The following is a 72,089-nucleotide window of genomic DNA, read 5'->3' as shown; positions in this document are numbered from 1 at the left end:
CCAAATGATGGACCAACTGAACTAATTAACGCTATTTTTCTTTTGCAGAAATGTTCCCTACAAATCCTGACATATATCTGAAAAATTGTATGAAAAACAGAAATCTGAAGGTTTAGTGGCATGCATGAAACATGTTAAATACTCCATTGCTCCCTTGGTGTGTGTCACCTCATGGATCACTGTCAGAAGTCTCACCCTGACATTTGCACTGAGGATAAGTTACAATGCTCCAAAAATCTGAATGGCTAAGTAGAATGAAATACTACTGTGATATGATTTTGTTTTATATTCCTCGGGCAAATGGATTGGCACAGGTGTTCACGTATACCTGTGAACTTGTTCCATGGCAGCCAGTGGGCAGTGCAATTCAGAGCAATAACCAGAGTCTGTCCCTGCAATTCAGAGCAATAACCAGAGTTTCCAGCACGCGGGACCTTGGGCTAAGATGGCATGAACCCTGGGGCCACAGATCAAATTGTCCTGTACAAAGACAGTAGCTTATACAGATTCTTTACACAGTTCCCCAAGGAGCTAAACCCTGTGGATCTGACCAATGGAAACCCCAGAATTTAAGATGTTGTTGACATTGCTGCACGCATAAAAAGCCTCAATATCTTCCTGCAATGATCTGCTGATCAGTGATCCTGGCAGTAATTCACTGTGCTTACCTTCTGCAGCACTACAACCTGAATGTAATCAGACCAAACCATAGTAAACATGACTAAAATATCACATTTCTGACAGTGCCCTCAGCATTTACCAGGAGCAGGTACAGTTAGTTATCCAGGATTCTGCTGAGTTTTGTAGCATCTACTCCCACAGGTTTTCTCAGTCTCCTGAAAAGGTACAGATTTTCCATGTTTTGGGGGTCTTTTTTGTGCATGTAATTCCATGTAGAGATAGTGCTATACTGACTAAAGACAGAAGAGTCTATTAGTGAAGACAAGTGTAGGAACATGTATAAACAAGACTGCAGCATAGCATGAGTTCCCAGCATCTCTTCTGAGACACCATTCCCTTGTATCCTAAAGACTGTCTCCACCAGACAGGGTGGGGTTCAAGAATGGTGGAACCACTGACATCCTTGGCTTTATGTGGGATGGTCACTGTATGTTAAAGAGTCACAGGCTGCACATTTTCTGCTCTAAAAAACTTTTGTGAGAAGCCAGTGTTGAATGTTTTTAGTATTAGAATTAAAAATGGTGACAGAAATACCAAGAAAAAACAAAGCCTGACTAGAGCCTTGGTGGTGAAGAATAGGCAGAGCTCGAGTTTTTGAGTTTGTGTGGCAACAGCACCTTACATTTGTAGCAGGAGATGGATTGGAATGGAAACATTGGTTTGCTAGCCAGCCCAACAGCATGGTTTTGCCTTCTCTATAGATAAAGCTGCTTTGTTGGATTCACTGTGGCACTAAAAAGCCTTTGTGCACTTTTTAACTCAAGAAATTGGATTAACTACATTTTGGTAGAACTTGTTGTTTTCTCCTTGACAGAAAGGAAGCAGGGCCATAGACTTCACACAGGCATTGATCTCTTAACCAGAAATTCAGATTACCAAGATGGTGAAATGGTTCTGCTTTTAGATCCTATTCCTCTTCTAACTACAGTAGCCACCTCCCAGTTTCAGACGGAGTGAGAACTATTTTTCCTTATGTCACCAGAAATGAGGGTCAAAATGCTTTACACAACCTTCTGCTATTTTTTTTAAAGGGAAGAAAAATCAAGGGTGTGTCTTTGAAATTTGATGAGAATTCCCCTACAGACTAACCTCAGAGGAGTTAGGAAACAAAAGGGTTAGTCAGTCTGAGACATTTTAAGGGTTAGAAAACAGCAGAAGAAATCGAGTGCTATAAAAATTATCACCACTTAAAAATACCTTTCGTCTCCTAATTTACAAGGCCCATAAAAAAGGCAAAATAAAAGGGCCTGTTTCTCTCAGAAGTTTAGATGGTCAATATTCATGAAGAGGTCTGTCTTCATAGGAGATCATAGAATTATTTAGGTTGTAAAAGACCTCTAGTGTCATTGAGTCCAGCTGTTAACACAGCACTGCCAAGTCCAGCACTAAACCATGTCCCTAAACCCCACATCTACAGGTCTTACAAATACCTCCAGAAATGGTGATGCAACCATATACCTGAGCAACCTGTTCCAATTCTTGACAGTCAGTGAAGAAAATCTCAGTAAAGAAATTGTTCCTAGTATCCAATCTAAACCTCCCGTGGTGCAACTTGGAGTTGTTTCCTCTCATCCTGTTTCTTGTTACTTGGGAGAAGAGACTGACATGCATCTCACTACAACCTCCACATGAAAGTAAGGATCTCAAGCAAAAGTAAGTAAAGCAAGGATCCAAAAGTAAAGAATCTCAAATTTATTCTGACCTGGGAATGGTCATCTGTATGTGTTTGGTGCTATTCATCATTTGGTGCACCCTGAAATTTTTTCACTTTTCCGTTTAAAAACTGTAAGACGATATGAAAGGCTGACTTAAAGATATATATAGACACAACAGGTTTCTTGGTTTAACAAATCTGTATATGTCTTAGAACATTATATTTAATCATTCTTAAGTTGAGGCCAATTTTTTGTTCCTACTCAAGGGAGCTTAGAAGGGCTTAATTCATGAAAATGGAGCTTTAGATAAGTCTGAACAAAGTTATCCCTTTCTCCACACCTTGCAGATTCTGTGGCTTTGTAAGTTTGAGTCCTCCTTTTTTTTTTAAAGTCAATGCTTCCATCCCTGGAAGTGTTCAAGGCCAGGTTGGATGGGGCCCTGAGCAACCTGGTCTATTGGAAGGTGTTCCTGCCTGAGGTGGGGAGTGGATGTGGAACTTGATGGTCTTTAAGGTCCCTTCCAACACAAACGATTCTATGATTCTATAACCATAAGGTGTAAAAGCAATCCTCCTCAGCAAATTGTTGCAACTTAATGAATTAGTCCATGCAATGTGAAATTCCGTTAATTAGACAATTAAAAGAATATCAGATGACAGCATGCCTATCTCATAAGCAGCAAAACACGTGGGGTCTTTAGGTGGAAGGAGAATTTGAATGTCAAATCCTGCATCCAGAGCCCTGGACTGAGGAGCAGTTTGCCCTGTGGCAGACTTGGCTGAAGCCCTCTCTGCTAGTAAAGCTTTGGAGATATTGATGGGTTTGGATGCCTCCAGCATGATGAGTGAGGCAGGATGACTCTGGGTCCTAGTGGGCCTTCTTCAAATCTGGCTTACCTGCTAACTCCTGAGCAAAGATCCTTTTTTCCATCTGTTGCCAGAAATCTTGGTGTCATGTAAACTGATCTGTGATCAAAAACCCCAAAATTCTGCTGGTAACATCAGATGTGGAGCCAGATGAGGCTGTATGCATCTGTATGATTTTCCTATTTCTATCCCCATAGTTCCCTGCAGCTGGCAGGATAGAGCACGCTATTTGTGCTCTAGATCCTTCAGCCACTCAGCCAAAGGCCCTGAGGTCCCTCTTGACTGACTTCAGACTTCTTGTTGGGACTTCATCACTGCCGACTTGAAGAACCAGAGGGCTGCAACGGGCTGAAGAGTTTCTTCATAACATCTCGTACCTCGACCCCAGGGAGCAGCAGACTTCCCCATCGGTTGGGCCTGGTCAGCATTTCGGGCCCTCTGTTCTTCTCTGGAGGGAGTCACTGATGACATCTACACTTTGTTTTTCTTAACTGAGGCCGTCATGATGCGGGGGGTGGACTGACTCACCCTAGGGCAGCCCCTCCCACCTGGATGGGCCTTCATTCACACTGTCATTTGACTGGCCCTGAAGTTCCAGTGCTTCATACCTACCATATGAGGACACCTGGGAAGGTGAGGCAGGCTGAGAGGGAATTTGCCTGCTGCCCTGAGTAGTGTCTACCTGAAATGTAAGGATCATCTAATCCACAGGGACTGATGACATTTGCTCAGGCATTGATCCTTTAGCATCAGATGCTTTGCTTTCTATGACTATTTTTATGTTAGTTTACGAGCATCCAGTGACAAAAGTGGCAAAACATGCAAAGATAAAATGAGCTCCTATGGACGCGATCAGCCTCATGCAGCGTTCATGTGCAGCCCACCTGAACAAGCACCACCACTCCCCGCCTCAGACATCCACACCCCCCAAATCATGAGAAGCAGCTGGAAATTCTCTAACAAAACTCCCAGATGCACCGTCATTCACAGCCTCAGGTTTAAACAATAGGTCCATATAGTTCTCAAGTAAGAAATTTGAGATTAAGATATAAGCATGAGTGAGAAATGGTGCCAAGATTGGAGGGATTAAGGGATTCAATGAAACATGAAACTTCAGAAAGTGTTTGAGCCTGTTTCAAAATCCTTGAAACTCAAAGGCAGAGAAAAGTAACCTCTTAGTTGCTACACACCTTTGCATGCCTTTGCTACTGCCTGCAAAGGTAGCTCATGTTTTAGTGACCAGAAAGGAAAACATCTCTCAGCCACAGACCTCTACATAGTTCAAGTTAAATAAACTTTTCCCTTTGTGTCCATGTATGAGAAACACAAGTTCTCTCCTTCAAGTACAAAGTTTCTCTTGTGTTTTTCTCTTAAAACTCATCAAACCTCATGACATGTTCATGACTTGAGGCATAAGAAACAGAGTGGAAGTACTCATTACAGCCTTAGTTGAAAAACTTAATTATGAGAATCATTAAATCCTGCAAGACTCCATGCTCTCCTGGAGACTTGCAAATGAATGGTACTAACCAAGTAACTACTTGGATTTCGGCAAAGTTTTTTGTCACCTTCCCTGGTATAACATAGAAGGGCCAAATGTTCACTGATCCTGATTGAAATTCAGCTGGAAGATACAAGAGGCAAAGACCAATGGTTGTGCCCAAATTAGGCTGTCTAGATGGTAGGTCAAATAGGTAAGCCTCTTTCCACTGGAAGACTTTCCTCTTTCTAAACCAGTATACCATTAATATTACACATTCATTCTTGGCAGAAAGTATTGCTTCAAAAGTCCTTTCAAACTATGGTCAGGAAGCTCACTGGGCTATGTATTTCCTTTGTAACACAGTGAAGAACAGCTCAAAGTACAGCCTGTGGACCACAAAGAGCAGCTAGCAACAAGGACACCTGCGCTTGACTTCTTGTCTTGCCATGCATTTCTTTGTACAAATGCACACATTTGACCTTTTGTTTTACTTTAAACCTGAACATAGGGGTAACATAATTCGTGCTGTACAGAAGCATAGTGGGTGTCCATTACTATTTGGAAAAGTCATTTAAGGCTCTTCTAGTGTTTCATTTTGCTTAATTTCTCTCCCAAACGACCTTGTAAGGTATTAGTGCAGCAACCAGCTGAAATTAAACCTTAACTAGACAGCTTCCAGAAAGAAATTGAAATTTCTGTGTCTCCTATTTCTCAGGAATGTTCGGCAGTACAGAAAGCTTAATGCTGCCAATGTTGTTGGCTCAAACAATGCTTTTGACATTTCAGGAGTTAAGCACGAAGGATTAGCAGATAAATGGCTGATTGTTGTGCATGCAGAGCAAGCCTTAACCCTTCACATATCCCAAAAGAATAGCACATGGTCTTCACATGAAGAGGCACTGAGGAAAGAGCATTTGGCTTTCCTTGTTGTCATTACAAAGGATTCACATTTGAACTTCCTTATTCCTCTCACATTCTGAAAGGATCAGAAAACAAGAATATGTGACTAGAGCTCTGCAAAAATTTGATAGAAGATAGAATGAAAGCTAGGCTAGGATAAATTATCCTTGCTAAAAGAAAGCTACATATCATAATTTTATTCTTGAGGATTAGGCTATAGTGATTTAAGGCTACATGAGAGCACTGAATTGGAGGTCTAACATGCTTTAGGATATACATATCCACCTCGTAGACAACTAATTCAAGGTCACTTTTCTGAATAGACAAATGACAGTCAAAGGTCAGCCAGGGAGACAGGAAGCTGAACTAGGAGCTAACAAGTACAATGTTAGTTTGTGCTACAATTGCTATGTTTTTCTTTTTATATGTACTCAGCTAGGATTGTGACATGCTGTACTCCTCCTATTACTATCAATTAATTTTCTGTTATACTGGTTTGCAGCTCTCTCCCAAACCAACTTTTAGTGAAGTTTAGAAGGCATCTCCTCACTGAACATCAAATTCCTTTTACAACTGTGAAGTACTGTCAGGTCTTAACATGCTCAGGCTGTACCAAGGCCAAGTTAGATAGTAATCAGTTGTCATGCTTTGAGAACATTTGCTCTAATATGTGTCTGCACATTTCTGTAAGGGAAGAGCTGCCAGGGAGGTGCCTTGTGAGGGCAGAGGCAGGGAACAATGGGGAGCTGCCATCCAGCATGTGTGCCAAACACCCAGAAAATGAGGAAAGTGTGTTTGTATGCTTTTACTGTTGGGGTCTGGAATGGTGTTTTCAAATCTTCAATTTATGCTTTGGATTAACCAAGAGTCTGTATTACTACAGCATCAACTGTGCTACAGATTAGACACAGCATATGAGAGTGGGATACAGTTGTTATCAGATAGTGCTTTTGCAATGATCAGTAATGTAAGGTTTACAGTCACACAGACCACTCATGCTTCATTTTTTAGTCACTAGTCAATATTATTCTTTGTGCTGTCTCTTTTTTTTTCATATAAATCTGTAAACATTACCTTTTGGAAAGTATCTCCAGCATTTTATGAATTTTTAATAGACATTACAATTTTGAAACAGGAACAATCCGTTTATTTGTAAACTGTGCCTAGAAAAAGTCTTTAGTGCCTAGTCTGGCCACAGTCCTCCTTCACCTAGGCACATGATGAAGTAAATTTTAGAGTGTGATTCCCATTAAGATAAATAACTCCTTTAAGATACATGTATGATTAAGTATAGGAAGGTAGGTATCATCTAAGTGGTTTGTTTGACATTGCAATATTATTCTCGAAAGGAATACAATAACCATTCATAACATAAAATTTTCAGAAGAGAATGTGTTCGTAAATCTCAACAGAAAGCAGGTTGGTATAGTTCAATTTGCTCAAAAGTGCTGTATAGAATCACCTGTAGAACAAGGATAAAATATGGAGAAGAATTATCAATGGCAAGGGCTCCTTTCTGGTCATTCTGGATGTTGTTAATGTTTTAGAGCTCCAAGAGTTTGCATATGCTTCCATTAAAATGCTGTCTACAATTTGTCTGTCTATCTATCTAGCTAGCTAGCTAGCTGTTGATGTGTGTAAGTACTTCCCAAAATGGAACTTTGATCTGAAATTTATAGTGCATCTTATTCAGTTAGCTACAAAAAGCATCAACTGACTGTCTGCAGCAGCCTTACATGAAATACATAGACTCATTTTGTAACCAGCCCTCTTATTTGCCCATTAGGGAATAAAAAAATCCCAAACAACAAGCAGAAGAAAAAGAAAGTGGTCAAAGAAGGCATTATATATCTTGTGGCATCGAGAAGCCTCAAACTCACTTCAGGCAGAGAATTTCAATAAAGAACGTAATTAGCAAGTAGCCTATATTCATCTAGACCATAACATCATTACATAAAGATCTCACAGTCTTTGTAGTTTTAAACCAAAAAGGAGTTTATTTATGAAGCCTTTTTGTTTGACTGCAGAGTGGAAAAAGGTGATTGTTTAAATTCTATTTCCATTAAAAAAAATTAAAATAATAATAAATAAAAGAGAATTACTCTATGAGATCACATATATGTCTGAAACCAATAATTATATGCATAGGAGCAAGACTAATACATTAAATGTACTCAAGTAGGCATGGGTCCAAGGCTGAAACAAGGAGCAGGTTGGACCGATGAGATAGATTCAATAAGTGAGTCAAATTCTTTTTTCTCTTAGCATTGGCTCCAGGTCTGGATTCAGTATTATCTCTGGAAATTTCTCCTTGGAATGTGCAGTTACTGCTTGGCAGATGTAGTGTAAGCTACATGGTTAAGTGTAGAGGCCATGTATACTGCCTTCCCAAGTGGGTCAGAGCTGTCAGTGAGGAATGCAGCTCATGGCTTAACTGCCCTCTTTATGACTCCCTGTTGAGACACAAGATCCAAGTTCCTAGGCAGAGGTTAGGACTTTTTTTTCAGTATAGTCATTGCATTTTTTCATAAGTACTTGAATGCAGTGCTGGTGAGGAATCTGCCGGGGCAGCATTTTTTTTCCACCAAAAAATTCCCTGTTACCAAAAATTGAATTATTTTGTGAAAATATATAAATTTCAAAAGAATATTACATGAAATGGCATTATTGGCCAAATCACATAGTGACAAATTCTACCTAGTTCAAATATGTGAAGCTATGTGGCAATGGCAGGATGGATACATAGTTTCTTAGAGCAAAAGATGTCCGAGATTATAATCCAGCCAAGAGAATACTCCATCCACTGAACTGTGATATACCATTAAAAAAAAAAACCAACCAACAAAAAACCAGCAGAGGTCTTTATTTGTTAGTAAAGGAACACACAAGTGCAAAAGAAACATCTCTAAAAGCAGAGGGTGGATTTTAAAAGATTGTAGATGTCTGTTGTCAGAACTGTGAAAACACAGAGATGCTTGTTTCCTTGTGCAATTGCTACTATTGTGTAAGTGGTTCCCAGCATGGTATACAGCAAAGGTGAGAGGGTGAGATAGATAACATGGAGAAACATGTATTTATTTGTCAGTGCCATTCTGGCGACTGTAGCTACAAATAGATTTGATGTTGTACATGCAGTGTTGGATATCATTAACATTTATGAGCAAATCCAATAGCCTGTAGAACCATCAGTCCTTTTATGAAAGACAATCTTAATAAACTCTGTATTTGACTAAATATTGTCCGTGTAACATTCAATTTTACTGGAAAGAGCACTGGTTTTGGCAGGGCTAGAGTTAACTTTCTTTTGGGCATGGAGCTATGTTTGTAATTGTGCTGGAAACAGTTTTGATAAGGGGTGTTTTTGTTACTGCTGAGCAGCACTTACATAGAGCAAAGTCCTTTTCTTCTCCTCACTCCACCCCAGCCATGAGTGGTCTGGGGGTGCACAAGGAGTTGGAAGACGTCACAGCCAGGACAGCTGACCCCACCTTTGGTCAGGTTCCATACCATGTGACATCATGCTCCGTATATAGAGCTGGGGGAAGATGAAGAAAAGGGGGGATGTTCAGAGTTGCGGTGTTTGTCTTCCCAAGGAGCTGTTGCACAGCCCTGCTTTCCTGGGGATGGCTGAGCACCTGCCTGCCAATGGATGAAGCAGTGAATGAATTCCTTGTTCTGTTTTGCTTGTGTGTACAGCTTTTGCTTTACCTATTAAACCGTCTTTATTGCAACTGATGAGTTTTCTCATTTTTTCCCAGTGAGAGGGAGTAAGCAAGGGGCTAGACAGAGTACAAGACAGGTAAATGCTGTTAAAATCAAAGTAGGGAAAAGAAACTGACCCCATTCGAAGACACAATTTAAAAGACTTGGTAGTCTACTTCTAATGTAATTTGGAAAGCTGCTGATTTTGGAGTTTCTTTTCAGATGTCCCTTGGATCTTCCCTACTGTAAAAATATTAAATGGCGTTTGCTGATTCAATATTAAAACCTGAAACTCCTGCTAGATGTTTCCTCTTTTCCAAATTACGGAATCATTGGAATTGACCTGAATTCTAACTCATCAGCTTAATTCTGCTGAATGTTGCTCTTAATTCTTCTGAATTGTTTACCGGATAGGTTTGGCATCTTTCCACTGCTGCGTTGAATACTCTTGCAGAAGTACTCTGCAATCATTAGCCTGAGATCCATTCATTGCAAAACAATCAGACTGGTTAATGGCTCACATTTGCCTTCTTATCTTTGCAGTCTTGTTTCCTAAGAAATTTTGTGTGTGTAAGTTCATGTGCATCTTTCCTGTCTGCCTCCTTGGATATTTTTCAGCTATTGGCCAGTTTTAACTCTATCTAACACATGACTATGAGTCCCAAGGACACCAGAGGTTCAGTGGAAATGGCAAAATGAGGAATAAGAGGAGAACCTTCAGGTTTGTCACTAAAAGACAACATCTAGCGTTGCAACACCCACTAGACAGGAGAGAATCCAGACAAGATATATCTATAGCTAACAGTGCTGCTATGGGAATTTCTGAGGCACAGCCCATATGGGATTTGGGAACTGTGCCAGAAGATCCAAATTTTCAGGTAACTAGGATTTCTTGGTCTCATTGATCCTTCTGACTTCCCTCTTTTCAAGAAATTCAGACCTGTAACAAATGAAGATGGGGGATTCATCTGACTTCAGAGAGGTATAATGCCTAAAAATGTATAAAAGCAGAGTCCCAAGGATGCATTTTTTTCAGAGAAAACACTGAATGTGTATGGGCTGGTATAGAATTGCAACAGGTTGAATCTAGAAAATTTGGAATTTTAGAAGTAAAGTAAAATTTTTTTTAATGCATGTCATACCTAGATTTAATTCTGCTCAAGAATTTAAATCAAAATGATCCTAAAACTTCAAGTTTCCCCAGACTCACAGTTTTATCTTACGTGATGAGCTTCACAGATTACACACAGTGAGACAGATCTGATCTTCTGTGAAGAGTAAGTCAGGGGTTCCCAGAGTTGTGCAAAGTGAGTTAAAAGCAATAGTAATTCCTTTATTCTTTGCCAGCTGATGATAAAGAAAAGATCAGGAGAATCAATGCTTTTAATTTTGACCTGTTTTCCACCAGATGGTGCTCCTTCCCTTGTCCTGAGGTTTTTCCTATCAAGTAATACCTGGTTGTATCTCTATACCCAGCCCTCTGCCTCTCTTTTTCTGTCTCTACCCACACTGTGCACTCGGATGCTTTGCACTGGGTCACAGCCTCTGGCCAGTGCTGCTTTTGCAGGTCTGACCTGTGGTTGTGTGTGGCTGCTTTATAGGATGTTTGGGGTCTGTTTGATTCTTCAAAACCTTATGTGTTATGAAACTGTGATATTGCAGCTGAGTCCAATCACAGTGTGTCAGTACAGCCCAGCACTTTGTTACCATTACACATATCCACCTTTATGGCACCGTCTGAGACAGGCAAATCAAGAAATTAGTTATCCTCTGTGCAATTCCACACACCAGCATGACTCTAAGAGGCCATGATGTATCCATCAAGCGTGGGATTATGACCTGTGATGGAATGTGTTAGCTCTTTGGAAATCACATATTGGTTTCTCCAGACTAGGTCTGTGTCACTGTAAACAAGTGGATGACATATCAAATTAAAAACAAAGGGTGAGTCAAGCAGGAAACAACACTGCTTTTACACTGTCTACATCTCATGTTTTGAAGAGCACTTGCTGCACTTACCTTGACACTGGGTCGCTCGTTCCCTGCTGTGGGCTGATCTTGCATCAGGCAGAGCCAAGGCAGTTTGGGTCACCCAGGGCAGGCCACCAAAGAGCTCTTTTTACTTCCACTTTATCTAGTAGCAGGAAGACAGCAGGAAAGGATATTGTAAAGGCACTTTATCTCTTCTAAAAGCTCTGAAAAGTATAAAAAGTTAACACAATGTCCCACGACTTTATCTCTGTCATTTTAGATGTATGGAGTGATACTGCACAGAATAGTAAAGGCCCTGACCCACAAATAATGTTACTGGGACCTTAAAAGCATCCAGCCACTGGATACTTAGTGGACACCACAGATCCAGCTTCAGTCCTATCCTTCAGCCATCAGAATTCTCCACCTGCTCACAGCCCTCCACAGCCCTCACCTCTGCCTTTTTCGTGGATCTCCTATTAAAAAGTCCTGAATAATTTAGCGTATATTTTGCTGGAAGGTTTTCCTTTTATTTCTTTTTTCCTCTCCATATATTTAGCTTGCTGTCAGTCCCCACCCTACCTCCCACTCCACAGTGATGGTGCATTATTGGTCTTGTAGATGAGATACACTTACTAGATATCTCAATAATTAAATCAGTGTCGGGAAGAGATGGGTGGGGGTTCCAACACCTGATATAAATACATGGTGAGTAGTAGGAGTTGTTTTTCTGCAGGACTTTTGTGCTTTGCTGTTACTATGTTACTATGGGCTAGGAAGGAGGCAGGTAAGAGATTGTAGTGACAGAGCTATGTCGTTTTCATAGGAAGTTCTTGAAGGGTTTTACGAGACTGAGAACTATCACTCCCCCATTCACCTCTTCACAAAATAAGACAGACGCTTGCTCAAGCTGCACAGTGAGTCACTGTTGAATAGGTATGCCTGGGCTTTATCTTGCAACTCTATAATGCATTTTGCAGACTATGTAACAACAGAAGATTCAAAAGTGAATTAAAAAGATTAAAGAAAACCCTGGTGAGACTATAACAAACCTAAGAGTTGTAACTGTTGAGTTCTATTCTCTCCTGTTGAAGGTTGCTAATTCACATACCTCCTTCCATTCACAGATCAAGAATCATCTTAAAAACAGTTCGACTTCTGCTAAAAAGGTGAACTAAAATTCCTTTCTGCTTCCTTCCCTTTTTCCTCACCTTTTCATGGAAGAATAAAATTTTGAACTGTGAATAATTTTAATTTCCTTTTTTTTTTTTTAATTACATGCTTTTCCATGACCTGTGTGCCTTATTTATGTGCAAGTGCAGATATTTAATTTTAATATCAAAAAACATTATACTTTGCTCACTGTCAAGCAGCTCAATCCTAGAAATAGCTTCTTCACAGACTGTCCATGTGCAGGAATGGTGACCAATTGCACAGACTCATCCTGAGCTTAATTTTCCTTGACGTTTTAGTGATGCATTGGATCATGTGATCTGTTGTAAGGTCTATGTGCCCTGTTTTTTCAAATGCCTAAATGCTATAACCTTCACAGACAGATCCACTCTTAAAGCAAAAAGGGGCAAAAATATACTCCCACAGTTGTGATTATAGTGGTAGAGCCATTACATGTGTTTGTGCCGAATACTTCAAGGATTAATTACAGTAAAGGTTGTGGTTCAAGATCTGTTTGTTAGTATGGATTGGAAAGCCTACTTTAGTTTGGTCTTTTTCTACCTAGAAGTTTGCCCTCATTTTAGAAACAATTCATAGGATTCTTTGTCTCACCTTCACTCTCCAGCTACCATAATAGTAGGATGCATTTACAGGAGAAGGAAAATTATGAGAAGAATTTAAGCTCTCATCTGATCCACTACCCAAAAGAAAAAAACTTCATAATATTTGTGGTTAAATGTATTTCTTCTTCCCCATCTAAAGCTGCTTGATTCACATGTCTCTGGGAATGATTTTTGTCAGAGGACAAGCTGATATTGACTGGTCATTGTGAACATTGATTTAGAAACAGTCACAATTCTGATGGGACAGTAGGGCTGCAGGAAATAGTTGTTTGTGATAAAAGAATGCAAATCACACAGTATGCATGCAGAAGAGTTAATTCAACAAAAAGTGTTTTTATCTCAAGACAGGTATGCAGTTTAAGAATATGCTGCCCTTCCTTAGACATTTTAATTACAGCTGGAGAGAGATAAGCTAGCACTCAAAGTGACAGCTAGCTTTGTATTGAGACCAAAGGAATGAATATCTTTCTCATTACCAGTCTCAGGCGCGGGCAGGCAGAAGAAAAGGTAATGTTAAGATTTGGGACAGGTCTAGAGATCCTGACTCCTCCCTACACGAGCCAACTGGGGGCAGTGGAAGCATAGGTCCATTACTGGGCTGGAGTAATTTGGACTCATGATGTTCAGCAGTAGCACTAGTGATTTAACTAGTAGCACTAGTTAAAGGGCTAAAAGTTAAGGAGAGAAACTGCTTTTGGTGTTTCATAGACTCATATAGTATAGTGAAGGTAGTCTTGCACTGACACAGAGAGTGGTAAGTTAATCTAACATTTTAGTTCTGTCTCAATTCTGAAATTAGCAGGCTACAAAAGCTGGAGTGAGGAAGGAGAGGACTCTGCCTCCCAAAGTTTACCAAGGAAATGATGATTCAGAGTTTATCAGAGCTGAAGTGGCAAAAGAAGAATGTGCTTTCCAGAAAGCCTGCAGCTATGCAGGTCAGATGGGCACTGCTCCTGGCATGGAGCCGTGTGTGGTATCGATTGCTGGGCTAGCACTATCTGGTGTCCTTGAAGCTGATGGCACAAGTCTTCTGACTTTGCCCCCTGTATTTAGATTTGGATGTTTGGTGTCAGAAGGCTCCTTTTTCGCTCCCCCTTTTCTTTTTTCCTTCATAGATACTATAGTAAACACTGTTTGTTTACCAAAAAGAACTCAATGTCTAGACCAAGGTCTCATTCACCTCTAAAATCCTCTTGAAAGACTTTTAGAGACAAGAGTATGAGGCGCTCTGCAGCACTGGCACTGGCAATGGCAGTGCCCCTTGGCACCCACTGCAACATTGTAGCTCCTATGGCTGACGTATCCTTTTCAGAGGCTGTGAGCATTTCCTGGGGAAGCACATCTAGTTGAAGGTCTCTTGGCCACGTCCCTTTTTCTCTCTAGGACATAAGAAGAGCCAGCAAAACCGTACTGTATAGATCCCGCATATTAGCGAAGCAATGATGAGTTTCTCCGTGTCTTTCTCAAGGGAACTTTGAAGTCATTCAAAGAGCTTTGGGAATGTATATTTTAATAACAACCTGGGACTGTACTTGCTGGCCTTTGCATTAGGCTTGCCATTTTGTTTACTATAGTGTTTGTGAAATAGGGACAAACCATAAACAACTATATAGCTGCACCTCTGCAATGACATGCTCTGACATGCACAAGGATTTTCAGTGGAAGTGTTCCTGCAGCCTTCTTAGTTCTTTGTGGGTTCTCAAGTCATCCAGTTAGGGAGAAAAACAACCATAACACATTACTGAGGTCACAGGATGAATAAGACATTATGAATAGTCATACTGGAAACAAAAGCTTTGGTGAATACTTGGTGAGAACTGTGGGGGTTGACAAAAGTTTGCAGAGCAATTCAAATTAATGAAGCACATGGAAAAATGTTACCTTGTGGATAATTTCCAGGCAAAAAGAGCTTTTGAATAAACTGTTCGACGTTGGGATTTCACTCACCCTTATTTTCATCTGAGTTGTGAATCATCTAGACATCATCTTCAAGGTAAATCATTAAGTAAAAAAATTTAGGGGGTGGGAGGGGGGGATGGATGGCAATCAATGTGTCAGGTTTACCCTATGTCCCAGAGCAGTGAATAATTGCTTTCTGTTGCTGTAGCAACTGGATGGCTTAGTGCCTAAGCTTAAACTTCTCCCCAGCAGTGTCAGATCTTCTTAGTGGGTCATAAATAAAAGTGAATATATCTTTTTTGCATGAGAAAATTTGCCAACAGATAAAATACCTTTCTTTCTTATGCCATTTTAAAAGAGCATATACTAACATGCCCACATAATAACTTGTCCATTTGTGACAAGGCTTTTCTCTATATCATGTTTTACTGCCAACAGTAACAGTCAACAACTTCCTTCATGAACTGCTGCGATTTTATCTGGAAGTTTCAATCCGATGTGTATTTGTAAGTTTCTCTGACTATAGACTGTGAAGCTTTATACATTTATTCTTCCAGCAGCTGTGTAAAGTGATACAATGCTTTATAGCTCTGGACCTGAAAGATAAATATCATATAACCTGCCTATGGTGTTGCAGAAAGTCTACAGTAGTAAGAGAAATACACTCCAGATTTCTTAAGATCAACCCCTAAATACATAATCATCGAAACTAAACATCAACTCTGCGATCATGGATCCAGGTATATCTGTCCCTAATATGATAAATGACAGAAACACATTGGCACAAAAAAGATGGTGGGAGGTTGAGTGCTAGAATATTTATTTTTCTCAATCTTACATAATCTTAGCATGTTGATCTGTTTTTCCTACCTGTGAGGTAGATTTTTCAGATTTTTTTTAAGTGATGGAACATACTTCAAGTCCGCTTTGGTCATTCGGTCACTTTTTTCCCCTCTCTTCCACAAAATAAGAAAAGGTTTGCCACCTGTCAGTAAATTTCCAGTGGAAGGATAGAATTGGTAGCAGCAATCAGCTGAAAGTAAGAATGTGCTTATTACATGAAAGTGCATGCTTAGCAATTAAAATTTTCTAAAATAATATTGTAGTTGTTTTTGTGCTTTATATACAGTATTAAAAATAAAATAGTCTACCACATGTAATTTATGAAAGCAGCAAATAATGAGTTCATTATTGCATAGCAAGACAATGTTGCAGTCGTGGTTATACGCCTAGCCAAAGTCTTTGATCTTCTGGTTCATTAATGTATAAATGAAAAGACTTTAGCTAATTATCCCCGTAACTGGTCTCACTCAGGTCTCAGTCAGTTCTTATTCAAGGGCTTACCCTTTCATTTTCCATCCTCTATGCAGGGAGTGAGTCACCTGAGCCACTGTCCTTTCGTATAAGATATTTGTTATTTTCATAGCTCTCTGCAAGGGACTCATCTGTCTATAAAATTTGCAATTGAAACAATTTGAAAAATGCCTGGTGATGTAGCTATTTGCACTGACACCATTGGATATTAGTTAAGAGGACCTGACTTTAAATAGGCAAATGAAACCCTTAAAAGTTCAGCTGCCGCAGGGCCGAACTGAGTATCATCAGAGCATTACTTTACTCTTTGGGCTTTTTCCTCTGCTCCCAGTCCATCAGGCTGTGAAACCCATGACTGTGAGTGAGAGTCGATGTTAACAGGGCATTTAAAAAATCCAGTGAAGGTGAATTCTTGAATCTGCTTGCCTGGCTATTAGAGTGCACTCTGTCAGAAGTGAACAGCAAATATTTCCCACTAGAAAAACTTGGTATAATTTTAAGGCTTCCTATCAGCTCTATGCTCTCTATTCAAGAACATGGTGTAATTTATAGCTTTCATTCACCTCCAAATATTGAAAATGGCCCCTTCTATTCTGACAAATGTCAGTCAAAATTATATATATAATATTAATTCTCAATTCTAAGTGAAGGAAATCTGATCTGGATGGTGATTTTAAAACCTGGTCTTTATTTTCACCTTGCATCTCAAACCATATTAATAGTTACCAAAGTGTGCTTAGTAAATCATTACCAGTCTCTCTTCCCTTACCTCATTTTTCCATTATNCATGGTTTTCACCTTGCATCTCAAACCATATTAATAGTTACCAAAGTGTGCTTAGTAAATCATTACCAGTCTCTCTTCCCTTACCTCATTTTTCCATTATTTTAATAATAACAAATAACAGTGCATAGGAAGATTATGTTCCTGACTTAAAACTTGCACATGAAAATATTTTAGGATAGGATACTAACACACATATCCTGTGTTTCTTTACTGTAAACAAAACACATTTTTTCAAGAATTATGTCAGTAGAAATTCACATGAAGTTCACATGTTACAGTGTTAGTACGATGAATGTTTGGAATGGTAAGACTGCTGATATGTCTGCAAGTTCTAATATAATTTCTTTCTCGTTGTACCTTGCAACGAGTGATGAATCTATGTAAGAATGTATTATGGCTTACCTGCCTTGACTACTATTGATTTTCCAGAGATTAGACCTGATGCTGGGAATGGAGTTTGTTTTATGCAACTGTGCTATGCAGAGAAAAATGCTGAAGGTAATATTTAACAATTGTTGGACTCACATATAATTAACCATCATTTTCAAGGGAATTTGCTTCTGTTATTTTTTTACTGCACACAATCGTACATAAGCAGGTGGCTGCTTTCTTTTTACTTGTACCCTTATGGACAATGCATTTCGTGGTGCCTCAGTGCCCCTACATACAGCATTATTGGAGATGTGGAAATGAGATATGATGTACAGTTTAGAAGATGAAGTGACACGGTGAGAGGAATATGACAGTGGATTATAACTGGAGTATATGGCTGAACATGAGCAGGGTAAAACTGAGCCAGATGACTAGGATAAGCTTCTTGCTGGAACGTCATATATCACTGAATAGTCTTGTGAAGGAAGAGGTACAAGTACCATTCTGAGTAACACTTAAAACTAGTCTAGATGGTAGACCAGTTATAATGGTAGTTATAATAGTTTCAATTCACCTAATTGATCAAGGAACTGATTTGGAGGGACCAAAAAGCCCTAAAGCCTGTAGCAACCTGGCCTGATCACTTACCTGGCTGTGGTTCTAACAGGAGGTTGAACTAGACACCTGGTGAGGTCTCTTCTACCCTGAACTGTCCTATGAAATTACAGAATGGTTAAGGTCTGAAAGGACCACTGGAGGTCATATATGAATACAAAAATCAGATAAATACATCCAAGTGTATGGTGAAGAAAAAAATACAGAAAGTGACTTTACCATTTCCTATACAGTCCAGAAATTGAAACTCCTCTATCCCCTTGCTTTTCCTTTGCCTCCCCCTTTCCTTTTATTCTCTTCTCCTTTTCTTATTTTGTAAGTTCTGGCCATATTAACACGCTTTCCTGTGTATCTGTCTTGGAGTCCAAGACCATGCTTTTGTTCACTTTCTGTCCATCCACAAGAATGATCAGATCTACACATCTCGTGCCTGTCACCATTTAGATTAGATCGTCAAGACCTGTAACTAAACTGTGTAACTGGCAGTAATGACAGAATATCCAATTCGCTTTGGTAGCATCGGTGCAATCTCCTAGTACAGACATTGACTTAAAGGCTGTGTCCATTCTTTCCTCCAGATTTGGCAGCTCTGTAGATGTTTCTTTCAGGTATGCACTTGAGGGACATTTCTGCAATGTGCATATGTGTGTGGAGGTGCATGGTAAAGCCATCTGTCTTCTTAACCAGTGGTTTACTTAACTATTTGGGGGGCTCATTCCCACCAGAAGGATGATTGCAACAGGCATTGCCGCCTGTTAATATGTCTGCATGTAATAGAAAAGATTTCCTGCAGGCCATGAGACCAGTGGTGAAGTTTCCTGAAGATCACTACTCCAGCTCCAAGGCTTTCGCTGTGTTAGGGAGCGGTTCAAGGAGAGACTCACTCCTTTGAAATTCAGGGCTGTGTTGCTGTGGGTCACTGAGCCCAGTTTGCAAGCCACAGAATAAATCCTAGTAAAGTCACTACAATTCTTCTCATTCTTTCCTCCCACAGATGCACCATGCCAGTTTCCTAAAAGCCATTTCAAAAAGCACATGGGAGAAACTTGGGAGAAGGTTTTTCTTTCTAAATAAATCAAGTAATTAATTCTGACTAATGCAATGCTGCATAGTTACCCTGTACAGGGGTGATGAAGTGCCAGCTTCATGCCAGTGTGCCTCACTTCATTGCCTGTGATGTTCATATGGTGCCTTTCTACGATTTTGCAGCCTGTTTTGTAAGAGGCAGATACAACTCCTCTGCACAAACGGCCACAGAGCTGAATTAAATTGTCCCCTTGTCCTGGCAAAAATGATGTATACATAATTTAATCTGGGAACAACATGACAGATAAAAGGATTAGAAAAATGAAACCTCTGCAGAGTAAAAGGTATCTGGATAATATTGTAGCTATCAGATGGGACAGCCCCTCTCAAAGACTAATGCAGCAGGACAAAGACTGAATTTCTGTTCCCCTCAAATTCAATTAGCATTGTTAGCGTTAGTACAATAGTTTGGTATATCCAAGACCTTCTTTTATGAGGTCCCTAGTTAACTCTGTAGAGTCCTCATATCTAGACATATCCATTGAAACTTGAAATGTCTCACAAACAGGAATGCATTCATCTTTGTAGTGTTATATGTTTCAAGAAGAGCAGCCTCATTAGCATCATAGACTAGAAAGACCTCGAGAGGCAAATTGCTGAAAGAATGTGACAGAACCCAGAGGAATAACCCAGGCCACTGTCTTATTTCTGTCCTGTTTAGCAAAAGTCTCTGCTCCATGGTGCAAGATTTGTAGTGGGAACCAGCTGGCTTTCTCTGAGGTCAGTGTTAAATACTTGTTGAGTCTATCCCCTATCTCCTTTAGAACAATATTTCCCCTGGTCATGCATGCATGGAATATGCATATTCTCTGGCAGATGGTGTACAGGTATGTCCCAGTAAGGGATGTGAGAAAACTCTTGGGACATATAAGGATATGGGACATATATCTACTGAAAGATTTCCTTTTAACTGCTAGCAAAGTGAAAGTATAGTAAGGAAAGGGTGCATTGTTTCAATTTCACTATACAAACAAATAAAAGTGTTTGCAGTTCCATGGAATTTTAACACAGTTAATCATAAACTTGATATTTGCATCTCACAGGCACTGAACATTGTGTAGTTACTGGATCTGGGATAAACTGGTTTGGAAAGATTTGCCTGCTATAGCTGTGTTCAAGGGTTAACCCTCACTCCCCTACTCAGATGTTGGCAAAGGAAATCCTCTCATAATCACAAAGATTGGAAGTTAGCCTATGAATTGTTCACACCTCATGCTATCTTGCAGGTAGCTGCTTGCTTCGAGATGCCCTTAAAAAAATCAGTTCTGGTATGATTCCTAAGGCTAACTCAAACCATCAAGGGTTGGGTTTTTATTGTCCTTTGTACCCATGGAGTTCTTAGACCTCCCTTCCTTCATTTTTGTGAAGCTATTCCAACTCTTCCTTATGGCAGATGTCTCCATTCCTTGACTCTAAATGCTGAAATCTTGGAGTCTTCTTTAATAACCTTTGCCAAATATATGAATATACTCTTTTGAATGCACTTGGCTCAGATTTATGCAGCAAGACATATGTATGCATAAGAAGTTTCTCAGTTTATCCCCTCTCCAGTCATTCAGTCCTGCAATAGTTACCCACATGCACACAGACATGCATGAAACTGCACTCATACAGAATTTGACTACTCTTCAATGTCGTGGAGGGCGAGAAGCTCACACTGAAGATCTTGGTCACCCACATATCTGTGCTGCCCTGTGTTTCTGTTGGGTGTATTCTTACTTGAGCAATCCAGGGCAGTAGCACTGCTACCATAGATTCCTCATAACTAATTAAATTCATAATCTCTCAGTCAAACACTCTGCACCTTAACTTGTCTGTCTCTGTATTCTCAGTTAGGACGTATGTTGTGCCATCCTGACCTTCAACTGCTTTTGATCTGAATCTGGACATGGGTGTTTGTGTCCAAGGTTGCCCTTGACTCCTCACATCTATTTCATTTTCCCATCCTGTATGGATTACAAGGGTGACTGCCTTGAAAGTAGCTGATAACAGTGTGTGTGATTTCCATTTTTTCACATAACTGGCCCTGCCATTCCTTTTCATTCCAATTTTATTGGCTCCTCGATCTCTTCTTTTAGCATCCTGTTGTCCTTACTTTTTAATTTTCTGCTTTCCCAGCAGATAACGGAAACTATGCATGCTCCTTGTAAGTCGTCTCTTCTGAAGATTAGTTCAATCCAAATTCTCTTCTTTGAACGGCCTTTAAATTTGGGAATTTAAAAACCATTTCAAACCATTTAGATTTACAAAGACCCCAGAGGGCTCTTTGGGAATCCAACACCCTTAAACTGGAAAAAGTTTAATTTGGTAAGATACATTGCTTCATAAAAATCAGCATTCAGCACCTGGGAGCCATTTACACATATGTAGGTTTCCTAAAATGTTTCATATGTGCTGTATACCAAATGCAATAGGGAAATACAGTCACTAGTAAGGGCCTAAGCGCAGGAATGAATTTGAACTCTTGTCCAACCAATTTGTAGTGCTTATCCCCACTTTTCTTATATTTGTAGTACAACAATAAGATATCCACACGACACAAGACCTCTTCTAGGTCCTATAGCTGTGCTCCAGTTCCTGTCTCTGTGGTCCTAGCACAAACCTATTTCTATATTCATCAAGTCTGGGGAGTGGGAAGTGCAACACTCAGCAATGGTTGTGCCTCTCTTGGCTCTCGTGGTTTTATCATGTCCTGGTTTATGAATGTAACAGGAAAAGTATTTGAGCCCCACTAAAATTTTATCTCACCATATCTGTGCTCCTCTTTTTCATTTTTGCACATTACTTTGTGTTTGCATTCATTATGTTTTCATGATTTTACTTTGGTTCTGGCAGGATCAAAGTGCTAAGAGATTCAAACCACAACAGATAGAAAAGACCCATTAGGTCATTTTGCCCTGTTTGCTGTTTAACACCCATTATTGCATAGTTGTGAAGCTTTTCCTCTGAGAGATCATTGCACAGTCAGTACAGTCTCATAATAAATTAAACTTTATGGAGTCCTGAAAAGACAATATACACAAATATATTAAAAAATGCTACTAGATAAACATTGTCAAAACCTCAAAGAAATCCATGGAACTCTCAGTTCATATGCACAAAAAATAGTCTTATAAATAGTTTCTTGCCCACTGGTAATGTTGACTCTTTACGAACTTTTTAACATTTTTCCTTCAAATGAGAAGCAAAACATAACTGAAGCTGTACTGGATTTAATGGTCTTCTTATTGCTCCATATCTTCTTATTTGCCACAGACATTATTTATTACTATTAATCTTTCTCTCCCCATTTCTCAGACAAGTTTATTCCCACCAGTTTGTGCAACACTGTTACATTGAGTTGGTTTGACCTACACACTGAGGAGAATAAAACAAATAAATAATTAATTATAAGCCTCTATTGTCTCTAGGATTTGCACTTCTTTCTTTCAGTGTTTGTGTAAGTAATTCATATTTGCCCTGCCAGTTCATTTTAGCCATTTGTTACCCTTATCTTTTCCGTGGAAAACTTAACATTTTATTTTTTTCTTTTTTTTTGCTTTCTGCCCTATCCCCACTCTACTTCCTAGTGCAAACATCTATGGGATTTTTTTTCCCCATGAATCTCTCTCGGGAGAGAAACAGTTTTGCAGTGATCCCTCCAAAGATTCTTACATAATTTTTTTTTTCCTTACAAGTCCTTAAATTAACATATTCGCACTTGATTTTGCCTTTTCTTTACCTTTATACTGCCATGATGAGAGAACCCACTGCAATATTTTCAAGAAAACATCCAAATCGTGAGCTGAGATGCGTGGAAAGGAGACCAAAGGGTCAAGATGGAGGGCTCCTCTCCAGGAACAGAAGTGGTGTTTACCACTTCTACTACTGCTACTTTCTGTTTGGCAGATGGCTTTCTGGGAAAGGAATTTGAGGGAGTTTGCTTTTATTCCTTTGTTCATCAGGTTGTCCAATACATCTTTTGAGGAATATCTGGATTTTCAGGGCATCTTGTTTTCCTAAGGAGAACATGAAGAACCAAAGAACTTTGTTATTCAACTAGTTTCAGTTTATTGGATCCAATTTACAGGAAGACAGGGTCTGTTTGATGACTGGGATGTGTGTGAAGAAATGATAACATACACAGCTGTATTGGTTTAAAAATTGAATCTTCATAGATTATCTGCAAAGCTCATATCCTCCTGTGACCATTGCCAAGCTCCTCATCATTACTATCTTTACTTATAATTTGTCCAGATGGTGATCAGCAGAACTATAATGGACTTTTGCTTGAGATTGAGTATGTTTGGAAAAATGCAGACAAAATGTTTATGCTGTTTTCTAGACTAATACCACCATTTTTTCATGTTTTATAAAAATAATCAACTTTTTCCTTCTTTTCTGGGAGAAAAGGAGTCTGATTTCCAGAACTGCTAAGTGCTAGGATCTGAAATGAGAATGAATGATAGCTGTGCTTTCAGTACTTTACATAACTATAGAATACTAAGTGCTCTAAATACATGGTGTTTAGGCATCTCAGAATAGATACCTTGAATTAATAAACATATTTGTCTTGATCTTTTTAGGATTCCCCATTAAAAGAGGGACAATAAATTATTACCTTCTTACCCCACTAGGGAAGCATAAAGATCAATAAATGCTTTTGTGCTAATGCTGTAATATTAGTGCTAATGCATTACTATAATGTAACACACTAATGTACATATATTAAATGTTTATTTACATTATAAATACATGTGTTACTATAATACCTTAAATGCCATGAGGATGAATACCATAAGAAAACTCATGAGGAAATGAACAGAAGTTTTCAGCTCAAGTTTGATTCATGTGCAGCAAATACAGCTCAGGGCCACTCCCAGTATGCATAGTATTGGCTAGCTTCTCTTTGAATGAGTACCCTCCTGTCTGTGTCTTAAGTACCGTACCTCCTAACCTGTCACAATGTTAATAATGTTCTTTTAGTTCTCTTTTCTGTGTACAGTTATGAAGTTTTGAATGAATGATGTTCAAAGGTAGGTGTTTCAGCATTGGGTATCCTGTGGGGTGAGCCTGTGAATAAAACCTCTGCAGACCTCTGCCAGTTGTACTGAGAGTAGCTGCTAGACCAAGTAGGGAACTCACTTGAAACTTTGCTTCTTCAGGTTGGTGAAGGCACAGGAATAGCCTTTGTTAGCTGCTAGGAAAATCATGTGAAGCCAGGAAATGGAGGTCACTCACTGCATAAGAAAGCTCTTCATCATGGAATCCATTATGTGGACTATGATTTGATGGGAGAACAGTGGATATCGTCTACCTGGACTTCAGCAAGGCTTTCAATACCATCTCTCATGATATCCTCATAGACCAATTCAGGAAGTGCAGACTGGGAGAGTGGACAGTGAAGTGGATTGAGAACTGGATGAATGGCAGGTCCCAGAGGGTTGTGATCAGTGACACAGGGTCTAGTTGGAGGCCTGTCACTAGTGGTGTCCCCCAGGGTTCAATACTGGGCCCAGCATTGTTTATCTTATTCATAATTGATTTAGATGAAGGGCCAGGTGCCTCTTCAGGACATTCACTGATGACACAAAGCTGTGAGGAGTGGTTGATACCCCAGGGTTCTGTGCAGTCCTTCAGGAGGACCTTGACAGGTTGGAGAGATGGGTAGAGAACTGAAATTCAACAAGGGCAAATGCAGGGTCCTTCACGTGGGGAGGAATAATCCCATGTACCAGTACAAGCTGGGGGCTGATCTTCTGAAAGGTAGTTCTGTGGAGAAGGACCTGGGAGTCCTGGTGGAAAAGAAGCTGTCCATGAGACAGGAGGATGCCCTTGTGGCCAAGAAGGCCAGTGGGATCCTGGAGTGCATTAGGAAGAGCATTGGCAGCAGGTCGAAAGAGACAATCCTACCCCTCTACTCAGCCTGGAGTGTTGTGTCCAGTTCTGGGCTCCTCAGTACAAGAGAGACATGGAGCTCCTGGAGTGAGTCCCACGTATGGATACAAAGATGATTGGGGGATTGGAGCATCTCTCTTATGAGGAAAGTCTGAAGGAGTTGGGCCTGTTCAGCCTGAAGAAGAGACTGAGAGGGGATCTTATCAATGTCTATAAGTATCTGAAGGAAGGGTGGCAAGGGGATGGAGGCAGTTTCTTCTCAGTGGTACCAAGCAAGAGGGTTAAGAGGCAAAGGGCAGAAACTGATACACAGGAAGTTCCACCTGAACATGAGGAAGAACTTCTTTACTGTGGGGGTGACCGAGCACTGGAACAGATTGGCCAGAGAGGTTGTGGAGTCTCATTTACTGGAGTTATTCAAGAACTGTCATGACACAATCTTATGCAATGTGCTCAAGGATGACCCTGTTTGAGCAGAGAGGTTGAACCAGATGACCCACTGTGGTCCCTTCCAACCTGACTGATTCTGTGATTCTGTGGTTTGCAAATGAGCTTTAAACAGGTTAATTTTGGTTGGATTTTGTTTGTAATAGTACGTAGTACACCCTTAACTTGAGAGCCCGTTGTAATCAGTCCTTCTTTAAAATAGGTCTTCCTGAGCTTTCCAAAGAAAAGGCAGTAACATTTCTTACTATGAATAGAAGGAACAGCATTTTGTCCTTGTCTTTTTGAATTTATTGGAAAAACTTATACTATTATGGATGACAATTATTCAAAATTTTGTTGCAAAGCAAATGTTCGTGATGGAAAATTTTAATTTGGCCCAACAGCTAAGGGCAAAAATACAGCAAACTGTGAAGAAAAAATTACAAGGTTCTGCAAGCCTTTGTAAGGGGCAACCTTAGTAATAGGTGGCACTTGCCTATAACACAGAAAACAGATTGGGAATAGCATCTGTCCTACTCCTTCTGGCTTCTCTAGTGATGTTTTACAGAAAGTGTACTATTTTACATCAAAGTTTATGAATCACTTCTGATTTTGCTGCAGAATGAAGGCAGGAATATCATACACTGAATTCTCAAATTGCTTGACATGTCTAACTACATATCAGCTTCTTATAGTCACCTTTTGGTATTCCACTGGAATTTAACAAATGAAACAGAGATTAATATTAATGAAAAAGTAGAAATTACCATACATTTGTTCTCTGTTTTCATCGGGTGTAAGACATTATAGTAACAGACGCCAATTTAAGAATCTAGACAGATTTCGGTAATTTCCTTGATGCTTGATGGCTATAATTAAATTAATTCTGGGAATCTGCACCGACTCTCCTGCCATACTGTGAATGTGGCCTTCTAGTTCCTAGTTACAAAGTTTTTAATGTTTTCTCTGCCACCTGGAATTGTGTGGGGACTAAATTCATGTTAATTTTGCGGCTGCAGTGCTGAAGAAGGATACGCAGAGGGAAAGGTTTCCCTGTCTCCAAAAGCCATCTGTAATCCTCTCTGTGCTGAACCACATGTAAGTATCAATAAGCATACTTGGGAGCATGGGGGCAGCATAGTTGGCCAGGTAGGACAGTAAATTTAGGGAGCCACCACCCTGTGTGGCACCCTGCCTTTGAAAGTAGCACAGTAATAAATAATGCATGCTGGTGTGCCGACCAAGCTAGCTTCACCTTGTCCAAACCTGTTGGTACAATGTGCTTTTTTGTCTGTCTGGGAGTATCCTGCGTCTTAGCAACCAGAGCTGTCTCTGCCCTTAGGAGCTGAAACAGAAAGGGCCCAACAGTCACACAAACAGAAAGTAACATACCAGTCTCAGTACCATATTTGAACCGTTTTTCTTCTGCTTTTGCTAATGTCCTTTTTAGCAGTAGGAAAATTCTGATCTCCCTGTCTATGCTGGGATCCAGTGGTCCCATCTTCCTGTGGCACTTCTGCAGCATATGAACAAGATTCATTTCAATGTGACTTGTTAATTCCCCATGTTTTGCTCAGTTGGAGAATGTAAGATGTGGGTTTCTTGTTAAAGATATCCTTACTGGGAAGGGAAGTGCTCTTCATTGCTTTCTAGTTCTTTGCTTACTTCTTAGCTTTTTCCTGTTCTGCTCTGGACTGATCATTTATACTGATATGATGCTAAGACATTATTTTGATGATAAAAGCTTTAGTATAAATACTCACCAAGACATGAACTAGTATGCAAATACTTAGACTCAGTGACATGAATGCTTGGAGAGATCTTATAGGTGTTAGGCCTACTTATCAAAACTCCACAAAGGTGTTTGCAGTGACAACCTTAACCCTACAAGAGAATACTGCTCTCCAAGATGTACATTTACATCTTACAACTTTTTTGATAGGTAGGAATCAATGTGAGAAGCTATGGAACTTGACTCTAGCCTGGGTGAAAAATAAGTGAATCTTCCCAAGCAACATTTGTGCACAGGTGCACCTTATCTATGTGAACACAAGCAACTTAGTTTTTAATTGGTGTTAGTGTGGATGATAGGAGCAAAGGTGACATTCCTCAAGTCTGAGATCCATTATTTATCTTGAAATCAGGTTCAGCATAAATAATATTTGTGGAATATTTCCCCTACATCAACAGTGAGCCTTGATTAATAATTAATAGTATCTCTGGATATTGAAGGACAATTCATTCCCTGTGCTTGGTAAATCTAGCACTGAGAACACTTGTCAGCATCTGTCAGGGGGAAGATTTATGATGAAACTTGGGACCAAAACTGAGCAAAGACTAAAAAATTCACTTCACACAGACCACTGAACAGTCACTGTATAATAATATTTTACACTTCTTGTGTTTTATGCATACAAGTTAATGGAACCTCAGAACCTTCCTATGTTACTGCATTTTTAACTGTTTCTATGTTAGGTGCCTTTTCTGACCAGTGAAACAATGAGAAAGAGATGAGGCTTCATATTTTCATTTTTCCTCATTTTCTGCTCAAGTTCATGGTGGGATAAGTCACATGTGGTCAAGGAAACTTTGGACTGTGCACATCTGCTGATTCTCTGCCTTGCTAACCTGCATGTAGATGAATTCTTGTACTCAACCCCATATACACACGCTCATGATTTTTTCATCTTTTGTTTTTTACTTTCTCTCAAATACCCAGGGAAGCTGAAAGACCAATAAACTCTCCCCTCTGCAGAGTCACGCATTTTGCAGAACTCTCAAGGTATAAAAGAAAGAATTGAGGCCATCATACAGGCTCACTTAGTCCACCTCCCTGCCAGCACACGGTTATTCCATGCCATGCATCTCCTAATGTTATTTCCAGACTAATTTTAATTTAGGACATTCCTGCTTTTCGTTTCTCCCCATCCTAATTATGATCTCCCTATCTACCTGAAATAACCTCCATGACAAAAAAAAAAAAAAAAAAAAAAGGGATGGTCTTAAAAAAACAACTACAAAGAAATCAATCTCTCATCCATTACCAGGTTTTTCTTTTGTTCTGGAGCCACGCGTGTAACCCGGTTAGACCTGTTCTCTTTGAATGCCTAGGACTGAGCTGGCCTTATGCAAACGCTCTCAACCTCATCTTGGTTGTTGTCGTTGCAGCTCCAATCAAATGAACAGGAAGTGACCTAAGGAATTCCCCTATTGGCTGCCTGAGTGTTCAGCAAAATGTTTTAAAATTAGTATCACATCCATTTATCTTCACTCCTGGGAGTCTTTAGTTGACATAACCTAGTACCTGTGCTTACCCAACCTACTGTTCTGTAGACAGTTTTCCCATTGCCTCAGTTAAGGATTTCCAGTCCAGAATCTGCAGCTAAATGAGGTAAGGTGTTTGAGGTATTTTTTTTTTAAATTTACTTCCTTTAAAATAATGCCAGCAAAAATGAAAAAAAAAAAAAAAAAAAAGAAGAATTGTTTCCTGGACTCATGGCCACCATACTGAGGCTCTCCCTTTCCACTTGGGAAGAGCAGCTAAGCTCATTTGATCAAAAGGCTTTTTAATGTTACAATAAAGTTTTCTGGTTTCTTAGTCAGAACTTGTAATTTCTCTTTAAATATTTCTGTTATGCTTATGTGTGAGTGGGGCTAGATACTGAGGATCTTTTCTATTATAATGTAGCTAATAATATTTCAGGTCCTGAATCTGCTACTTTTGTCAACAGTGATCATCTGTTGAGTAAGACAAGGGGCAAAAAAGTGGACTATTTCAATCCTGTTGAAAGTGCTTGTGTTGCAGAAGTGGGAGACGCTTTACAACTATGGCATTTTTGTTGCTTTTGGTGATGAGGATGTTGATGGTGACTGTGTTCGTAACAAAAAATCCTAAAGTACATTTATAATTTGGCTTGGTTTCAGCCTCAAGGCAGTTTCTTGGCAGTTCTGTGGTGAGGGGGGTTCTACTGAGCTTAGTCCCTTCTAAGTAAGCTAAAGCACCACAAAGAACCTGGCTCAGGCATTGGATAGGTAAATATAGTGTGAGGCCCGCAGTGTCTTTGCTTGTTTAATTTGTTTCTGTTCCAATGGTAATTTTATTTTAATAGAACCAGAACTGGCCCCTTAAGGTATAGACACAGTTGTTTAAGTAATTGTAGAAGTGAATGTAAAGGAAAAGCTACTGCAAATGTATGTTGATTTTGTAAAATATATATGATGGACTTAGTGATAAATGTTTGCATTTCACCACATGAGACATTTTAAGCACATAACTCTTGTGTATATGATTATAAAGTTATTGAATTATATCAGTAATGTGCTTTTGGATTACTTCATCTAAAAATATATGTCATTTTTGCCTCTAAAGTACATTCAACTATCCTGTCTTTCCTATCTTTCCTATTCTTTAGACAATTAAACAAGTTCATAATGACAGAAATGAACCTTGAAGTAAAAGTTTCATTTAGTGGTTTTATTTGTACTTCTCTCACCTGACACTTTGTTAAACATATCTAACTTGCACCAGTGTTTCCTGTAATTTGTGAAAATTACAGTGAAATTAAAAAAATGCACTCCTTTAAGTTTTGTTTTGATAACAAATTTGTAAGTAGCAGTTTAAGCCAGTTTCCTGACATCTATTTTTCACTGTAGCAAATACCAGAACTGGAAAATATAGCAGTTTTATATCTAGTACAAATGCAGAAACTAAAGAAAACAGTTGCAATCAAAACTCGAAAAACAACAGGATTAAGGTGTTTCTCTTGTAAATATCCCAATGACAGTTTAATTCCTGGCCCTTGCAATTTTCAAAACCAAGTGATTGTTGCAATAACAACATCGAACTTGCCAGATTTTTTCAGAGATAATTACATGACTTGAAGTAGAGCTTATCTTGTAGAAAACTTCCAATCTTGAAAAAAAAATGTAGAAGTCCAATGGTGGGAAATTCACCAGAACTTTTTTAAGTGTCCTGGAAATTAAATACGATTCCTCTAAATATATTTTGCCTCATTTTCAGTCTGACATGGGCTAGCTTTAACATTCAGCCATCTGATTTTGTTGTCTTTTCATGGTTAGTGTGAAATGCCCCTGGCTGGCAAATTTCTGTTCCTTGTATAGATAGCTGGGGACAAGTCTTTTCTTAGCCTAGTCTTTGATAGCTGTGGTAGCCTAAGCTCCAAAGGCTTCTCTCATGAAAAACTTACAGTATGATAAAAACCTCTAGGATCAAAACCTGGTTCACTGTAAGCTTTTCCATCCTTTAATCACTTCAATGTTCTCCTCTAGTTTTTCAACATCTGCTGTGAAATTTGGATGTCAGGATTGGACGGAGTCTGTAGGAACAGCAGTGTTAAACAGAGATATTATGAATCAATATACTGGGAATTCCACTTCAGGGTTTATGAAGTGTGCTCAAGGCTTTATTAGAGCCACAATCCTCCAAACACCCTTCTCCTCTTTGAGCACTGGTCCTACATGCAGAGGTGAGGTTATCATTAGTGGAGTTGATGTTTCCTTGCAAGTAGTTTTTCCATTATTTTCCACTCAAAGTGGTAAAAAAGTATATTTTTCCCAAGTCATACTACTAAATGCTCTTGTATCAGAGCAGAACAATGCTTTGCTTGCCCTGGCACAAACTGGTAGCCTTTCACAGCAATGTATGGAGTGACAACCATATATTACCCCAGTCGTGGCAAGATCAGGTAATAGAATGTGGTCTGTTTAACGTGGGTTATTATTACACTCCTGTCACCTGAGAGAATATGCTGTGGTATTGCCATAGTAATTTCATATTACTCAGGGTGTTGTGGATTTTCAGCAGTGGTGGAAACAGACAATAGGAAAGTTGGACAAAGAAAAAATTAATTTGGCTCCCATTGAACTTCCTCAATTTTTTTGTCATTCCCGGTGAATTTTATTAACATCTGTACTTGTTCTGTCTGGGAGGTGCAAGGTAGCAAATTGCAATGGAGAGAGATCAAACTAAAAAAGAAAAATCATCCAGAAACATAGATGAAGAGAGATTAGAGGGGAAAAAAGGAAGGATTTCTGTAGGTGCATCTATGTTCAGACAGGAGTGAGATGCTAGCAGGTTGCTTGTCCCACAGCAATTTGCAGCAAAACCCCCTCTGAGGTTGGAATTCTACACCTGCTGAAGAAGTGTGTATTTATGTACAATTCCCATAGAAGAGGATTAAAGATTTTATTGATTCAGTGAACTCAGAGAACTGCCCATGAGCCATGACACCTTTCCAGAATGAGTACTTACCTTTCCTTCCTTGTTCACCCTTTACACGCTCTTTATAAATATGTCTCAGTCTCAGGACCAAACCAGGAAAACTTTTCACTGACTGCAACATAGCCTGGATCTATTCTGTGAAGTCTACAATCACATGCTTTCTATTGCTGTTTACTTGTTCAGATTCAATCCCCACAAAAGTGCCTGAGCTCTTTCTGCAATACTATGAACACCATCTTCGTGAACTGGAGATGTGACCTAGTGTAGGGAGAGACAGGTTGGAAAGTGGGTGCTACAGGACATACCTGTCTGACTTAAAAATTGGTCAGTGTGCTGAGAACAAGATACAGATAGAGATGAATGCCCCCTTCTTATTCTGAGGGCAATGTACCCATTCTTTATAAGATTTTCTGTGGTATTTCAGGGCTCTCTTTCTCATCAGTTTCTTCATAAGTTGTAAAGTAGGTATTCTGGTTGAGGTCTGGGCATTCCTGCAGCAAACAGCACGTAAAAAGAAAAGGGTCACAAACTTAGTTGTCATTTGTCATTGCTAATGACACACAATGTTAGGATGTGGTAGAACCAAATATAAAGGCTTTGCTGTACATGAGGAAATGAACAGAAACACTATTTTCGTCGCTTGCCTAATTTGTGATGTTTAGTGAAGTCTCTGTCCAATCTCACAGCTTCATTACTATTGAATTTCAACCATAAAGTCATGAATTTTTCTTCCTAATAAGCGCCTTGTGAACATTGGTGAAACTTAACACCATTTTCAGAAAAGTGCTCTGGCTTCAGCTGCTCAGCCAGCCCAGTGTTCAAGGGCGCTTCCAGATCTCGAACCACAAACGTCTGCTTCTCTCTCTCTGTCCCTGCCTTCAGCACACTCTGCAGCTTTACATGTATTTTGGCCCCTGATGAACCAAGGAAGTATTTCAGCAAGTTTTCAAGAAAAGGTAACATTGCAAACTCGGCAATGGTGAAATTAATGAGTAACGCTCCTGATCGAAAGGCTAAGCAAAGAAGGATTTGTTCTCACAGCTGTTATATGAAAAAGTAAGAATTAATTTTGTTTCTGTGGAAGTCATCAGCAGTCTTAGTATGAGAGCTCCTTTAAGCTCTACTGGGGATGTAATTTGCACCAAATCCCTCACAGAATGCCTAAAATACTTGGGACATTTGTTGGTCATTGGTCTACAGATGGGCAAGAATGAGTAAACATGGAGTCATGTAGCCAGTGGAGCAATCAACTGCCACTTGGTATTTTGCATGTCTCGCTCTGACGAAGAACCCTCAAAGGCTCCCTTTCCAAAAGCTGACATTGCACATGGTTATCATTACCTATTCCTCTGCTGATCTTGTGAAATGTGCTTCACAGGAAAGAGTATGGGAACTAGTTGACAAAACAGCTAGTTGGAGCTGAGTAATCACTGGTTATATATCAATAAGATGGGGTAATAAAAGAGAATTGCTTTGTGGCGGTGCAAAGAAAGTAATTCTACTTAAACACATAGAATAAAAGTTCCTGCCTATTAGGGAGGAAGGATACAGACATAAACATTTGAAGTATTTTCTCAGCTCACAATTAGATGTAGCCAGAACCCCTACAAGTCTGTAAGGATTAAGCAACTATGTGTAAAAATATGTTCTATTTTCCAAATTACTGGTGCCATCATAAGAAGAATTGTTTTCGGTTTTTGTAAAACTGTTCTGGGATTTCTTTCATTTAGCAGTGAGAAGGGAACTAATTTTTATTGCTATATAATTAAAGAATCCGTGTAAAATTGCCCAAGATGTTATGGTCAGGAATCAGACTAAGTTCGTGATATGATGATTACCCCAAACTTTCTTAATGATTTTTACTGTAACATATAATTATTATTACACAACAATTTAGAAGCCTGCATCTTGATGATGTACTTTTAAAGTATGTTTGGTTAAGCAATTGTCTCATAGATTGGAGGGGCTTTATCAAGGAGTCAAATTCTGACACATTCAGGGTGCTGTTCTCATCCCTTTTCCAGTGAGATCTAACATAGTACTTACATAAAAGACTTAATATTCACCTGCCCTGATAGAGGAAGATGAAAAATTTCTAGAAGACTGAATTAATAGGTGATGAGTAAGATATCTGTACAGACTTATCAAAAGTGGAATGAACAAAATGAAAAAGATATAGTTTTTCCTCCATTTAGTGACATATCCTTACCTTCTCTAAGACTTTTAACGATGGAGCTGTAATCCTTTGAAACAACAGGTAGAAACTTCTTTACCTTCTTTAAAATCTCAAATCATTAAATATTTTTGGATAAGAGTCAATCCAGTAAATTTTCTTAGTCTGCCTGTAGCCGACTCCAATATGCAACACTCACACAAGCAGCCTCCACTAAGTAGAATCATAGAATCATTTAGGCTGGAAAAGATCACTAAGATCATTGAGTTCCAGCCATTAGCCCAGCACTGCTGAGTCCAACACTAAACCAAGTCCTTAAGTGCCATATCTACATGTCTTTTAAATACCTCCAGGCATGGAGACCCTACCACTTCTCTCGTCAGCCTATTTCCTAATATCCAATTTAAACCCTCCTGGTGCAATTTGAGGCCATTTCCTCTCATCCTGTCACTTGTCACCTGAGAAAAGAGAGTGACCCCTGCCTTGCTGCAACTTCCTTTCATGGAGTTGTAGAGAGTGATAAGGTCTCCCATAAGCCTCCTTTTCTCCTGCCTAAACAACCCCTATTTCTTCAGATGCTCCTCATAAGACTTGCACGTCCCTTATCTCCTGTACAGGCTTTCTTACTATACTTTTTAAAATAGGAGTTCAAATATTTTCTCCAGTTTCAGCCAATTTTGTTTGCTAATCTGCATAGCTCCTGATTTAATCCTTTAAAATGCAAAGCTAATGGAATTTGGCATCTATGTGTATTTTGTCAGTAGGTATGAATGAGTGACTATGATTGTCTCGCATTGAGTGAGGGGCTGTTCATGCCAGGAGTCCTACACTGAGCTACCTGTGACTTCCACGCCTGCAGCTTTTGCCCTGTGCCACAGTAGGTTTCCTTTGGCAGGAACATGTGCATGGCCTGAGAGCTGGTGTGCCTGGGCTGCCCTTCCCCAAACCCCGGACTATAAGGAGCAGGACCAAGGCATCAGCCTTCCTTATGCTAAGACACGTGTTCAATATTAAAAATCTAATGAAGATTTAATCATTAAAGGCAAAAAGAAAAGAAGAAAAAAAATCCCCAGCACCTGAAAATAGCTGTTATAAGGATCTTTGCTAACACTCCCTTCCGAGAACATTGTTAAAATAGGTATAATTCCATGGTAATAAATCTATTTTTGAGGAAAATAGCTGCTTGAAATAGTCCCAAGCCATTTTTATTGGTTTCGTTCTTGAAATCTGTTCCAGTTATTTTAAAGACTGAATACATACCTGTACAAGGGAACTGAAGAATAAAACTGAAGGAAGTAAGGGGTTTTTTCCTATTTCTGACTCCTCCAGCCCCCATCCTGGAGATCAGTCACAAACTCTGCACTTTCTGTAAGACCTGGCACTCCTGCTCCGAAGATAGATAATTGGAGATGATATTTTTGTCTGTTTTACTGATTACAGGCTTGTGACTGTATTGAGAGAAACTTCTTTGTCCAGGTCAGCCAGTCTGACTAAATAAAAGGCAAAAACAAAAGAGAGAGAAAAAAAAAAGGAAAAATAATTTGAAAAGGAGAAATAAAAGAAATAAGGGGGAAGAAAAGGAATACAAGTGTTCAGTGAAAGAGGAGCAACAGGATCACCAACTTCACATCCAAGGTGTTTGAGGCAGTCAGACCTGGTAGTCTGCAGAGCCTGCCTGCATTTCAGGATTACCATGGCTGGGCTCTACAGAGGGTTCCCTGGTGACCCTGGTACACAACAGTCATGTTAGGCAAGTTTATTGCTTCCAACGCAGCTGCTCTGTGGTAACATTACTGCCTTTTTGCAGCAACACTGTAGCTCGATGTTTCACATTTTCTGTCTTTTACAAATAACAATACATAACAGGCTGAACTGCACTTTTGATCCTTGGACAACTTGAATATAGGTTTTTACATGTCAGTTGATTCCCAGTTGCCGGGGAACTTTCTTTTTAAAATTCCTTTCGTTGTGATTAAAAGAGAAGAAAAAAAAAAAGGAAGGACAAACCTCTTGGAATACCTACAGTTCCACAGAACAGACATTTTGAATTTCAGCCAGCTCTACTTAGGAGTTTCTAGCTCATTTTCAGGGTCATACATAGGTCAAGGGCAGCTTTTTTGATTTCATACTTCAAGTGCAGATTTAATTGTATGGCTAACTTATCATTCAAATCTCTACTAGTCACATAATAGCCATGATGCATAGAAGAATCTTGGTTTCAGTCTGAACAGGTCTCTTTTTTTGTAGAGAATTCTTTCCCTTACTTAATACCTTCTACCTGTCCTCAAAAAAACCACATTCAACCTAACTCATCTGCATGTTGAAAGATTTGCTGGAAACATGATGCAATGGATAGCAACGGAGCTTGAGCTGGAAGATATGAGTTGGACTGACTTCTCTGTTGACTTGTTATATGACTTAAGTGAATAACTTCAGCTCTGTGCCTCAATTTTCCTATTTGTAATATGGACATATTTCCTTAATTTCTATGCTTTGTGCTATTTACTGCCCTTTCTGTCTATGTGGACTCTTCCTTCTCTGCTCTATGGCTGTCAGTATTTTAGGGGTTTGTTCATCATCATAGGTGCTCTAACAGCAGTTTCAGAAGAACTTAAAAGTAGCTCAGTTCCCAGCTGAGTACGCACTTCTCACAGACTCAATTTTTTTTTCTCGTAAAATAGTAGAGTGAGAGTTGGAGTGATTTCCCATACGGGAAAGCAAACTTTCCCAATCCTTCAGGTTTTTTTTCCTCTCTCAAGAAAGTTCCTTTATGGTTTACACTTAATTTGCAGCTTTTTCCTGGTAATTTTGGAGCCACTGTGTCTGATTTTTCTTTATGTGTTTTGTATAACTTTTCTGACTTCAGTCTTAGAACAGTGTGTTACTTTGACCGGTTGAGGTTTCTGTTGATGGCAAAGCTGAGCTCTTTTCTGACATCAGGCTATCCTGTAGCAAAGGACTATTTACGAAGCAGGAGAGAGTTCACATAAGAATTGAAAGAGCACATTTGTGCAAAACTCAATGGGAAAAGCTCTATCGTCAAACCGGCCCCGGCTGTTGAGGCAGATGCCAGGCTTTGCTTTTTTTGTTTATATTCCAACAAATCAAAGCTGACCTGTGTTGTTATCAGAGTAGAGCAGCAGGTGCAAAAAAATAACTCTGCTGCCAACTCAAACGAAAGGGTAAGACTAATACCCTCTGGGAGGTATTGAGAAGATAACAGAGAGCCATGCCAGCAACTGAATTAACGGCTCTATTTACGGTGGGTTTTACTTAATAACCTGCTCCTAACACTGACACATAAATACTCCATTGTGTTGTTTAATGCAACCACTGGAGAAATCAATGGAAACAGGATGGGCAGCTCTTGCTGTGCCAGGTGAGAAGGAGCAACGCCACGGAAGTGTTGCTCCTCTAACCACAGGCCAGAGGGAGACAAGGAAGGTATTCTTGGCTTTTACAGAAGTGGGGAGACATCATTTCCCATAACTTCTTGACTTACCTGTAGAAGGTGGCTGCAGAGCAAGGAAAATTCATTCCCCTGTTTTCTGGTTGAAGTCAGGGAGCATAAATGAGCCACAGCATATATGTTAAGTACTGCCTCAGTGCCATGTGGCTCTGGGAGGTACAGGGCTTCCTCAAAAGTCCTGCGCATGCAGGGCAAGTGAGCCTGCTGCTACACCCAGCAGTAAAGCAGACAGCTCTTATTCTTTTCATAACAAACACAATATAAAGAAACCACATGGATACAGCTGGGCTCCAAGTAAATGTTTACTAACACCACGCAAACACGCAAAGCTGAATGGCAGTCGAAGTAATGGTCTCACAGCAGCTTTCTGAAACAGGCTCAGTGAGCTCCATTGAGCTATTTCACTAACAGTTTTCCTAGGGACACCTTCCTTTGCAGGCAGATGCCCACCTTGGGATTTGGTAGTTTGGAGAGGAATGCAGGGCAAGCAAGCATCCTGGATGGAGCACTGTGCTACATCTCCTCTTTGAAATATGTTTTTGCTATCGTGTCAGCAAAAGAATGTGATCGGATTGTGGTTAGTCAGTCACTGGGTTGTAATAAGATATAAACACTGCTATTGACTGGGTTAGATTCCCAGGAAGCTACCTAATTTAGGATAAAATGCTTTATGCTTAATTTCCAGCTTCTCTGTCCCAGTTAATTTGTGCTGTGACCCTCATGTTAATAAAAAACCATAATTGGTTTGTTGATTGAATGAATCAATTCATGTAAAAAGTGGTAATTCCAATGGGAAAATTTGCACATTCCCCAAGACACTTCCCTATTTTGGGTCTCCATCCTATGTTCTCACTCAGAAACCAGCCCCAAAAAGGAACTCTGCAGTTTCCAGGCAGATGCCCTTTATTAAAACAACATACATGAAACAGAGTTTACAAAAAGTAAAAGAGAAAAAACAACAACCCTTTTTTTTATTTTTAAAGTGGCAAATTAGTGGTTGTTACTGTTGAAAACCAGACCAGCCCCATAACAAAAGGGAAGTGCTAGTGGTGATAGTGGTTAAAATAAACTTCCACATGAAATACTGGCTGCTGCAGCAGCACGTATCTGAGTAGCTGTTATGTCAGCAACGATTCAGCATCTAATGAGAGCCAAACATGAATACAAGCACAATTATTATTGTTATTATTGTCATTATTCACTAACAACTGAACAGTCACACAGGCTATATTAGCAGTATGGAAAACAGTTCCCTCAATATGCTGTTAGTCTTTAAAGCAATGCAAAGAGAAGCTGTCGTGGAAGGTAGAGGGAAGTGGTGGGGGAACCAGAGCCAAGGGAAAAGGAGAAGGTGTTAGAACATGATGGTAATAGTTTGTTAGCTGATGAGGTTCATGCGTAATTATAGACGTGTGGCTCGTCAAGTTAAAGGGCCATCTAGAGTGCTTTTTGGCCATTTGTATATTTAGTGTGTTATAAGCAAAAGAGAGATGTTTAGCAAAAGGAGATTAGGGAGATGAGCTGGCTCCTGCTTAGAGGAAGGATGTACCAGAGAGATAGGAAGGACATGAAAGGAGGTGTGGAGTTGTTCCATGAGGTGTGGTGTTAAGTGCTGAAAGAAGAATAAAGAGCAAAGGGAGCTTTTCCCATTATTGTGTTTCCAAGACTCTGTATCCCTGAGGCTAGCCTGATGAATCTATGACAAATGACTTCTAAATATTCAGGAAAAAATGGTTGACCCAAATTATCATGAACTTGCTGAGATGGTACAGACAGTAATGAAAGCAGTGCCAACTCTGAAAAATAAAAAAAGAAAACAGCCTGCTTTTTTTCGGCCAGTTTTTAGTGAATCTATCTACTTGTTCCAAAAATTCTGATAATACATTATTGCAAATATGACCAAACATCTATCACAAGAAATAAAACCTTTTCTTGACACACTTTTGCCTTAACTCTACAGCTAGCAATTTTATTAATATTGTACAGATCTGTGCACAGAACTGCTGCAAAAGGAGAATGAGGTTTTTGACAGCAAAATAAATTATGATCCTGCTTTTTTCATATTCAAAAACTAGTGGCATGGCAAGAAGACACACATCTAGCCTGTAGTGTGACGAGAAAGCATGGATCTGCAACACTGGATCCTTGTTAAGTGACAGGTTCCATTTCACTGTTTTCTGTGCCAAGGTAACATGACTATGGGTAAAATTTGCAAAAGTACAAACCTTTGGTAGTTAGCACTGTCAGACACATCTATGCCTCGAGTCTGTTTGCTTCTGGTTTAGAAAAACAAACAAACAAACCCCCTCTCTTTTAAAAGTCTACCTTTTGTTTTCATTTGAGTAATGAATGCCTTGAAAATTGAAGTCAGTTCATATGAAGATTATTGGGGAAAAAAGGGTCAGCGAAAAAAACAATCTATGAGACTTTGTATATCATCAAGTAATTTTTTTTTTTTGCATTCATAAAGTGAACTTTGTTCTCTCTCAAAAAGGAAGCTGAACTACGGTTTTGTCTTTAAATTACATCGTTAAAAGAGAGATAAGAACCAAACCCAAACCCTGGAGCAGAGGGATAGCTCAGATACAGATCTAGATCCTAACTTTTCTACCCAAGGTTCTCTTTAGTTAAAATATATATGCAAGATTTTGAAGCTTCCATATGAACATGTTAAAACAACCACCACATATCTCTTACAACAGTTGCCTTGTAGTGCATCACAAAAATAATATCTTCAGTAATAAAATATTCCAATCAAGCTTTATTTGATTTTGTTTATCATGATCCTATCTGTAATGTAGGTAAATGTTAAACACTCCTTTTCTATTCATCTTCCTTTTTCTGGTCTTTCAGTTTACCTTCATGTATACATTTAATATACAAGGTTCAAAGAAAACAAAAGAATAAACCAAACTCTTCCTTTCCAAAAGCCCACAACACTAAATGATCTAGGTCTCAATGTAGTCTCTGAAAGCTCACCAAGAGTCAGTTTTGCACATGCAGAGGTGGGTTTATGCATATGAACCACAGTTGTATACACCAAAAATACAGAAGCATAGGAATGTGCACTTCAGAGAGGTGTAGAAGTGAAAAAGATTGGCCCCAAAGCCCCAAAACAGAATCCTGAATAAAAACAATATTGGAGATTATTTAGAAAATTTTCTTATAATTCCTTGAATTTCACACTCATAGTGGGATTCAGGAAACACATTTCAGTACTATGGCCCAAAGGTACATGTGATGGACTAAAAATGAAATGCATCAAATGCTTGGCATGTTTTACAACAAATATTGAATGTGATCAGAGTGTTTCTTTGTATGAATTTTCTTCAAAGCTCTCTAAGCTTTTGCAATTCTATTAGTGGTGAGTCTTGAGGTTATCATCAAATAGGGCAAATTGTATGTGCTGTCATCTGAATGGTACTTTGAAGGTCGTAGCAAAGTGGTTCAAAGTTGAGCTTTTTGTTGTGAAGCGAATCCCTGCGAGTAATCTGCCTGCAGATAAACTGTTTCTTTTGAGCTTCTCTCTGCTTTATAACCACTAAACCAAAGGTATGGAAACAAAGCAGTATGTAATGGCTACAAGTGGATCTATGTGGCCAGAAGAGATGCTAGCACACTGCAGAAAAGTTTCATATCTGAAACTGAGCTGTGGCAAGGATGATATCTTATCTGGGAGTTTGGCACTGACACCAAGGATGAACCTGAGACCTTTGCAAATCAGACAGATAAAGATCATAGGGCAATTTTTTGGGTCAGCCATAACTGTATGTATAGGTACACTGGCTCAGACTAAGGTCTTGAAGCCTTGGCAGTAATACACATTAAGTGAAAGGGAAAAAGAAAACCCATAACAGTAGATAACAGAAGACCCACTACAGAAGCTCACACTAAAATGCAAACAGGCTTTCAACATTCATATATTCATTTTGCCCTTACTACCAGAGATGTAAAATAGGTGGTTGGAATGCAAAGCAGCTAATTGATCATATACGTTAAAAGTACAATGCATTTATGTTTCCAAAGTAGCCGCATGTGTAAAACAAGTCCACGTGCTGTGTTTTACACGTCCTTTGTTTCCGATGTCTTGAAAATTCTGCCCACTTAGCTATCTTTTCATTTTTCAAGAGAAGTATTAAAAATCCAGATTTTGTTACTCTGCAGTTGCAATTATCACTTGGTATTATTTATTTTAGATTACTGTTTAAGTCTTTGACTGTAATCCAAGGTGTAGTAATGATCTAAAATATTTAACATACTCTGTAGATACTTGTTCCATAAACTCCAAACCCTGAAAAGCAGGGATTGTGTCTTCACTGTGTACATAACACACTTCAAAGAAAACAGGCCCAGGTGAAATCTACATTTGAAGTTCAGCCATGATGGTAAAAGGGTAAAAATGGGGAAGAATCCCATAGGTAAATACGCCAAAAGAGATCCACCCTTTTGGACACGCCAGGAGGAGCTGCACTGAGCTTGTCTCAGCTAGAAGCCACTCTCAGACTTTGCATAGCTTACAGGTGGAGTCATGGCTTAGCAGTTTCAGTCAGTTTTGCCCTAGACATAATTTTTATGTTTTGCACAGAGTGCATGGCTTTAGAAATGAGAGGACTTCAAGCCACTTCCTCTACGGGCTCCCCCCTCCTCGCTCCCTTAATTCATTTCAGAGTCATGACATAAGCAACTATACAAATCGATATTAGAACAATCACTCTGGTTTTACTACTTTAGGATTAATTCACTTTCTCTGTACTGCTTATTTGCTTTTCATTCTGTGTTCAGAATTTTCCTGTCATTTAATAGGAGCTGTTCTTGATAGATTCTGGTTCAAAGAAAGGAGAAACCCATTATATGGATGTTAAGACTTATTGGTTGAATGTGGAAATGGCTATCAGAGTCACTTATTTTCAGAGCACACCTGTAGTGCAATAAAATAATTTGCATAGAGCACACTATACAGTGTTCAAGGTTCAAGGATCTGTAAATATGTTTTTCTGCAATGCTGGATTTGCTCCATGGGCAGACCATGGCTCCTTGCTCTTTCCATTACTGCTATTTACTCAGAGTGGTCAGGTGGTCAAGGAAGGCAAGAAGAGCAGAGCAAATGACCTCCTGTTACTGCCAAGTTGCTGGTTGTGACTTGGCCAACACTTCTTCAGACTCCAGTGAGAGCTTTCACTAAGAGAAGCCTTCAGGGTTTAGCCTTTGAGTACCACCTGATATGTTGAATACAGGTGAAAGATTATTTTTTTTAAATAGATTCATCCCTTCAAATAGGAATGACTCTAGAAAGAATTCTGCTGAAAGCCAGTGCAGAACTATATTTAACTGTGCTGGTTGAGTAAAGTGTTATTTGCTTCCTCTCGTATCTGTGCAGTGTTTCTAGTGGCATTATAAGATTATACTCCAGAGACAGCTCCTCTTCAGTGAAGCAGAATGGAGATGTGTGTACAGTCACCTGAAAGGCACAGACATAGAGGAGTATGTGTGTATGTATGTGTATAAAAATACATGTGAGTATATACATGTATATACATGTGCTTTCATTTATAATGTACCAGGTCTTAGCAGAGGGACATACCTCAAGATCTTCATATTGTTTTCCAAAATCTCAGCTCAGCTAGAACCCCTTTTTAGCATGGTTTCCTGAGGAAATGAGGCTTTTGTGGTTATTCGGTCTGTGTTTTGGCTTTTGCATTTGGCCTGTAACAATCTTTGAGTTTCATTGCCAATTTTAGTTAAATTTGATATGGGGGTAGAAGTCCCAGAGATGCGAAGTTTTTACAGGATTAATGAAAACTCGCTGCCAAGTACAGAAGGAAAATCCACTAATACTTGATCTGAAAGAAAGAGTGATGCTGGAGCTCACTCCTTTGAGACAATGAGATATTATGAATGCCCCAACCGTGGGAAAAACTTCAATCAGCACTCACATCTTACTAGACACTAGAGACTCCAACCACAAGATACACATTCATAGGAAACAAGGCTTCATTAGTTCCACCATTCACTTTGATACATGGAATATAATTAAAAGAAAACTGAACATCTTATATGTCCTTCCCCTTGAGGTTTCACACCCTTTAACCAGGTTTCTCTGTACACCAGGGAGAATTGAGCATTTGGCCCTAAAGTAATGAAGAACACACTGCTTCCAATATCCTGACTCAAAATCTTTCCAAGTATGGGATGTGACACTGATCTAAGCAGAAATCTTCCATGAACTTTTAGCAAATAAAGTCATATACAGGATGACATGAAGAAAATCACAGTTTAGTTTTGATACATATTTTTGAGCATAATGCTGTATGGTTCCAAGCAAAGGCGTGGAAGTTATATTAGTAGGACTTTATACACCTCCTGAACAAAGTGCTAGAATGACTTCCAAATAAGCAACACCCTTGCATTAAGATAAAGGAGGTGACTTGACAGTTTTCAAGACACTAAAACACCTGTTCCTTGAGTAATACACAGAACAAAGTAAAATTTGTGTTAAAGCTAAATCCAGTCCTGTTTCTATGATTAATGTCATATTCCAAATTCTCTCTCTCATACATAATTGTTCCTACAGGTGATACTGAAAGTTATTCTGATTGAGATAACTTATATAGCTTCCAAAGATGGGATGTGTTGATTGATTAAATTTTAGGGAAAGTTCCATACACATTATCTGATAATACTACTAATGATGTTTATGATACTGTGAAAAGCAACTGTCTGCTAGACTGTGACAGGGAGAGAACTTTTTAAAGGAAAATAACTGAAACACAAATCTAGAAGAAAAGCTGTCAGAGTGATTCTATTCAGATCTCTAATGTGCATTGGTTTTAGTTACTGCTGTGGTGAAAAAACTATGCAAGACACATGATTTAATTTATTTAACTATCCATAGCTTCAGTTGCCAAGTCAAACTGTCATAGGATCTTTTGATTTGGAAATTCACCTGGTTAGTTATGAAGAAGGAAAAATGAGAGTTTACCTGAACTGAATTTTAGGGGTAAAATTTCACAGGAGCTTGAACACAGAAATAACTTCATTTCATATGCACACATTTTCCCAGACACATTTGTGTTTGCAAAAGTAACACTTATGAAAACTGTGTAGAATTCCAGAAACCGCAGAAGTTGCAGAATACAAAACCACATAACACAATACTTGAAATTCTGAGATGGCTTCTGTAAATATGACTTCGGATTAATAGATTTAAACTGAACATTAAGTGCAAATTATAATTTTTTAAAAAGAAAGGAATTTACCAAACTGGGTTCCTAAGTGTGTTTTGCTAATCTTCAAGTTTCATAGTTTTGCCAGAATAGTTGATATTTTAGCTTACCTCTATTTGATACAGTAATAAGGTCTTGTTCATTAATACTTCATTCATTCATACCTAATAATCTTTAATGATTAAAACCAAAGTTAAAGAAATAACTTGGTACATCATCAATCTGTACAACCTCAGAAGTGTATGTATTGGCTGTCAAAAATGCATTATTTCCTAAAAGTTCTTACACATCAAGTATATAATTTATATACATGTTTTATGCTGAACATCTTTGTAATTGCTATATTAAATTAAAATCCTTCCTTAAACCTTCTTCTTCACAAACTAAGTGAGGTCTTTACACAGGGCTAAAAAATGTCTTCTAATTTGCATAAATGTACTGACTGATATGATAGTCATCTTTTATTTGGCCACAGTGGACAATATATATCATACATATCTAAACAGTTAATATTTTATAACCCCGTATACCTACCATGAGAAATTAAATTCTCCTTGCTAGTGATCACTGAATTACACATTGGCTAGAATAAAAAGTGGAAAACAACTGTTAAATCACCCCAGGTTTCATCTTCCCATTCTGCTTAGCTACCAAAAAAAAAGCCCCTGAAATAGTTTATACTGTAAAGCACCATTCCCTGTGATAAACTTCCTAAGGCTTTCGCTTTTTAAGCAGTTGTCAGTAACCTCTCTCTCTCCCTCTCCTGTTCTAAATATATAGAGGGGTAGAGAAATGGGAGGGAAGAAAGAGATACTTGTAATTTTTATTTATTTTAAATGACAGAGCAAAATACCAACCCAGGTTGTTTTCAGGCTGTTCCCTTAAAACCAAGGCTGTAAGTGTTTTTATTGTCTCCTTTTCTTCTACCAAAAAGCTGGCATGATCTCGCAGGGGGTCAGGCTGCGCTCTCAATGGAAGCTTTTTCATTAGCCTCAGTGGATAAACAGCCATGACTAGTGACTTTAACCTTCACAAGTCCATTTTGTATTTCATAATCTTTTTAATTCCAAGGTGAAATCTAGTTGCGTGCACATGCCATCCTGATGTCTAATGTTTTGTTTTTATGGACTTTGTGGCTTTCGACCTAGGATATTTTTGAACAATGGTTTGGTTTTGTTGTTTGCGCGTGTGCGAGTGTTTTTATTTATATAACAATAACAATCTAAAACCTTTATAATCTTTAACAAATTACTATCTCCATCTCAAATAATGTCTATGGTTATAATGTATATTTTTAAAACTTGCAACTTTAAATCACTGAAAGATCACATAAAATACCCGTTACTGGGGAATTTTGTATACTTTCACCGGAATGATTAAGCATGTGATAAGTACATGACATTTTCTGAAATATCATACAAGTAGGGGGTTTTCAAGTATAAAAAAATAAAGGACAATTTTTCTCATGGTGCTAATGCTAAGATACATGGTAAAGACAGTTTGTGTCTCTTAAAAGAAGGAATGATATCTTGGGGGTGGTGTCACTCCAAAATATCAATTCTGTTATAACAATGGCTGTCTCTTTTCTAAGAGCTCTGACTGTCTAATTTTTTTTGGTGATCTGAAATGTATGATCTGGAATATTTGTTACGAAGAAGTGTTATAGACGCTGCTGACACAGATAAGAAGCTGACAAGATATTCCCTATAATGCTACCTCCCTATAGCATTATTATGTGCATCCTTCTGTGGGAAGGATTTCCTGAGCATGGCTTGTAGTTGACTGTAGGAATTTGAAGTTATTGAAAAGTCTTTTCTCTCTCCTAAAAAAAAAAAAAGAAAAGAAAAAAGAAAAGCATATTTAAATCACATTTCTCTTTGAAAATGAAAAAAAGGTAAAACAATTTGGTATTTCATATCTCAAAGCTTGGCAGTTTTCATGTATTGCTCTGTCAGGAGCCTTGTCTTTTCATTCGGCTTCTTTTCTGATTACAGATTATTCATTTATGGATGGGCAGCTGTAGAAACTTGCTTCTTGCATATGCAAATTAATCATGGTAATGTTTATCGTAAGAAGATTTTGTGGCAGTAGAAAAGGGGTTGTGTCAACATGTTCTTGATCTCAGTTGTATCTTCTACAAATGGAATTGGCCTCTTTACTTCACCTTCAGAGGATTTTTTTTTTTTTACCATTTACCTCTTGGACTAGACACCGCTCACTAAGCAAGCTGTTTGGTTCACTTACAGATCATGATTTTGGAAGGAGCTGGCAGAATGAGTATCAATTCCAGCAGTAATCTACTCCACCAGCAGCCTTCCTGGACAGACGGATATTCCACATGCAATGGTAGGAGCAATTCAGGCACTCTGAGCCATGTTCTTTATGGGGAGCCAGGGGAAAGGGACTGCTGCACCTTTAAGCATGTACAAGTACTATATTCAGTAGTACTAATCCACTGGAGTTTCACTCCCGGTAACAAAAATTTCCAGTTGTTATTTTTTTAGTAAAAAACTGAACTTGCAAACCAGACCAGTTTATTGTTAATTTCCTTACTGGTTCTTTTTCTCAAAATTAAATTGTGTTGAAAGTGCCAAAAGTTCTCTTTTCTCAGTTCAGAATTCTTTCTCTCTTACTTTACCCCTTCCACCTCCTCTGAACCTGCATTACTCTTCAATGCTAATCACCTCTCTGGCTTTCCAGGAGAATATTCGTTTTGCTGCTTTACTGTATTTGCTTTTTTCCACTCAGAGTACTAGATAGCTTTCTAATTAGACTGGCATTAGAGCGCTAGATAGCATGTGACTTGAGATTTTTTTTTTCTCTTACTGTTTTCTGATTATATGTCTGTGTCTATAAAAATGTATTCATATGTATTCTCTCAATATAAATATATATATATAAATCTCTCTCTCTCTATATATATAGTATTTGGTATAATTTTAAATTCTTTTAATTATTCAGTGGACAGGTAAACCTTAAAATCTAAGCAGAAAAACACACAATGCTGTTGTCCTTCTAGTCCAAATAATGCTGCAACAGAACTTACAATGAAAGTTCCCACTCAATTAAAGTCTTATTCTTTTTTGTGTGCAATTTCTAGATACACAGGAATACATCAACATGTACTTAATAAATGTGCTGATATGTCTGTAACAGAGTCATGCAGAAAAAAAAGTCCTGGCTGACTTTCACTTTGCACAGGATTTTGTGAAGGGAAATGGTGGGGGTCTATTTTCAAATTTCCAGCGTGAAACTTCTCAGGATTCACTTAAGTTTTGGAGGGACAGGGACGTCTAATCTCAGACCAGACTGACAGTAATTCACGACTTCATTTACTTTTACCTAGCTGCTTTTTCCTCTCACTAAAATATCTTCATTTACATTAGGATTCTAGTGGCCTCAGAAATTACTTTACCCTTCTGAAGTGATAAGAATACACATCAACCTCCTTTTTAGGGGATATTTGACAGCTTCATCAAAGCTGTCTCTGACATACCACACTCTTATCATTTCCACACTCATTCCTCAAAGCCTTCAACAGGAGGATGAGAAACAGTTCTGCAAATTCTCTAAGTTACTGACACAGGCCTTGTTGGCTAATATTGATAAAGAAACCTAAGTAACTATGCTTTTTTTGTGTTTACCTGAAAACTAGCATTGTGTCCTGTATCTCAACTGAAGAGACCTGTGGTCTAGTGGCACCTGGGGGAAGGCGATTTCTTAAAATGTGCCAACTCTGTTGCTTGTGGTCCTCTAACAATATCTACAGTGTTGTTAATATTTCTCACAGCTGTGTGGTTAATCTTCTTCTAGGGCAGACTGGTAAAGACTGGTGCCATATCCTGAAGTGGGACTACTGCAGAGCTAGGCCATGGCAGTCTTTCCTCCTTCTGTAATCTCTCATTCCCTCAATCTTAAACTGTTTGTCCACTTGTGAACATTTTATCACACCATTACCTCTGCCTGGCATACTCCATTGCCCTCCTTTCCCAAGAAATAAATTGCACTGAACTCTGTGAGGTCAGACCAAAGCAGTCCTGCCTTTGCTCTTATCTTACGTAATGATCCTATCCCGATTACAATTTCTTTCATTTGCACACGTAAATTATTGTCGTGCGATGACATATGACTGAGAACAGTCTGAAAGATCAACAAGAAAAGATTCATTATAACAAGAAAATTAGGTAGCTTCCATAACTAAAAATGAGTTTTATAACTACATTCAGAAACCACCTTACCTTACTACAGCAATAACATGCATTCATCTGAATGCCAAGTCAGTCATGAAGCTGTGGCCCACACTGACAGGCTTTTACTGTGGAGCAAGATGAGAGAGCCTTAGCTTTTAACCTTCTTTGATTGAATCCCACAATTCATATTCAATCCCTACAAAGTTCTTATTCAAAGAAAGTCTCCATGTCACATTATGAGAATTTTGCAAGGCTTTTCCATCATTTTCTCATGCACTAAAATTGCTGGCTCACACATCCATTTTCAACAGTACTTCTGTAAGGTGTCTCCCATCAAAGAATTTTGGTGTATTTAGCCAACACTACTAAATTCATTCCTGAAAATTAAGTCAGTGAAGAGATATGTAATGAAATAATTATCAGTTTTCAATTGGAAAACTGAGGCAAAAGCCCCTCCCAACATCTTCTCCAGCAGTAGCTACTGAGTCAGTGTTAAGGACTGAGAAAAGTGTCTATATCTGTGGACTTCCAAGGCAATTGTCCATAGATCTTTATTGTTGATGACATATTGTTGACGACTATTATGCTGACAGAGACTGTAAATATCTGTTCTCTTTTCCAGTATCCAGTAGCTTCTATGGAACCCAGTGGCATGAAATACACCCTCAGTACTGGACTAAGTTTCAAGTCTGGGAGTGGCTGCAGCATCTCCTTGATACCAACCAACTGGATGCCAACTGCATACCTTTCCAGGAGTTTGATATCAACGGAGAACATCTGTGTAGTATGAGCCTGCAGGAATTCACTCAGGCAGCTGGGACAGCAGGACAACTGCTTTACAGCAACCTTCAACACCTAAAATGGAATGGTAAATAGATATTAGACAGAGACACGTGTACAGTGCTCTGAATTCTGAGATCTTCAGAAGCCACTCACATTCCCCAGAGACCTACCTGGCAAACGTACTTGCTGTGTTTGCTATTCTGCTTATAGCTCTATATTTACTATAATGTTAAATTTTAAGATAGGACTTAAGCCAGAATTCTGATGGACCAAGAGGAAAGGGTATGTTTCCTGCTCCAAAACTAGCCTTCTGGCTAGTTGTGGAAGTTGCTGCTTGTAGCTAACACCTTTGATTCTTCTGTGCTCGTTCTCATAGGTTTTATCTGCCATATGCTTTCTTGCAGGCCAGTGTGGTAGTGATATGTACCAATCTCATAATGTCATTGTGAAGACAGAGCAAACAGGTGAGTGACAATTGGGTAACTTGTCTTTTGATGGTGACAAAAAGGGGAAACTGTTCACTCCAAGAGAGAGATATCAAAACGGCATTAAATAAAATGGAAAGTGTATCATGCAGAATTAAAGAAGAAACACAGATGTTAGTTAATATCTGCTTCTGAAGTTTTGGGTAACACCACATGCACATGGTCACTTTTCCTGCAGTATCAGCAGTCTACACTAATGGTCAGAGTTGAAATCATTAGCGGTGCTCAATGAATGCAGCTTTGTAGAGGACTTCATTCTATGCTTCATTCACCAGATTTCAAGACAACTATTTTAACAATATGTCTGGTTAAAAAAAAAAGGAGAGAAAAAATATTTTGTTATTAAGTTCCTTTAATGTCTGAAACGCTAGGAAATTTCCCAACCAAACAACTTGGAGAGAAAAAAACCCATTACATTTCAATTTCTTCATATGTTTCAAGGAAACTGAAGTCTCTTTTTCTAGTGTCTTCATTGCTAGATCCCTTTGCTCACAGGACTTTGTTTCACTGAAGAAAGAACTTCACCTTGGTTCAACTGTCCTCTTCAGGCACGATTATTTTCCTGGTTCCTTTGCCAGAGCACTGTCTTTCCTTGCCTGTCCATATCCAAACGCTCTCTATCCCTCTAGTCCCAGCCTCTCTGTATGTGGATGCATTCAGGAGCCACGTTTTAATATCTCCTGGCAGAACAAGTACAGATCTGTTGCATGTGGCGTCTCCAACAAATACTGTCAGCCATTTTATTCAACTATCCTGTAGGAGCCCAGCCTCCCCAGCCAGGGACACCATTCACCTTCTCCTTGCAGCAGGCAAGCTTTGTAATCTGCAATCCACTCCTTGCCTGTGCCTGCATAGTATGGGTGATGCTCATGCAGCAGCCTTGCTGCTTGCCATAGAGGTAACTCCAGTAATCCTTTAAGTCCTGATTTATGAGATCTTACTATAATATTACTTCCTCCTACTACTAGAGATACATAGTGCAGGGCAAAGTAACTCAGCTGCACATCCTGGAAAGGACTAACTGATATATGGTTCTCCTAGATAGGCCAAATCAGGAGTGGCACGGTGGGGCTCTGGTGATGCTGATCACAGGCGGTGGGAGTGGGTTTAGTTTCTGCATGGGGAGGAGCAGGAATTCTGGATCGGGCTGCTGGGAAACATACTCCTTTTGAGCCAGTAGAGACAGGGCTGGTGATTTTGAGGGGAAGCCTTCCTCATTCTAATAAACCATCACAGCTGCAAAGATATGGGCACTGAAAGAGGCCAAAATGGGAAGGAAAGCTGTCTCCCAGTGTTCTGGCTAGGTAAGGACTGTTTTCAGAGGCAACATTAGGCAGATCAGGTGTCTAAGCAAGCAAAGGGTGTGTGCTATTGTAGGAACGCGAGCCCTGGGTGCCCAAACATGCAGCTATTAGTTAGCATGCCTGCAAAATTCCTATGTCATAAGTGGTAACTCAGCCAAACACCATGATTTAGCTATAACTCATTTTTGGTTTTTTTTGATTTCATTTATATGAACATGAGAAAAATTAGGTGTAACCTAGATCTGAACTTTATATCTCATCCTTTCTGACCTGGTTTCAAAAGAAAAGGAGATTTTTAAGACTTCTGACCTCAAAAATGCACTGTGAAGAGAGTAATTTCCAGATCAACATACAGATCATAAAGACAAAATTTTTGCTTATATTGATCCATATGACCAGAAGGTCACTAAAGACTATTCCTCTTTAATCATGAAGGTGGTTTTTAGGTTAAGGAAGGGACTTGATGTGCCTGGAATAAAATGGTCCTTCATCTAGGATGAGGCTTTGATGTTTCTCACTATGTGCTTAAGCATGAAGCTCTGTTTCAGAGACGACTTTCGAGTTCTACCATTACAGAAATAAATGCTCATCATAAACATCCTTCTGTTTTAGTAGATATTTGAGAACACTTTCATCTCTATGGCACCAACGCACTGTCATAATTATGAGGGACTGAGAATTCAGGACTGGATTGGGTAGAATTAAAGTTGATCTGGCACAGGAAATGTCCTTCAAGGCCAGGCGTAAATTAGTCAGGAAAAGGAAGAGGATATTACATTATTTCTAAAAGTCGGTGCTTTGTGTAAATACATTTGCCTAAATATGCAAAACCCCATCCATAATTTGAGCGAAAGGAAATGATTTTGTGCATAGCCCCTTCACTTCTTGGTTCCCTTGACAGCTCTTTTTTTTTTTTTTTCAAATTCCTAATTCCCTCAATGCTTAATATTTACCTCTGTGTTAAAAAATGTCCTTTCAGTGATCTGATTTTCCTTTTTGTCTTTTACTTTCAGATCCGTCATTAATGGTGTCCTGGAAAGAAGAGAATTATCTGTATGACAGTGGCTATGGTAGCACAGTAGGTAACTAACATCACTTCATGCGTTTCTGAGATGGTTTTGTTGTTGTCTGAGGCTATTAGTTTAAATGTCTTCTTTTTAATTCCCAGAGTTATTGGACAGTAAAACATTCTGTCGTGCTCAGATTTCCATGATGACACCTAGTCACCAATCTTCTGGTAAGGAACTTGTAATTATATTTTTAATTGTTTGTCACTTGTCTCAGAGCTACCGACATGTAATAGTCTCTGTGGTCTTCTGTTGCAGGATTGAGTCTGAGCCTCCAGTGATTTTAAACCAAGCAATGCTGATTCTGACAGATTTATTAGCTGTCATTATTACAATAGCTTGCTTTAAAGAAATGTTTCTCTCTTCTCTATGTCAAGACAAAGATGATAAAATAGTCTGTAATCTCCACATATCTTTTAAAGTGTCTGAGTCAAAGGGGCAGTTGTTGCTGTCAGAGAGACGAGACATTCCAGCTACACAGCACTTTTCCATGGTATAGTAGGGTACGAGCAAACAAGGGCCGTATTCCTCCCCAGAAGTGGCTGTGTTTCTCTAGTGAGCCAGTGACTCACACTGAGTAGGTAGCTGGGTTTGGGGCCAAGCTTTGGGTTGGCCCAGGGAAGCCATAGGGCAGGCACCAAGCCCTCTGCCCAACTGCACCAGCACAAGGGCCTCCCACTGGAGCCTGTCTCAGCTGATGGCAGGATGGTCACCGAACACCTCCTCACTTCCATTAGGGAGAGTTGCACTCTGCTTGCTAAAGAGCAAGAAAGAGTAAACCCATTTGCTGTAGTGCCTGGTGAAAGTCCACTCTGGTCACATGTGTCGGGGCACTCTGTGGGCCCTGTGCTGGGGGCAGGCACCGGGGATGGAGGTGAGAGAGTAAGGCAGTGGGAAAAGAGTAGAGCAGAGATAACAGGGGAGTGAGAAAGTTGGGGGGGAAAGGCAGGTTCTTCCTAGGAGGCTGTTAAGCAAAGAGATCTGAGGGACAAAGCAGTAGAAGTCCCAGGAGGATATGAAAGAAAAACAAAAGAGAGAAGAGAGAAAACTTGACCAGAAGAAAAAAAACACCAAACCTTAAAAAAAACCCCAACCAAACACTCTGTTTGCTTTCTCTGTCGTCTCCACCCACTCTCATAAGATGGTTACTAGGATGTCAGAGCTCTCTGACATGGCTGGGGACTTGCCCAGATCCTGGCATGGTGTGTTTATCCGCTGACTGCTTAAGCCTAGAGCTAGGGTGGCACGCCAAGGGCACAGCCTCCTGTAAAAACTAAATTTGTATATCCCGTAAAAAAATAGCTCATTCCCGAATCATATGCAAATAATGTGTAACCTTTTGTCAAAAGTTTTGCAAGACAGCTTTGTTGAAACTGCATCATAACTCTTTTCATCTGTCAGGCCCCAGTCTCCTAACATGGCATGATTGAAACCAGTCTCCATGTAGGAGCTGTGGCAAAGCAGGTGGCTATTTACACAGCTGAAATCCAGAATAAATCACCGGGTAGGCAGAAGGCAACTGAACTTCCAAGAATAAATCTCCAGCTAAGTAGAGCATAACAAACATTTGCACGCGAATTGTGAGATTTTAAAATGAGAAGGATTTATATGAGGGCAAATAAAGAACTGGGTTCTGCAGTCCTTACCTGGAATTCCCACAGGCTTTTAATAACATCAGGAGAATCATAATCTGAGGAAAGGCGGTGAAATAAGCTTCATTTTACTTCCCCCACACCACACCCCCCTCCAAGCTGAGTGAGGTTCAGGCTAGTTCCTGCTCTAGAATGGAAAGGCAAAATGACTCAGAGCACGTTTGCTGCTTGGGGGTCAAGGACAGTAATTTATCAGGCTTAGAATAGCAGAGGTTAGGCTTATCCCCACGGACTTGTTCAGTTGATGTTTCCAGTTATGTATGAATAAAGCAAGTGTGTGAATAACTTTGCATCTACCTTTTCACATGCAGTTATTGCAGTAGCTTGTGCAGATCTGACAAGTTTCTATGCAAATAAATATTTCCTGTGAGTCATTTTCCCATGCAAATGCCTGGTTTCCATGAAAAGTATGATAATTGTGCATTCATAGAAGCTGGGAAAACATGCGTGGGACCTTAAGCTTTGCTTTATGGATTCAAGGACAAAGTATTCTGAAAACCAAACACAGAAGGGGCTCCCTCTCAGGACTATCCCACAGATTTTGTGAGACTTAGAGCAATCAGATGAAAGCTATTCATTAAGAACAAGAGCAGAGCCAGGCTGTGGTGGTTTGAGGGCGGGAGGGTTGAACGTGCAGACTGTGAGGTAGGTTACAGTCATGAACAGGCGGAACTCTTTTTTTCATTTCTGAAGAAACACTTGTGCCAGAAACCCTACTCCTCCTCTGGCTGGCTGCAGGTGATAAAGTACCATTGATGAGAAATGGCTTGTTTCTATGGCTCTGAGCCACAGAAAAATATATGCACGTCCAGCTGCCAAAAACTCCTACTAGCGCAGCCCCTTTCCCCCACCCTGCCCCCTCAAACAACAGTGCTTTGCCAGTTCATTATGTTTTAGTCAGGTAGGTGTTCTGTGCATTGGTACCAGCACATACATTTCACATTAGATCATCTCTTCAGAAGCAAATAAGCCCCCAAAGATACGTGCTTCTGCAAAGTCTAAGACATAATGGGACAATTCAGGATTCCTTTTATAGATGTGATCATCTTATTTTTCTCTCTCTCACACATAACATGAGGTGAGGTATTTGTTAATCAAATTTAGGTTTCAAAAGCCAAATGTTTACCTCTGCATTCATTCTTTATTCATCAATGGTCTCTTTGAGAAGTGTGCTGATTAACATATAGTAAAGAAAACAAAACTCTCCCTCCTCACTTAGATTACCTTCCGAAAAGTGATTATCTTTAAAAGAGATATTTGTTCTTTTTTGTGGTTTTATTTCTTTCAACCTGCTAGTCAATGGAAAGCCTTTAATCAAATTTACAAATAGACTTCATTTTCCTTCTCTGCAGACTCTTCAGATGCAAAAAAATTGCAAGATCATACCCCAAAGTCCCACACCAAGAAGCACAGTAAGTCAACATCCATGTTTATAATGATTGGTTAGTTGATTGAAGGAAAAAGAAACACATGAAAAGCAAATCTTTTTTGGAAGGGAAGAGGAATCATTTTGCAAGCAAAACTGGCTGGATTATTATTGTGATTGAATTCTCCAAGGATCTGACTGTCTAGTACTGTTTGTTTACACTATATGTGACTCAATATTGTTAAATTTTTCAAACTGTTTTTATCAGTGAGGGCTTATGGGGAAGCAACCAGAAACCAGCCACCTCTGCCCTATGTTGAGCTGGGCTGGTGGAATGAAGTAAAGGAATGATAAGGAAGACCTGGGATTAAATCTGGAAGATCTGTGAGTGGACACCATCATGCTCGTGTCTGTGCCTGCCAGGTGCAGCATCCACCACAGACCCTGCTCAGCATCTCCTTGCAGAACTTCTCATGCATGACATCCCAAGCAAGCACCTGCCCCTCAATCTTGCCACCTTCTTATCCTCTGATATGACTTTCTTTCCACTCCTCTCACCTGTGTTTTCTGTAGTGTTTATTCAACCTGACTCTGAAGACAGGTTAGCATAATTGTGATTTCTGTACGTAGTTCCATTAATGTACTTTACTGACATTTTTATGGGTCCTGTGTAATTCCCTCTTTATAACAGAAAAGCTTAATATTAGTCCATCACTGCATTTAATGGTATTTAGTTTTATCTTGTTTTGATATGGCCTCCAGATTACGTCTCTTCCTGACTCCTCTTCTTACACTGTTCTGACATTTTGCCCAAACAGAACTCTAGAACTTTATATCTGGACACAGATATCTCGTTTCTTTATTTGTGTGTATCATAAAGTTGTTAATGAAAGGATTAGATAGGACTGATCTGAAGACAGACCTGTGAAGAACTGAAGTCTCCTGACTTGTTCAGCTTGGAGAAGAGAGGGCTGAGGGGTTCCCTCCTCATAGTCTACATCTTTCTCAAAAGGGCTGATCTCTTCTCTCTGATGACCAGCTGTAGGACATGAGGAAATGGAATGAAGCTGTGACAGGGAAAGTTCAGATTGGACAATAAAGAAAAGTTCTTCACCCAGAGGGTGGTCAGTCATCAGAACAGGCTCTCCAGGGACGTGGTCACAGCAGCAAGCTTGACAGAGCTCAGGGAGTATCTGGAAAATGCTCTTGGTCATATGGCTCAGTTTTAGAAGTCCTGCGAAGAGCAGGGAGTAGGACTCAATGATCTTTATAGGTGCCTTCAAACTAGAGATATTCCACTATTCTAAGAACTCAATCACAGCCTTGGCATACAGAACAGGTTACACTGGCAGTCTGGGCTAACTCCCTACATTTCCAGTTTCTTCAGTACTGCTCTGTATCATGACCATTGAGTATGTTTCTGATGTCCAGATAGGCTAGTTACTGGTTCTAGAAAATAATTACAAGAACAAGGAAAAATATTGTATTAGTTGACTGAAATCCATTTCTACTTATGTTGCACTGTATACCATTTTTGAGTTATCTTCACATCTTTGACTAGCTTCTTTCCTTCTTAATTTGGTCTAATTGCATACTTTTGAAGTCAGACCAAAGGACTGCTGTCTTTCTGGCTAACCTTGTCAGTTTGTTTGTTATTCTTCATTCATAAACTACTTCATCTGAATTGTTGCATTTTTTTAATCTTTTTTTTTCTTTTTGACCTGGGCTTTCTGATGCCATCTCTATAGTAACTGTGGGATGTATTTGTGTTTAAACTGGGAGGTCTCTCTGCTGAACTTGCAGATCTGTTTTTGCCTTTTCTATACCGTTGTCAAGCTTTTTAATATGCTTTTCACATACAATTTTGGCTGGCCAGTTTTGTTACTGTCCCCCTATCCACTCTACACCTTCTTACTTACTCATTCTTGTGGAATGGCATTTCACCTCCTGTGCCTTCTGTCTGTCTTTTAAGTGCGCGGAGGTTCAGTGCCTGCTTCACAGTAAGCTTGGCTGTTTCATGTACCACACAATAATATCAGGTTAGATGTTGTGCTGTAGAAGAGTATCAGGAAAATGGGTAAATGAGATGAGGGGAAGGCTTAAACATGTTCTCTTCAAGGCAGAAAGAGTGCCAAAGGCAGAAGGAAGCAGTGGGTGGTTTGGACTCTGTTTCCTCTGCTTGCCAGGGCTCCTACCTGCCTGCCAAAGGGCTCAGACTGCCTGAGGCTGACACTTACCTCCAGCCTCAGTGTAAGGCCTGCCAGTGCTTTTTGCCTTTATGTCTCTGAGACAGGGGTCCTGCACTCCAGAACTATGACCTGTCCCTACTGAGTGTTCACCCTCTGCAGATGACATAAAAATGGCAATTATAGCCCAGAAAGCTCCTGAGACACTCCTTCTTCCTACCTCCTTTCCTCTTTCAGACCCTCGAGGAACTCATCTTTGGGAATTTATTCGAGATATTCTTCTCAATCCTGAGAAAAACCCAGGATTAATCAAGTGGGAAGACCGGTCAGAAGGTGTCTTCAGATTTTTAAAATCTGAAGCTGTGGCTCAGCTCTGGGGAAAGAAGAAAAACAACAGCAGCATGACTTATGAGAAACTCAGCCGGGCTATGAGGTGAGCTGAAATGTTGCTGAGGAAGACTGCAGCACATAAACACACTAGCTGAATGGAGAATCTGTTTGACGTTTAAAAGTGATTTGTCAACAGCATCAGTTGCTTTCTTTGACAGCTAAATCTCTCCCACTAATTCTGACATTGTAGGATTATATCCTTCTTTGTCTTTTCTTCCTCTCCTGTTTCTATATACTATAGTATATATAACATAAACAGTTGTTTATATATATATATATGTATATACATTCTATTGCTCTCCACCCAAACAACAAAAGTAGGAAGGAAACTTTGTTGCAGAAAGATAAAAGTTCACCTACTACCGAACTGGAGAGGCTTAAATGGCCCAGTAACGACCAGAGACCTTGTTATTTTCAGCAATGTTCAGAAACTAGTCATAGCTCAGACCTAAAATAGGTTTACAAATGCTATGTTAGGACTTTCTTTCCTGTTTGATTTAACATTTTGAGCATTTTTCCATAATCTCTGGAAGTTGAAAATGTACTTTTAAATGGAAGCTGAGGTTTTTTCCTGGTGTGATTTCAGATCCTGGCTTATCTGGAAGCAAATCCTCATGGAATAAGAGTGTGTGATAAATATAGCAATTTGCTTTTACCTTATATATGATAAACTTCAAACTCAGAAGCTAATCAATATAAAGTAAAAAGAAGACTTCCATTTTTCCTTCTCTGTCATTCAGTGATAATGATCTTAGGTATTATATATATCTCTCAACAGAAAATAAAGACTTTTTAAGCCAGCCGAGGAATTGTCTAGTTCGCAGTGGCCTTTTAGCACCATAGGTGAATTTACTCTTAAATTTTTGTTGTATGTTTTTATTTTAACAGATACTACTATAAAAGAGAAATCCTGGAGCGTGTGGATGGTCGGAGATTAGTATATAAATTTGGAAAGAATGCTCGTGGTTGGAGAGAAAATGAAAATTAAATATATCAAGAAATAACATTTAAAACACGTGGATGTAAATATTCAAAGACTATTTTCTTATATTTATGTACCAAACTGGGGTGAAAAAACAATTCTACTTCTGTCGGGAAGAAAGAACATTATCATTATTGGTGTTAAAATTATTTTATTTGAAGTAAGTCCTGTATGGGGAAAAAATGTACACAGTTTTCTGTGATATAAGTTAACATTATAGAATTACGATTATTTTTCCCTTCTTGTGAAGTTTTCCTCTTTTTTTTTTCAAATCATACAGGCATAATGTGATTTATGAGTCATGAAAAGAAAGGGAAGGAGCTAAATACTAGGGCATTTAGGGAGTATGATAATCCACTTTGGAAGGCAACTACAAGTGGAGGAAACAGTAAAGCATCTCTGAGCCAAGTAGCCTTCTTCCATAGTCAGCTGGTTTATAGCTTTCATTGGCCAATACTACTTGTTCCTTCCCTTCTCTGATTTCTGAGTGTTTTAATGCTTTGCTGGCTTTCAGCTGCTTGTTGAATTAGACAGTGGGTTCCTCTTCCGTTGGTTTATCGCAGCCACAGAAAGCAGTGGCTCAGCAAGGTGGCTGTCAGCATTTATGTGGAGAACCCATACTACCTCCAGCACTGTGACCTTCTTTTGCAGGCAGAAGTTTAGGACCAGACCTTATCTGATACGGAGTATCCTAATCTCCAAAGAGCATCCAGCTCATCCCAGGAAAAGGGCTATTTGTTTTAACTAATATCTTGGAGGTGAACTGCAGGAAGGGAGTCAGTCTTGGGGACCAAAAGATATTGAAGGAAGATGATTGTTTTCTGACTATGCAAACCTACCAAAAGGCACTGGTTTCCCAGTAGGAATATTTATAGTCCTCTCATGCTCTTGCACTCCTAATTAAAGCATTCAAATCCATGCCATGTAGAACTGTGAGGAGATGGGCAAGCAGAACATATATTAGTCCCATGACATGAGGAAGTGGTCTGCAGTTTCTTCAAGTTGTATGATCCTCCTGGCAGGTCAAGTCTCACTTGGACAGATACTTTCAAGAAACCTTTGAGAAATGCAAAAACCCCCCTCGTGTAAAATATTAGTTTTCCCTTTGCTTTTCTCAAGTCTAACTTTGTACTGTATTTGTATTTGTCAGTTGTGCTCGGAATTCTTGGTTGGAGAAAAACCCGTCAACTTAAAGACATTGAGATTTTGGGGACATTCAGATCTGGGTCGGTATTTTGGGCTCATCTCTAGCAGTGCTGTGCAGATACTGTATGTTCATTGGCAGATTTTTCTTTCTCTCTCCAAAAATGCTTCCTGCTGACACCAACCACATCCAGGACATGGGGAAATAAAAACTAGAGGAGGCAGCTCTTCACCAGGTCACTGAGTACATGAGATGTGGGAGTTGAGAAACAGGATTTTCTTGGTGATGTTAACAGAGGTGAAACCAAGATCAATACCAACTCACTTTTTCAGGGATGGGGACTTTGGAAAACAATAACAAGGGCTGAGAAGTCCAAGATAAAAAAAGAAAGAAAAAAAATTGAGATTAAGAACATTAAATCCGTCCAATATCCGTTTTCTCAGGAGCCCCTTGGGTTTGAATCTGTATTAGCTTGAAATTCAGCAGGGTACAGCTGGAGGTTGCAGGATATTCCATTTTTTGTTTGTCTTGAAAGGAAATAGAGATGAAACCAAGAGACAACAGAAGTATCAATATAAAGGTTATAAAATGTGCTTAGCAACAATTTGTAGGCAAACATGAGAGCCTAACTTGTTATCTACACATGTAGGGCATGTTAAACAGTAACACCGCCTCCTACACTGTGTATGCCAGAGCCGTCACCATCAATTACCCATACATGACAATTTTTACTTTTCATAACCTGGGTGGAGAGAGGTTCATCTTATTTACAAATCAAATAATAAGCCTGTGTACTTCAAAGCATTTTTTTTCAGTCTATTTTTTTTTTGACTGATTGTGCCAGCCTTGCTTGCTTTCACGCAACTCAATTAATTTCCTTTTTTAGCTTAATTTGCTACATTCCACTTCCTTTACCATAATTTTGTAGTTCATATAACAAGAATCAGGCCTCCAGATGAGGAGAGCACTTTGCTCCTAAGATCATTTCTTCCCCCCACCTGATGATTATTTGTAGCCCTTTGCTCCATGCTCTTCACACCACATCCCAGTCCAAACCTTGGGTTAAAATCTGAAATCAGTGGTACCATCACAGATCTGCAATATAGTTGTACCTTATAGGTTAACATATATCCTACAGCAACTGACTATAATACCTTCACAAACCTGCTTTTTACCTGATCTCTCATGAAATTTCTTGGGAGATAAAATGAACCAGTGATACATGAGTGTCACCATTTGGTTGCTGAGCTGTAGCTAAACCTGCTTTTAAAGGTTTTGAAATATAAAGCTTTATTTAGAAGCATACTGTACAAATGTAGAGAGTGATTTATGCTGGGGTGCAGTATAAATGTGTCTTCCACTGTCCCATCTTTCACCACGTGGAAATCATGCAAGTTTCTGTTTCCACTCTGCAGAACTTTTCAGACTAGGTACTTGTCATTCAGCATTACAATAGCACAAAGTTGGAATAGAAGACAGCCAACATTTACTCTGTTTTACAAATATATTAGCCTTTGCCTAAGACAAACACAAAGGACTGTTTAAAATTACAGTTCTTGCCAAGGACAGATGCAACCAGCCAAAGAGATTCTTTTTATCAGACCTAAGCAAACGGAGAAAATGAAGAGATGAATTTTAATGTAAATTGCTATTTAGACAAAAAGCATTTCTGATTGCTCTTATATTTTATATTTCAGAGGCTGAGCAATCATATTTTCAGATGTCTCCTTTAAGTTAGCTGCTGCTGAACTGGTAGCACCATGTGTATAGATTTTTATTGTACCATAATTTTTCATATGTATAAAGCTCTAGATAGGAAAATATATTGTATTTATACAGTTACATGCAAATCACAATGTCAAAGGTGTTGGCATGAGCACTCTCAATATTTTCTGCACAAAAAACATCCTGATAAACTGTATGTAGGTTGTTGAACTACATAGACATTAAAATGTTTAGTTAAATTTTCGTCTTTCTGCAGCACATTGCATAATTCCTGCTTGCTTCTCACAGCATCATCTTCAATGTCTACGTGTGGCAACAAACCCAAGCTAGATATTTCACTATTGCCATTGTAAGTCTCGGCTTGGAGATTATATATTCACAAAATGGTTCTAGAGACTGTTTCTATTTTTGTGGATATTATATAAATTCAAATAAAACACTCATGAAAGAAATGTTTTGATTAATGTTTATATTTCCTTTTTTGTGTCTTGAGATTGGAAGCGACCAGTATGAATTCTTTCAGTACTGAAGAATATTTCAATATTGACAAAAGGACTGATGTAACTACCACAAAATCCAATAGCTTAAATTTACTAATATGTTGAATAGCTCATCTATTGTGAAGATACTGGATTTCCAAACCTGTTTTATGTCTCACAGCCCTCACTGAAATAATGGATTATGTCAACACAGCTAGATTGCCTTTCTTGTTTGGCTGCTAAACTTGACAAAGGCCTTACTTCATCACTGATTTTACTTCAAGGTATTTTGAACTGAGTGCAAGGGCTGGGCTGATTAAGGATGCTGTTACTCACATTAAGCATTTCCTTTACTGAATCAAAGCAGCTAAAGCTATGAAATCCTGTCCTTCATGTTATTTTTCCATCTAAGTGGTGGCTACAGAAAGAGAACATCTATCCTGATTTGGTCTGCAGCTTGAGGTAAAAAAAGTGAAAATCCTTATAATTAAAAGAAAGTCAAAGTAGATCCATGCGGATTGTATTTGCACTCTGTGTGGGACCGTGGCTGCATCAGTAGGCTGTGAGAGTGTAGAGTGTGGTTCTGCAATGAGCCAGCCTGTAGCCCCTGTGGTTGCTGCGTTTGGTATCCCGGGCTGGCAGCATGACGTGGTGGAGTGTGGCATGCCTGCCCCAGCGACCTGTACTTGCTGCTGTGCCAGCAGATCTGGAGCTGGGCTTGAACCTCAAATCAAGAGCTTCACTGCAATGGGGCAAATCACACCAGCGTACTCTTTAATCTGCAAATGTGCTTAATTTTAAGCGAGTGATTCTGCTGTATTTGAAGTTATGTATATGGGTGTTTGAGGATGGCTGTTCTAAAAGTGTTCAGTCTATACTGAATTAGCCTGTGTTTGAACGCAGAATTTCAAGGGGCTCCAACATTATGCCCACATTAATAGGAGAATAGGTTTGAATTTTAAACACAGGTACAAACCCCATGTTTATAATGCAAAATGAGGCCCATGCTCTGAAAGGGTGGTCATATTTTGAGAACTTCAGAGTCCCAAGCCAGGTTTCAAAAGGAATTGGAACTGGATTTCAGGTAAGTTCAGACTGAGTTTTGAATAAGCACACAGCTGGTTTTCCAGTAAACACTGGAGCTTTTGTTTCAAGGAAGCTGAGGCCAATATTTGAGGCAAATGAGAATATTGTTTGGAAACAGGCAAACAAATGCACACTTAATAAATAAATTAAAACAAACAAACAAAAAACAACAAACCAAAAAACCACAAAAATCCCCAAGCAAACCAAAATGCTTCTTTGGTTGTCACTTAAAATCAAGGAAAACTTCATCTTTCAGCTGCAATCTAAGGCCATGTGAAATAAAAATTCAAGGCAAAATTCAGAGTTTGCAAATCATATGTAAATTGAGAATAAGTAATAGGAGTACTGTAAATAGAGTCAACCTACATCTAAACATGATACAAATTTGTGTGCAGGTCTGCATCAAGGAAAAGTGAGAATTGATCCAGTGAAATCTGGTACTGCAGAGAGATGAGCAATTAAGAGTTACCAATACTAATAGCTTCCAAGAAGTATAAGTGGGTTAATTATAATAACCTGAAAGACAGATTATCTATCTAGGTTTTCAGCATATGCTCCCTTGCTGATGGAGCTTTGCACAGTGTAGTCTAAGTCCTAAAATTTGTGCAAGCCAAGAATTTCTCTCAACCACCACCCTTTCCTCAGATATTTAGCTCCTTCAGTTCACCTAAATGTCAGAGAAAACAATAGGGAAAATAAAAATTAAAGTAGGAAGAAGAGACTGAGTAGATGGCCAGGTCTTAATGCGCCCAACAGTTCTGTGTGGAAATACAAAGGCTGTATGTGCAAAAATAGCTAATGTGCAAAAAAAGCTAATGACATCCAAGTCACTCTATTTCTAGTCTTTCCATCAGAGGTTGGTTGCAAAAATTAAACATAAATTAGTGTTTACAAGTCTAATCATAACTTTAAGAAGAAACTATAGCAATATATCTATGTACACTGTATCATCTTGTGTGCCTCAAAAAATTAATTATGAAAAATGACTGAAACACTATTTCTGCTGAAGAATTTCCTCCCTCTGTATTCAATATGGTGTGATATTCTCTTTGCTTTCATCTTGGTTTGAAATTCAAAAATAAGATTCAGTCTCAACACAGGGAATGAAGAGGGAAATGGATGACCAGTAATGTTGAAGCAGGTATTGCAAAACAAATAGGCAAACTGTAGCTTCTTCTTCCTAAGCTTTTTGGTTCCTTATTTTAGCATTTTTACTGTCCCTGGGAACAAGGTGTGAAGCTAGGGATAAATTTCAGTATCAGTGACACATCTTGCGAATTTTGCAGAGGAGCCTCCCCGTCTCGCTCTAAGAGTGGTGAAGAGACCTTCAGAGGATGAACACTGAAAGCCTCCTTCTTATAACTGAGGATGTTAAGAGGATGAACACAATGCCTTGCACCCTGCTTTCTAAAGCTCCTTTCTGAATCTTGAAAGCTTTGGACAATAATGCAACCTTCAGCATTGTGTGGCAAGGAGATTATTGTTCTTCACAGCTCACTAGGAAAGGCTACAGGATGGCTCCATAGCAACCTGTGGGTGAGGAGAAGTGCTGTGTTTGTTCAGGTTGCAGTCCCTGGAGACTTTAGGATTCACTGTGTACAAAGGTCTAATTCCAGTGTACATCTTCATCTCCTGCATTTCTCAGATTTGCCAAGCAGATGTAGGGTGAAGATTTTTAAGAATGCATCCCAAATGCTTCTATGAGTGCTGCAGAAAGGTCAGAAGATCATCGGGATGGTTGAATCTCCTTGAGGTGATGCTGCCATGAGGATGCTGAAACACAGCTGTCTGCTGGATATCATGAAGCACTCTGGGAGAAGGGACTGCACCTTCTTTAAGTCTTGTCAGTTTTTCACACTATTTGTCAGATTCTGCCTCCAACTTTTTCTCACATCCACTTTTCCCAAGTTTTGTGGTTATAACATTGATGGCTCTACCCACAGAACATGCTCTTTCCTTGGAACAGAATGTAAAGAGTTTGTCTGTCTATCTTTTGAATCAGCTTTCACGGGCTAAGACTAAACCAGCCCTCTATAGGCTGTGAGTTTGCCAAGTGGGGGAAATTTAAAAGTGCAACCCAAATCTGTAACTAGGGGCTCTCTCAGTGAGTCACTGAAGTTTGGAGAGAATGGAGGATCACATCACAGGTCTGATCTTGCCCAGTTTCCTGTGAACTATGATACTTCTCAACACAGCCATCCCATGAAGCCTGTGCCTGAACACGGACAGAAGGAGAAACAACATTCACCACCAAAGACTCACAGACTGGAATCTTATGCTATCTAAGATTCCTGTATTTTCAAAGAAAGTTTAAATAGACAGACAAGTAATTAAAAAAAAAAAAAAGGGAGAGGGGAACACCTTGAATTTCATCCTTCTCATGGCAGATAGAATCATAATGTCTCAGGTAATTAGCTTTGCCTGAGATGATGATCACTCATTTTTGGAGTATATAAAATCTATGAGTTGTGATGTGAGGCAACCTGCAACTCTCTGTGCATCCTTCTAGAATTCCTTCTGTACTCTTATATCTCTCTCTAAATCATACCTCCTCTCCTGCAGAAAGGCTCACCAGAGCTTATCAGATTCAATTACTGCTGTTTCATATCAATGTTCTCATGTGAAACCAGAATACAAATAAGCCAAGCTCCATACCCCCAAACAATTACAAATGCCGATGATTCACCAGTTATTCATGCCAAACCAATATTTTTCAGTATTTTATAGTTCATGAGTGAAACATTTCAGCATGTTCAGACTGAAATCACTGGCATGCCAGAAGGCATCTAATGGAGAAGGGCACTCTGCATGGGGACTCATTGAGTTTTCAGCAGCTGTCGTGCAATCACACGTCTTACGGACCCTTTTTACTTTTCCCGTAGGTATGGAGGTGAGGGGATAGTAGAAGTTATATTTACTTTCCAGAAACTTTAGAGTTAGATGATAAAGCTAATCCAATTATTACTTTGCTACCACTGTAAGATGGACACACTTTGCCCTCCTACCACCCCAGACTTTTCTCTCAACTAGACTCCCACTGTGACCCTGACCAAGCTGGTATGCCATTGTCAGCAGCTGCAGATGAGTGGTAGCATGTCACATGGAGCAGTTCTTTAATTTTGCTATAAAAACTGGGATCAGGGTTGACAGTGCTGAAAATGTGGAGGACTGCAACAAATTTTGAGGGAGACAATCACCCTTTAGCTCTCCAAAGCCTGAGCTCACTACCTTGGTGAAGAAAAGTCATTCGCATGCTGGGCTGTGTGTTTCTACTGGTGAGGAGCAACCCAGTGCTAACGAATTCAGGGAGCAGAATGTGAAAACCCATTTTCAGTGTCCCATGGTCAGAGTAAGAACTGCCTCATCTCAGGTATGTTCTGTTGCCATAAAATTTGGTCTCTGAAAAGTTCTAATCAGACCTGCCTTTTATCTTGATTTCCATCAAATGTAATTTTTCAATACACATACAATGAAAAGTTATGTGCTGGTGTTTAAACATTTTTTCTGGTGTGTAGAAAGAATTTAATTCACTATGCATGGGTAACCCATTTGTTTATACTCAAGTAAAGATCAAAGTCAGCTAATAAGCTTTGCTGTCACCTTTAATAAATGGTTTCACAAGATAATAACTCCATGCAGCTACGCCCAAGGGTCATCAGCATTTTTAGACTCTTTACGTTTCAGGAAAAAGTCACACTGTAACAGCCAGCAACACTGTGGGAGAGCTATCAAAAACAGATATTTTGATTGGATATTAAGGTTATGAGTTACTGGGGACCTGTAGCCACAGAGCCTTTAAGCAGAAAGGGTTTACACCAGCAAGCCTTTCCTCAGCTTGGACAAGGGCAAGCTGGAAACCAAGCCTAATCAGAAGCATATGTCCCAGCTTAGCCACCATGTGAAACACCTTGAGCTTGATTGTAGATAAATTTAGTCATAGCCTAGTTCAAGCTGACTTGGAATCCCTGCTAAAAGGACAGCTGTGGCTTCCTTGTCTTGTTTCTCTGTGCCTGTTTGTTGCCTGATGTTGTCACCGGCACTGCTACATGGGCTGCCTCCGCTCACTGACAGATCCAAAAATTATTCTGAAATGAAAAAGGGTAAGACTTTTTGCTAGATCTCCATATCCTAAGGCCTCAGGATCATCAGTCACAACACAGGGTAGGAGTTAGAAACCTGCAATCAGAGGAACAGGAGAGGGATATGACTTCCTACTCCCTTAGCAACCATTTGCAGTTAGATTAGTGTAAACCAATTCGTGAAATCTCAAGTGATCACCTGCTTCATAGAGAGGAACAGGGAGAGGGAGTGTGTGTGGGGAATCTAGCATGTGTATAAATATATAAATTAGCAACACCTTTCCTTAAATTTTGTATGTTAATGAGGTAGTTTTGTGTTTTACTTTTGCTATGATGATTCTCTGGCCCTAAGAGTGTTTTTGTATGCTTTAGCAAAGCAGAGATCTCCAGAGACAAGTGAGAATGGGGCATGAAACTGGGGACCCCTCTTAACACAAAATGTGGCAACCCGGGGGAATTGTAAACCTTCTCTGCCAAGTAGCAAGGTCGAGTTTGCTGGGGAGCCTAGTAACACAGGGTGCTAGTTTGAGAAAGATGCCTCCCATCAGTGAGTGTCCTCACAGGATCATGAGGAGGTCATATGAGTCACAGGAATCTCTGAAACTCTGACATCCAGGCTGCTCAAGGAGTATGGGAAGAAAGGGGATCAAAACAACTGATAATTGGGTTTGGGAGCTCAGGGTTGGTTTGGGGTTTTTTTGTGCATGTGTGTGTGTGTATCACAATGATAAAGAGATGTGTTATAAGTGGTGGAAAATAGTTAAAAAAAGGGGAAACTGCAAAGATTAATTTTGGGATTAACTTCTTGACTGTGCAGCTTGTCCTTCTGAAGGGCTGGTTGTGTAACTGGAGGTGTTGGGGCAGCAAAGCTGCTCTGTGCTCAACATGCTGCTGTGCACAATTAGAATTAGAAACTATTATAACTGTTACGACTGAAATTGCAGTGTGATGCATCTAGTCCTTTTGAACTCTGGATTCTGCATTTGCTTATATTAATATCTGAGAACAATTACCTCATCTCTCCTTAGGGAAGTGGTTGAGGCCCCATCACTGAGCACTAGTAGGGCCTGATTTACAGAGGCAGTGAGCAATCACCTATCCCATGAAAAACCAAGATGGAAAATAAACTGCAGAAAACAATCTGGTACTAGCAGAGGAACAGGATAGCTGTGACCCTATAGTTAGAGTCAAAACATAGGTATGCTTTTTTCCATCTCAGACTTTTGGAATTTGGCTCTTTGTGTTCATCAGATAAGCTAGTAAAAATAACAAATTTAAAAAACCCTCTGATTGACACACACAACTCAGTTCTTCAGTCAATCTCCACACCTTCCTTCCTCAGCCCATAAAAAGGGCTTGGTTGAAAAAAAAAAAGCAAACAAAGAAACCACAAGTGAAGTGGATCATCACAACCCTGAAAAGGCTTGGTTATAGACAATTAATTTCTTTTGAATAGATTATTCCCAGGGCTTACCCATCTCTCCAAAGGAGCAAAGCAGAAAATTACGTCTCCCATTTGATGCTGAGAAGCGACTACACGTTTGGATTCGGATGGGGTGTCCAGGTCAGACATTTGTTCTGCACATGTCTTCCCAAGAGCATGGGCACAGAGGTGATGTGGAGTTACAGCTTTGCTTCTCTGGCTCAAGTGGTAGAAAAGGTGAGGTAGAAACTGTTTTGTGAGGAGTAGATGCTGCTATTTCCTTCCAGGAAAGATTAGGAAAGAAAATATGACTCTGAGTAATGCATGGGTTTCTTTAAAACAAGATAGCTACAAATATCCTTTCATATCCTACATAAAGAGCTCGAGGTAATAAGGAGATAGTAAGAGGTCTATGGTCCAAGAAGCCTACGGGTAGCAAAAGGCAGATCTCTTTATAGCTAGGGAGGTCAACATACTGCAGTAACAGTGCCCATCCTCCCATGCCTGCCATGTTCTGGTGAAAAGGCAGGCAAGTGCACTGAGAGTGCCTTGCAATGGAAAGGGATAGCAGTAAAAGAGTTGAGGTTTTACTGTCTTAAGATGTTCTCAAGTGTGTTGTTTTTGATCTACCAAATGCAATAAAGCGTAAATCATAACTATGACCTGTATGTGAAAATATACCCATGTGATTACACATGAGTGGTTTCCCAGAGAAAGCCTATTATCCTAACTATGAAGTCCAAACTTGTTAATCACTCCAGCATGTGTCCTCTCATTTTTTCACTGGCAGTGTCTGATTTTTTTCTCCAGCTATTGTTTTAAGATAATAGGGCTTCAGGCTTAATTCTTTTTTCCTTGAGTGTAATTGTAAATGTATTTCTCCTAAATTCTGCTTTGGGTAAACAAGGTGGTGTGCTCATACCTCTGTGGAGTTCTGTGTGCTTACTTATTAGTGGAATTTGTTATGTATACAGCATTATTAAATGTGCTATATTATGTTTGGTCACTTGGAAGGATCTTGTAATGGATGATATCAACCATTTCAGACACTCTCCAGTTTATCAGTGTGCCATGTTGTATTCCAGACACAAATATTTCTCAATGCCTTAAGTAATTGTGGCACAAAGCTGGCTTATGACAATTGTGTATGGGTAAGATGTGAGAGATGTGGCTGCAACACCTATTCTCATTGAATTATTTCTGGAATGTGATACATTTGAAAACACTATTTCTGCAATGCCTTCTGTTTTATTATACATCCTTGTTTTCTGAACTAATATGGAGAAAGCAACAGTTTGCCAAAGGGAACCAGTATAATCCACAGGTGAGACAGCTCAGGTAATGGTCTCTGGAGTTGTTTGTTCATAAACCTTTGACTCTACTTTGGGCCTGTTGGTTTTATTTCACCATCTGGAAGCAATAGCCCAGGCACTGGGTACCAAAGGTATATAACACAGCTTTTAAATCTTGATACATGTAGTATGGTATGGAAGTGGAAAATTGCTGCTACTAGGTTTTCCTTGATGTGTGTCTCAGGGAAAAACGGCAAAGAAATAAAAGCTTCTTAAATTAATCACAATGTTTTTAATGTTGGGTTGTTTGTTGCTGGGTTTTTTTGAAGGTATGCTGCAAATAAGTAAAAGCAGCCATGACTTCTAATTTCTAAATTGTTAACATATTATTTTTTTTAAATATCATGAAAACGTTTGGGTTTTTTTTGTAATATAACAAAATGTAAAAAAATATTATTTTTCAGTTTGGAATAGGTCTCTTTTATTTTTCCTTTTTTCACAGTCCCCATCTGACTAGTGAGGGCATTTTGAACTTTTGAAACTTTCCCACTGGAAACTTGGTTGGGCTTCTGATCAGCATGCCCACACAAATAAACATCAGAAGAAAAAGAAATGAGACCTCAGACTGGAAAGGTAAAGGAATATGAGTTGAATGTTTCACATCAGTTGGTCTTTTTAAAATACATTCAAAATGATTTAGGAAGGTGACTGAGGCAATCTTGCAAATGTAGGTCAGATGTAACTTCAGCTTCTCCAAAACTATTGCTACAAATAATCTATCTGTAACACACCTATGAAAGCCACAATGGATTTCCAAGCACAAATCCAACCAATTTTATTCTGTGTTAGTGTGACAGGCTAACATTTCTTTATAAATAGGAGAAATAACACGTTAAGTTCAATGTGCTAACCTTTCATACGATGCCTTCATAAGCAAAGTATGGAAACATGAGCTTAATGAAATGACTCTAAACTCTGCCCAAATTAGTTCCAAAATTGCACTCCAAGAGTGGCTATTAGTGATTCACAGTCAAACTAAGTTGAATTAAGTGTGGCTCCACTGTGATCTTTCATGGGTCGAGTACTATTCGATATTTTCATTAATGACTTTGCTTATGAAAAAAGAGAGACAGTTTGCTGAGTTTGTGGGTCATGCCAGCCAGGAGACGCAGCCAGCCCTTTGAAAGAAGGGATAAAAAATTCCAAACAACGATGACACAGTACAGAAGTGATAAGTAAATAAGTAAACGCCATTCCAGACAGACAAAAGGCAAGATAATGGCTCAATATGTTGCACAAATATGCAAGTTGCACAAATATGAGATGGTAAATGATTTATTGGATGGTTGTTTTGTAGAAAAAAAGAATGTAACATTGCAGTGGATCACAGGCTAAAAACGAGTTGGCAGTGCAATGCTGTTGTGAAAAAATAGATGAGAACATATAAATAGGTGTGACACCTGTGAGATAACAACACTGCCCTTCCAGCCTACTCAGCAGAAGTAAGACTAGCTTTAGATACAGTAACATGTTCAACTTTGGACACTGTGCTAATTAAAAAAAAAAAAAAAATTAAAAAAACCAAACGAAAAAACCCCGAACCAAACCCAACCATGACAACCAAGAACAACAAAAGACAAAAAAAAGCCAAACAAAACCTGGTAGTGCAGCAAGAAGGGCTAGAGGTCTAGTAAAGATGTTTCATGAAGAAAGGCTAGAAAATCAGGGTTATTTTGCAGAAAGACAGTAGGTAACAGTCTTCAAACATGTAAACATTGCCAGAAAAAACCTTTCCCCCTTTCCAGTGAGACAAAAGGAGAAATAGCAAGCTTAAACCATAGCAAGTGAAATTGAGGTTACATGTACGCAAGAGAGTTGTGATGTGTCAATCAGAATCCCAACAGCAGACATCTATAAGAAC

At 39.3% G+C, this 72,089-nt stretch overlaps 1 protein-coding gene across 1 annotated transcript; it reads left to right on the top strand.

Annotated features, from left to right (window-relative positions):
- Positions 1 to 28,708: 28,708 nt before the first annotated feature.
- Positions 28,709 to 62,245, top strand: EHF (ETS homologous factor). The gene is made up of 9 exons (XM_017813938.1): positions 28,709 to 28,820; positions 46,782 to 46,881; positions 49,348 to 49,593; positions 49,913 to 49,972; positions 52,311 to 52,379; positions 52,466 to 52,534; positions 55,369 to 55,428; positions 57,806 to 58,001; positions 58,847 to 62,245. The coding sequence occupies exons 2-9, from the start codon at positions 46,785 to 46,787 to the stop codon at positions 58,944 to 58,946; spliced, it is 897 nt and encodes a 298-aa protein (XP_017669427.1). The 5' UTR covers positions 28,709 to 28,820; positions 46,782 to 46,784; the 3' UTR covers positions 58,947 to 62,245.
- The last annotated feature ends 9,844 nt before the right edge of the window (positions 62,246 to 72,089 follow it).

The sequence above is a fragment of the Lepidothrix coronata genome, unplaced genomic scaffold (genome assembly GCF_001604755.1).
Source record: "Lepidothrix coronata isolate B3197 unplaced genomic scaffold, Lepidothrix_coronata-1.0 Scaffold1, whole genome shotgun sequence".
In the NCBI taxonomy this organism is placed as follows: Eukaryota; Metazoa; Chordata; class Aves; order Passeriformes; family Pipridae; genus Lepidothrix; species Lepidothrix coronata.
This window is presented reverse-complemented; position numbering and strand designations above follow the sequence as displayed.

Coding starts and splice junctions, on each gene's coding strand:
- EHF (XM_017813938.1), top strand. CDS start 46,785: ATGATTTTGGAAGGAGCTGGCAGAATGAGTATCAATTCCAGCAGTAAT. Junction 52,380..52,465: donor TGGCTATGGTAGCACAGTAG/GTAACTAACATC, acceptor TTTAATTCCCAG/AGTTATTGGACAGTAAAACA. Junction 55,429..57,805: donor GTCCCACACCAAGAAGCACA/GTAAGTCAACAT, acceptor TTCCTCTTTCAG/ACCCTCGAGGAACTCATCTT.